We start from the raw sequence: 65,611 nt of genomic DNA on the forward strand, positions 1-65,611 counted from the left end.
TTTCATCTACTTATTAATTTTTTATATATCCTTTTAATATAAATTTTAACGTGATAAGCCATACATCCACATGCTGTGTAATTGCACAAATTTCAACCAGGTGAATTTTTGTGTTCGGGTTAATTACCTGGTGACATAGCTATGTCGTTGCACAGTTTCCTTTCACGGTTTTAAATATGTCGGCTCTGGTCGATCGGCAGATGAAACTTTACGTGGTGTCGAACAGACGATCGGCTTAACACGCCTGACGAATGCAATCTAGCTGATCAGCTTGGTTATGTAACGTTTCTTTTTGTCTACAGTCCAGCTACGATTTCCACTACTCCTTGCGTATCTAACGAGACGTGTCTTATATATGGCCACCCATGAAGCGGCGATGCTTGCAAAGTGCGAACTCCTGCAGATTGCTCTTCCGACGTGGTCTGACTAATAAGATATGTGCATTGTGTTCTAAGTAAACCATGCTATCGCGGCACGACCTTGAAAAGTCTGAGAGAGTGTATATAAGTTCCAGTCCGGTGAACTGAGCATAAATTAACTGGTTAGCGTCATTTGTGACCGCACGGGTGTTTTCATATTTTTTTAATTAAATCAAAGAGGAATAGTACTTGTACATATGATACATTTATGGTAAAAAAGCTAGTGTGTCCGCGCTATATGAGTTTAAGTTTTTAATCTGGTTTAGACATGTGTTGGGACGACGCACCCATGTAGGTGAGTGTTGCGTGTGTATGTGTCAACAATTGGTAAAATGGATTATACTAATACTTATTTTAAATAGAGATACATGGTTGTTAGTTATGTGTATCGAAGATGACAATGTGTCAGTATGGTGTGCGTAGTGAAAATAATCATATTAGATTATGATTGTAATTTTATTGATTAATGATAATATAGTTATTAGGATTAACATGTTTGTCAAAAATATATGTTAGTTGATCTCATGTATGCAATATATGAAGAAGTTACAATAGTTGGGACAAAATTGGACTAAATTAGAGAAGTCACAGCAAAATTTGTCTAACCAGATGGTCCGGTGCTCTGGATGTTGAATTTATCAGAGCATATTTGACAAAGAGGGAGAGAGGACTGAAGACCTCACCGGAAGGTCCGATGATTAGCAAGTATGCTCACCGCAACATTTCTACCAGAGAAGGTTGCAGCCATTGAGGAAGTTAAGAATTAATGCACCGGATAGTCCGGTGATCACAAAAAATTGCACCGAGGCATTTTCAGGGAAAAGAAGAGAAGACTAAACATAACTCACTGGATGATCCGGTGATGAAGAGATCCGGTGATGAAAAGAAGTGCACCGGAGTAAGCATCAGACTAATTTACACAGAGAGTGTGCCAAGTGTTGAAGAACGGAGTTCAAGACACCGGATAGTCTGGTAATAAAATGATGAGCACCGGATATTTTCACTAGAGCAATTTACACAGAGAAGAAAGAAAAATTCAGATGGCTCAGGATAACTCACCGGATAGTCCGATGATGGAGATAAAGTATACACCGGAGTGTCCAGTGTTCACAGAGGCTTGAGTGGAGGTTCCAACGGCTAGTTTGTGAGAGAGTATCATTTATTATTTGCCATTTACTTTGGTTGTGTTGTCATCAATCACTAAAAATAGAGAGATTGTAGCGAAGATGGCACTATTAGGTTATGATTGTGATTTTGGTAATTAATGATAATATAGACAATGAGACTAACATGTTTGTCAAGAATATATGTTAGTAGGTCTCATGGATGCAATACATGAAGAAGCCACCGTAGATGGGATAAAGTTAGATTGAATTGGAGAAATCCCAGTAAGATTTCCTTATTGGATGGTCCAATGCTTTGGGTGTTGAACTGACCGAAGCATGTTTGACAAAAAGAGAGGTATGAAGACCTCACCGGAAGGTCCGATGATTAGCAAGTGTGCTCACCAGAGTATTTCTACGAGAGAAGGTTGCGACCATTGAGAAAGTTGAGAATCAATGCACCGGATAGTCTGGTGATCACAAAGAATTGCACCGGAGCATTTCTAGGAAAAAGAAGAGAAGGCTGAAGATAACTCACTGGATGGTCTGGTGATGAAGAGAAGTACACCGGAGTAAGCACTAGACTAATTTACACAGAGAGAGTGCTAAGTGTTGAAGAACGAAGTTCAAGGTACTGGATAGTCCGACGATGAAGTGATGTGCACCAGATGCTTTTATAGGAGCAATTTACACAGAGAAGAAAGAAAGGCTCGGATAGCTCAGGATAACTCACCGGATAGTTCAGTGATGGAGATGAGTATACACCAGAGTATCCGGTGTTCACAGAGGCTTTAGTGGGGGTTCCAATGGCTAGTTTATGAGAGTGTACTCACCGGATGATCCGATATTAGTACTATTGTTCTCACCGGATCATCCGGTGTTAATAACTTTTCTGAGCCATTAGGTTAATGGTTAGTGCGTGAGTTTGAAGCTATAAATATTCCTCCACTCAATCATTTGAGGTTGCTGGAGTCCTGAGAAGTTTATGTACACCTGAGAAGATATCTAAGTCACTAAAATATTTAAAGTGATCATTTAAGATAATTAAGCACACTATTAGAAAGTGATTAGTGCTTATAGGCCTAGAGAGTTTGTTACTAGGTGATTACTGCATAGAGAGTGGATCAAGGAGTGATCCAAGCTTGTACCTCTTGGTACGTCGGCAACTTGAGTCTTAGTGACTCACCGGCAAGCTTCTTGACTTTCCAACTTGGTGTGGAGCAGTGATAAGGCGATTGTGCGGGGACGTGGAGACTCTTGCCTTTGTGACTCAAGCTTCAAAGTGATCACGGTGGCAAGAGACCGGAAGAGAGGCTTGTGGTGAGACCTTGCCTTGGTGGCTTGGCGGCTCATCCGGGTTGAGGCATTGTCTTTATGATTTGGTGGCTCAATAGCCGTGACCGGGTGCCGACCGAGAGAAAATTTTTGGTGGAGCTCCAACGTAGACTAAGGATGACATTGGAAAAAAATCTTTGTGCCGAGTTTACTCTCTCTCTCTATCTTATTTACGTTTCTATATTTACTTACTTCCAATTTATCTTCTTAGATAGGTTGCGAGCATTTTGATCGATAGAGTAGACACACTAGATAAACTTAGAGTATATTTGGATAAAAATATAGATTTATCTTGTATTATTTTTTTAGCCGAATAGATTCTAAGTATCCTAATTCATCCTCTGAGTACGTTACCGATCCCTCGTAACGTGAGAACATAAGATTTTATACCTCACGCACTATTTAACCAAATACCATGGTATATATAAAAAAAGCTGTATATTTTTGCGTCAGACTTGATTGGGACCTCAATATGCATCTTGAAGGCAACCCTAGCATTACTAGGGATGAGAATAGATAGATTCATTGATCACTCTAGTTTAATTTAATCAATTAACTAGATATTTTTTTCTTATCTAATTAGTTAGTTAAGTTAAATAAGAATAGATCAAACGAACGGTTACTATGATCAAACCAATGCCCATCCCGGAATCAAAAAAAAAAAAAAAAAAACCAATGCCCATCCCTAGGCACAACCGACCACCTTATCCACTTCCCTGGATATGATACATACGATGAAGCTCTGCTGCTGCCCCCGCATTGTTGTTACCTAAACTCAGGAGGCTTCTGATTGCCGATGTGCCTTCATCCTGGGATGTCTCTTGGCCCCGCCTCCTCATCGATGCGGCGCCGTGCCTCGAGAGCCTTCACATCCATATCGCCCCTTGGGAGGAGGAGCCTTGTAATGACATTTTGTGGCAGGCCCCTGAGTCCCACCACAGTCAGCTAAAAGAGTTGGTGACAGATGGTTTTGAGGGAACTCAGAGACAGATTTACTTTATCAACTTCATTTTGAAAGTATCAACAAGACAACAACGTTGCAGCTCGTTCCTTATTTGTTCAAACATGGGCATGTTCAGGACAGGGGGACATTGGGACCGGAACATGGTGGCGCAGCAATTCCAGTGGCGCAATGAGGAGAAAGCCAAAATACCGAACCAGATTGCTGATAATGTTTCTTGCTCACCAACTCGCATTCAAGTAGTTCTGCCGTAATATCCAACGTTTGTGAGTTGAATAAAATGCACGAGTTAGGGTCCGTTTAGCAAGGTTCTGAATTCTTTTAAAAATGTTTCGGTTTCACTTTCTCCTGAACATGTTTTTCTAGCGAATCATAATTACTTCGTGCAATCGTATGTCTAGTTGGATGTATTTTAATTCTCGAAAAAGGATGATAGTTGTAAATAAGAAGGAAATAATTCAGAAACAGGAGAAACCATATTCTACATATTTTTCTCTCGTAATATGAAAAAGAGAAACATTTATCTTGTTTTAGATTCGAACCGTTTGCCAAAAACCGTTTAGCAGAGATTCCACTGATTTTAGCTAGAATCCGAAAGATTTCTCGCATCCAAATTGGACCTTATGTACCTGCACTCCCAATTTAATTAAGGTAATTTATAAGCTTGTTACTATCTCCGTTTTCTTTTACTTGTCGTTTAGGATATCGACAGGGTCCCCAACAAACATATTTAACTATTACTTTTGACAACTACCTCTTGCTAAAAGTTAATAAAAATGAGATAATATCAAAGTATTTATTATAATAAATACACTACTATTATTTTCATATGACAAATTATAATAGTTTTGTATATATTAGTAGTTAAAGTTTCTAAAATTTAACTATACATATTCTAGAACAACATCTATTTGATAACTGAGTTAGATCCACTTCATTTTTGCGCTATGGAGCGCATGTCAATGGCATGCGTATGCTCGCCTGTTTATTCTCTTCTCTTTTGTTATGCAATTTTGCTTTATGCACCATACAGTCGATTTAGACAAACTCTGCACAGTTCCAGTCAGTGCGATGCGAAGATGACTATTTGAATTTCCTCATTTTCAGCAAAACTTGTATTATATTGAAGGATGCATCTGACACTGTCCTTTTCTTGCACTGTCTTAGAGCTGTTACTGAAACAGAATAGAGATCGAGAAAGATATGAGGTTTAAGCTAATCACCACACGACAACAAAAACCTGGGTGTGCTCTATATATACGGCTGGCCAGGGTGCCATGAGGTACAAGGGAAATCAACCAGATATGGTTGATATTGATGAAATATTAAGCAATTTTCAAATTAAACTAATCCAGAAAAACATTAGATACAACATGAATATTTTTCTAGCAAGTTTGATCAAACAGATATTCCTACAAAGACTAGACAAGCTAGTATACTTAAATATCAGAATATCTCTAAACAGACTGTGAATTGTCATCAAAATATCCTCCAACAGTCTAGACGTGCTAGTTTCCAAGACAAAGTCAAAACAAAACACGAATAGAAGGATTCCCAAGACATACGTGATGTTTGCAGGAAATATCGCAATGGTACTGTTGTTGACTTCAGCCAGGACGTAGTTGTTCACTTGATGTAGAAGATGTAGACGTACACTGCATGGTCGGTGTAGACGAAGTAGACGTACAAAGCCGTGCGTGAACAAGCGGAGACGAACGTGAGCAGTCGCGCAAAGAAGCGCTCCCCAAAAACCTTATTCGCCTTCTCCCGGTGCAGGAACTCAAAGGCGGGGTTCCGAAGGCTTGCTCTCCCTAACTCCGGTGCACACCGAAGCAAGGATGGGGCAGCGTGTGTAGCAACAGCAAAACAGTGGGATGAGAGAGAGGATGGAAGCTATATTTTCCACTGTGCACAACTCCTGTCTTTATATAGCCAGCGGGAGCTAATCCAACTCCTCGTAACAGAGGTTCAAATGCATGGCGTTTCTCCTTCAATTGCATGCAGAGGCAATTGCATGACGTTTCTCTTTCAATTGCATGCAGAGGCAATTGCATGGCGTTTCTCCTTCAATTGCATGCAGAAGCAATTGCATGGCGTTTCCAACGGCATTTGTGCATGCAGAGGTTTCGTTTCCAAGAATCAATTGCATACAGAGGTAATTGCATGGCGTTGGAAACTCCCTCCAGCCAATTCATTTGCATGGCATTGGAAACTCCCTTCATTTGCAATTGCATGTGCGTTGGGATTTTCCAGGGATTAATTGGCCCAGCCAATTAATGACAACAGATATTACAACAGCTGAGATGCTATTTTATCTATACCCAGAGAATACCAAAACAGAAAGGAAATTCTATACAGGAGAGATTTTATCTCTAATACCCGCCTGCAATACTTGAGTGGGTTTAGGAGGAGACCAAACGCATAGGCTGGACCGAAAATCAATGAACAGTTGTGTAGGCAAGTCCTTTTATCATGATGTTGGCAAACTGATGAGAAGAAGGCACATGAAGCACTTAAACTTCACTGAGAGACACCTTTTCTCGAACGAAGTGAATATCGATCTCAATACACAAGTATTGCCGTAGTAAGACAGTGGTGGAGATCCTGCAAGAGTTGACACAACCAACAACATTCCGCAACGGCATGAGCAACAACATGGTATTCAGCCTCAGTGCTAGACCGTGACACAATCGTTTGACGCTTAGAGGATCAAGAAACCAAGTTATCACTAAGATAAACGCAGTATCCTGAAGTAGAGCGCCTAGAATCTAGGCATCCTGCAATGTCTGCATCAAAATATGTCGTGAGCGTCGAGGCAGAGGAAGAGTCGATGGAAAGACCCAGGTCAAGAGATCCGTTGACATATCGAAGTATTCTCTTGATCAAGGCAAGGTGGGACTCTCGCGGATCATACATGAACAAGCACACTTGTTGAACCGCATAAGTAAAGTCCGGGCGTGTGAGCATAAGGTACTGAAGCCTCAGCAAGGCTCCTATGCTCAGTAGGATCAGCAACTGGATAACCATCTATGGCGGACAGCTTGACACGAGTGTCAACATGTGTCTTTGTAGAGTGACACTCGGCCATGCCGGCACGCTGAAGAAGATCAAAAGCGTACTAACGCTGAGACAGGAACATCCCGTGTGATGTCCGAGAGACCAAAATACTGAGGAAGTGGTGCAACTCGCTGAGACCTGTCCTGGAGAATTCTAAGTGAAGGCGCACAATGATGCGTCGTAGGAGCTATGGAGACGATGTCGTGAGGATGATGTTGTCGACGTAGAGAAGAAGATATGCAAGATCATCTCCATCCTTTAATATGAACAAAGAAGTGTCGCAGACTGAAGCAATGAATCCCATGGTGCGTATGTGAGTAGAAAACCTTCGGTACCATGCACTAGGTGCTTGCTTTAAGCCATATAAGGACCTATGTAGATGATAGACATGCTCCGGATGTGAGGAGTCGATGAAGCCAGATGGTTGCTGACAATATATTATCTCATCAAGAGTGCCATGCAACAAAACATTCTTGACATCTAGTTGATGAATTGGCCAGCATCTTGAGGCAGCAAGGCTGAGGACGACATAGATCGTGGAGTGTTTGATGACGGGGCTGAACGTCTCATCAAAATCCACGCCGGGTTGCTGAGGAAATCCGCGAACAACCCATCATTCTTTGTGGCGAGCAAACGAGGCATTGGAGTGAACCTTGTGCTTGTAAATCCACTTGCCTGAAACAACATTAGCACCGGTTGGTCTCGGCATGAGTGACCAAGTTCCATTATCGATGAGCGCACAATACTCCTCCAACATGGCATTACGCCAGTTGGGGTCCGCAAGTGCACTTCGGTAGTTGGAGGGTAGCGAAGACATGGTCAGTGTCACGGTGGTGGACAAGTTGAGGTGGTGTAACAGCTTCACAATACTCGATAGCTGCTCGGGTGACCATCGGATGAGGTCCTAGCATAGGGCGTGCAGTAGGTGGGGCTTGAGAAAGTGACTACACAGGTTCGTGCATCGGCACAGGTGATGTCATGGGTGACAAGGAGGTCGAGACGCCAGACGATGATGCGGGAGGCGAGGAGGCCAAGACGTCGGCACCAGAGGTTGGCTGGTTACACAACAGCCGAGGACGTTAGGTGTAGATGACCCAGTAGGCCTGCGCGGGTGCTGCTGCCTTTGTCGCACCAGTCGAAGGAGCAGCGAGTGCTGTGCCAAGCGCACCGCTTGATGTGGTGTCCACGGGTGTGGGCACAGATGTTCCAGGGGAAGCTGCGGCACCATGTACGTCGAGCACGTCACCCATATCAACCGAAGCTGTGATGCCTCACAACACGGGATGTGAGGTTGATGTCGACGACAAAAGGAGACCTACATTGTCGCCAGACACTAAAAAATCCGGTGAGTTAGAAACGGGTGTCGGATTGGAGGAAGTAAGTCCGGCAAATAGGAACATTGTTTCATCAAAGATCACGTGGCGAGAGATGTAAATGCATCCCATGACGGGATCGAGACAGCGACAACCTTTATGCGATGAAGGGTACCTGAGAAATACTCAAGCCACGGATCGAGAAGATTGTTCGTGTTTTGCGGTGCCTGAAATGTTAGGATAGCAAAGACATCCAAACACGCGAAGATGATCAAGGTTGGGGAGTTTATAATGGAGTTTGTGGTAGGGGGTAAAACTTTAGATGGAAGAGGATGGTCGTCGATTTAAAAGATAAGTGGCAGTGGCAAGAGCTTCAGCCTAGTAGGGCGCGAGCATGGAAGCATGGAACAGAAGCGTGCACACCGTGTTGTTGATGGTGTGAATCGTGCGTTCGGTTTTGCCATTTTGCTGCGACATATAGGGGCAAGAGAACCAGATATGAATTCCGTGATTGGCACAAAAAGTCATAGTGTTGAAACTGATGAACTATGTGCCATTATCTACCTGACTAGAGTGAAGAGAGGAGTGAAATTAGGTAGCGATGTAGGCGTGGAATCGAACTATATGGGCATGTACTTTTGATAAAATTTTTTAGTTGAAAGGTCCAATAGAAGTGTGAGAAATCATTAACAATAACCAAATAGTATTCGAAACCAGAGTTGCTCGATAATGGAGATGTTCATACATCGCAAAGTACTAATTGAAAAGGTTCTTTTGTGGTAGAATGAGAGGAACCAAAGGGCGGACATACGTGCTTGCCAAGTTGACATGCATGGCAAGTGGTACGATCTGTTTTATTACACGAGATAATAGACAATTTTTGGAGGAGAGCGATGACGTCGTGACCAGGATGATCGAGGCATTGGTGCCAGAGATGAGCGGTGGTAGCAAGGGTGACTAGAGTGGTTGAAGTTGATGGTGTATCCGGTAGGAACGTGTATAAGTCCCCATGGCTATTGGAGTGTAGAATCATGCTTTGGGTCTTGAGGTCCTTGATGGAAAAACCAAAAGGATCAAATTCGATAGAACAAGCATTATCTCGTGTAAATTTATGAACTGATATGAGGTTCTTAATCAAAGAAGGCACAAAAAGAACATTATTGAGATAAAAAATGGGCGTAGGAGTGCAAAGCGAAGAGTCACAGCAGACAAGAGCGTGAGTAGTTGCGTCGTTGCTAATGGTGACGAGGGAAGGAGATGGTGAGATGGTGAGAGGGTGGAGTTTACCATCATCAGAGGTCATGTGCGTAGAGGCACCTGAGTCCAGGATCCAACCATCATGTCCTTGAGTGGACAGATTGTTCATCACTGCTACGAGCGCAGCTTGATCCCATGTAGGCCCGACGGTCGAGGTAGATGACATGGTCGGTGGAGTAGTCACGGTGAATGCATGAGCCAGAGGAGGGGTAGGAGGTCGTGGGCTACAAATGCCAGCCTGCGGTGTGCCCAGCGAGAAGCAGACCCATGGCTCAGTCGGGGTTGGTGTAGATGATGAGGGGGTCTACTGTCAAGGAAGGCTGCCACCGTAGTTAGGCTTGCCTTTCTTGTTCTTCTTCTTTCCTGAGCCTTGGCCACCTGCATGTGGCATCGCAGAGGGTGTCTGAGTGGAGACCCGGGAGGTCAAAGAGCAGCGTTGATTGCGCTGGAAGTTGGTGAGGAGAGTAGTGACAGAGGTGATGCGAGATTCGTTCTCCATATGCATCTCTTGCATAAGAACTTTTGACCACATGTTGGCGAAGGATGGAAGTTGTGATGCCATGGAGATGTTCATGGCCGCGTTGGAGAAACGTGGGTTAAGGTCGCACGGGGTGTTGATGACGAGAGTGGAATCGCTGACTGGATGGCCGACGTCTCGGAGGGCATCGGTCGGGCTCTTCATCTTCTAGAAGTAGTCTGCGATGGACATGGTGCCTTGCATCAAGGAGTGGAACTCATTGTTGAGGTAGATAGTGCGAGCCACCTTGTTGTTACGGAATTGGGACTCCAGTTGCGTCCACAGGTTGTAAGCGGACTGATTTGACTCCATGACGAAGGCAAGGAGGTCAGTGGAAATGGAGCCATACAGACAAAACTTGACTGTGTAGTCATCTTGCACCCAGTTCGGGTCACCCAGTGTCGGTGCAACATGTTGAACATGCGGAAGCAGGTTGAACTTGCCGCAGAGCGCGAGGAAGAAGGTGCTCCACATGGTGTAGTTCGATTCTTATAAGTTGAGGATGACAGGGAGGCAGACGGCAATAGTGTGCGCCGAAGGGGGTATCGTAGGGGTGACACTGGCGGTCAGAGCACCATCAGCTGTGGTACCCATCAGCCAATCGGTATGGCAACTGAAGGTAGATTGGATCGATTAGAATCCTGATACCATGAAATAGAATAGAGATCGAGAGAGATATGAGGTTTAGGCTAATAACCACACGGCAACAAAGCCCTGGGTGTGCTATATATATATATATACATATACATATATATACATATACATATATACATATACATATATATACATATACATATATACATATACATATATATACATATACATATATATACATATACACATATATATACATACACACATATATATACATACACACATATATATACATACACACATATATATACATACACACACACACACACACACACACACACACACACACACACACACACACACACACACACACACACACACACACACACACACACACACACACACACACACACACACACACACACACACACACACACACACACACACACACACACACACACACACACACACACACACACACACACACACACACACACACACATATATATATATATATATATATATATATATGGCTCGCAAAGGTGCCGTGACGTAGAAGGGAAATTAACCAAATATAGTTGAAATTACAACAACCGGGATGCTATTCCATCTATACCCGGAGAATACCAAAACTGAGAGGAAATTCTATACAGGAGAGAATTTATCTCTAATAGTTACATGCAGCTAGCAACATTTTAATAGAATCGGTGAATATTCTCAATAGCTGGATACTTCACCACATCGTAATAATATCGTACATGCTTGAATAATGAGTTGATATGATCACAATAAACCATAGAATTGATAAGATCACCATCTATGTTGTTAAGTTTCTGACTTTGCATTCAATCTCCAAAGTTTGCAATGTTGAGAAACCAAGTTGAGATGCGTCTTGGTTTAATTGTGATGAGTCATCAACAATGTTAGATTTGAGTTGAACTAGGTTGGCATGAACTTGTTTGTACGTGATGTTGTTTATGACTAACCCAAGTTGGAGTCCAGGAAAAATGAACTTATCAAAATATTCGATGTCTGGGAAGATGGCCTCACCGGATGGTCTGTTGTAGTGCTGAAGCTGACGCTAGAGCAATTATGTGCTTAAGAAAAAAAAGATGAAGGCACCAGATTGTCCAGCAATGGGTTTAGAGAGCACCAGACTATTTCCTGCAGAGAAGAAATTTTCGGTGAAAAGTAGAAGATCTCACCGGATGATCTGATGATGTAATGCTGCTAGCGCCGGAGTATTTACCAATATGCAGCAAAATTTGAAATTCGAAGTTTGGCGCCCAATCTGAAGAAGCCACCGAATAGTCCGGTGTGGGAGTTTGTGAACACCGGATAATACATTGGACTAATTTTTGCAGAGAGGTTATATAATGAGAGCCTGGTGGAGATAAAGGCACTGGATGGTCCGGTGACAGGAAAGTGAGCACCGGAACTTCACACTGGACCAATTCTTGCAGAGATCATATTTCAGCGCACTGAATGGAAACACACTTATCAGATGTTTCGATGCTCAGTGAGTGAACACATCGGAACATATAGTGCTCTCATTTTCTGCAGAATGAGTTCTGAACTAAGGATTTGTGTTATGAGCTAACTACAAAATATCCTTAAAATTTGGAGATATGTATTTGCTTGTTTCATGGTGTGCAAGTGATGGATGCAACTTGATGGTCGACGGCGGGATGATCAGGGTCAAGCGGGTGCTTAATGTCAGACGATCAAGAAGACCGAACGGAGTCAAGGGTGATCCTAGTGGTACCTGTGCAGTTCAAGCAAAGCATGGAGAGGATGAAGGATGGAGACGGCGTGTGACAAAGTCAAGTGAAGGAGATACCGGTGCAAGTGACAAGGTGGGTCTGATGGATCAAGAGCGGGAGAAACTTGCCAGTGGTCAAGATCACAAGATGGAGGACATACGTCAACATCGGAGCACTTGTTTGAAGCAAAGCAAGTGGCGGCTAGTCACGTTTTGAGAAGCGTGCTAGCATTTCGTGGTTTGACCATAAAACCATGGGAGGACTAGAGGGTCACGTGGCACCATCGTGAAGCTTGCGTCAAGATGAAGCTAAGTTATGAAGAAGTGGTGGCCGTTCGATGGAAGGAGCGAAATTTGGACCAAAATACCTCGATGGTAGTTAGAAGTGTACTACCCATGAAGGGTATTTTAGGAACAATGAAATTTAAGGATCAAGAAAACTTTCAAGGGCTATAAAATAGAGGGGTAGAACTATGGGAGAGCCTTGAGTCAGCTATTTGAGAGCCTAGTGATAGATTTTGGAGGAAAATAGAGGATAGACTTAGTGTTTGTAATAGGCTAGAGCTTTTGTGAGATAAATAACTTTGTAATTTGTCAAAATTATGACTAATTTATGTGCTTAATAAAGATTATTTTCTTGCATGTGTTTGTGTTCATCTTCTTCTAGTCTCTTTCTTTTGATTTCCTTGCCTTTGTCGAAAGTTTTTCGATTTTCTTGTTAATTTTCATTTTTGCTTTTGAGCTACAATTTTTCAACATTGGGAAGTTATTTTTCAACATAGAGATATAAATATTCATATTTTCATGTATTTGAGAAGGTTTTGAATCTCCTTGCCTCTAGACTATCAACTTGGAGAGTTGCTTTTTCATATGACTGTCATTTGCTTTTTTTTTTCAAGTTTCAAGCTTTTGTGCACAAAGACACATAAAATAGTCTTGAATAGAGTCTATGGCTTATATTTCATCCGTGAAGCCATGTTGCATTGGAACTTTCTCTCTACCTTTATGTTTGTAAAGTTTATGTTTCTGTTGGTATGTTTTGTAGGAACGTTGAGTGAATAAGGAGTAAACCATCTATTTTACAAGAAATTTATAATGCATCTATTCACATCTATCTAGTTGCCTATTCCTATCCTATAGATGTGCTTGTACATTCGGGAGAAAAACAAATTGCAATTTATACATTCTAATAAGGATTTTCCTATTGTTCGAGAATAACATAATCTTGTTTTCAAAGCATGCAATCGTCAAGTTAGTAGCAATAGGGTTCAGAAATGTGTTGTCCATCTCATGCAACAGGGTGGGCTTAATCTGCAAAAACCACTAGGGGTAAAATGAGAAAAATAGTATTGCGATTAATAGTCTTGATCGTGGTAGATTCTAAATACGGGATTGAGATTAATAGTCAGGGCAAAGTGGAAAAAAAGTCAAATCGCAATCCAAACTGGCGTCCAGCCACTACCCGGCTAGTTAAGATGGAAAGGATTTTGATCAACTATACTCAATTATATGAACCAGCAAGATTAGTTAACGTTGTTCAGCTGGTGAAAGCTGCAATCACAAGTTTTTTTGAAACAGGGTGATTTTATTTGATTAGAAATAAGTAAAGTATAATTAGAAATCTGAAAAGAACACAGTAATACAAACACAAGTCATGATCAACACCACTTTAAAAGCTTCTCCGAACGCCGTTGTCAAGCTAGATCGAAGGAACCAACGCCGATACCTCCTTCACCGATGAGGTAGAACCATTGAAGGCCATTAGCTTTTTTTAGCCACAATGAGCAGCACAAAGCGCTATTAGACCGCTGAACGAACCGGACAACCACATTAGACAGGGTAAGATACAAAACGAGCATATTGGAAAACAAAATATCCTCTAAGATTCTTCCTCGGCAGAAAAGCCATAAAAAGACAAAACACTAGTGAATTTAATCCCAAACCCACTGGAAAACCTGATCACCTAACCTAGTAAAAACAACGCAAACTATAAGCTAATCTAACAAACTAAACTACTAGAATAGTACTGACCATGGAGCCTGGCTACCCTCCTTCTCCGATACTGAGAGAACGTTGGAGGCGAGGGGACCGGCTAGATCGCCGTCGAGTGGCTCCGCTCCTGAGTCTATCGCCTCTTTGCAACGCTCTCTCGATCCTGTGCTAGAACGTCAGTCACAGAGGTGGCCAAATAGGCGGCCCGACCCAGCACGGTATGGGTCCATTGAGGCACGACCCGTTTAAGCATGGCCCGTTTAGACCCGTTAGCTAAACAACCCGCGTCGTGCCAGCCCACATGCCGCGACTCCAACCCAGGCACGACCCATTTAAGACCGAGCCGTGTCGTGCCGGTCTGCGGCACGGTATGCCCGATGACCTTTTTTGGCTCGTCAGCCCGCAAAAAATTGAAAAAAATCACAAAAACTTGCTTTTACTCGGAATCAAACACCCGACATTCTACTTGGAAGACAAACATACCACCATTGCACCATATATCATATATTGTATTAGATCCAAATAAATTATATAAAATATTAAAAAATATGAAAGGTTAAACGAGTCGTGCCGTGTCGACCCGTCGTGCTGTGACTCCGACTCAAACACGATCCAAATCGTCGTGCCGTACCAACCTGATCCGTTAACCGTCGTGTCTAAATCAAACCAAAATAACCGTACCTCGTACCAACCTATTTAGTCTGACCCACGTAGCCACCTTTAGTCAGTCAGTTACCGGCGGCTAGCTAGGAGAGCTATCACAAGTAAGGGGTTGGCCTGGACACTGACCGGCCCAAGGCCCAGCCAGCAAGATCACTCATCGAACGATGCAACAGGCAACAGCCGGACATTTCACAGAAGAGTGACGAGCTGGGACAATCAAGGCGGTCTATCGAGAGATCAGCGGCTAGGGGTGGCCCGGCCCAGCCCTGATAGGATCTGGTTCTGGTGTGCCCGAGAGGGGTCAGGACTCAGGAGCGGGGGAGAAGGCATATAAAATGCGAAGGCTTCGTCTTCTTCCTCCTCCTTACCTGGCTGCCAGAGGGGAAGAGGAGAGAGGAACACGGGGCAAGGGGCGTCCGAAATTTCCTCCGATTCCATTTGCTGCGAAATCTCTGCCTCGAAGAATCCATTCTTCTACTTGATCTGTATTTCTTCAGGAGGAGGCGAGAAGCGGACTTTTAATCTGGAAGGTGAACTGGAGGGCACAGAAACGCGAGGTATTTTCAGGTACTGCTCTTTCCAGTTTGCTCAACTGCGGTATCTCTGCTCTTTTGTGCTCGATCGTTGCTATTTCCAACGGTAATTTTGGTGTGGATTGGAGTAGGGAGATTTGCACATGAAAAGTTTTTTTTCCTTCCGAATCTTTTAAACCAAAATTTCTCTTTTCAATTGCGAGTTCTTACTTGTGATTGTTTGAGTTCTTGATTTATAAAGTTCTTCAGGTGGTTATTTGATCTAAAGGATCCAGTTCCCTTTTTCTTGCTGGGATTGGATTCCGCTAGCGCTCCTCTTCCTGTGCTAGGATTCTTCTGGTTCTGTGCTTGCGCGATCCCACATGAGGTGAGGGATTATGTGGAGTGGGTTTTTTTAATCCAATTCTCCCGGAGCTGCATGCCTGCATTTCGGCATGAGCTGCATCAGATTGCGCTAGGATCGAGCGCAATCGGAGCTGCTTGACTTGCGATTCCGGCGATTGGGACTTGGGAGTTAACCGACTGGGATCGAGCGATTTACCGAACAATCGTTTGCTGCTCGTCTGCAAGCTGCGATTTTTACCAATTTCATTTGGTGCTCCTCGGTTGGTCGATTGGAGAGAGGGAGCCGGAATCAGGAGTTGTTTTGGTAGGGTGCTAGTTGTTGTTTGGATCTCCTCCATTTTCCCCTGTTTTCTGTTGGCGTTTTTCTATCATAGTATCGTCAAGTCTGCACATTTCAGTCTTTTCCCCCTTTTGCAAGTTGGTCTCTTCCTTGCTAATTTTGTCATTTTCTTGTTCTTATCTCGATTTGCTGCCCCTCTCAGCTGTCCCGTTCCATGTAATTGTTGGATTTGCAAGAACTGAAAACTGGGTGCAATAAACTACAAGTGTCCAGATTTTGCATTTGGTTGATTGTTTGTTTTCTTCATTTCTCCAATTAAAAGAGTTAAAAGTATCCGTTCTCCTAATTTTACTTGGATTCAATCTGAAACTCTTGTTGATTTGATCGGCCAGCTAAAGTTGAGTTGGACTTTAGTGGTCGTCCCATTTTATCTCTCTGATTTGATCAGCAAGTGGAATCACTGTCCGTTTCCCAAAAAAAAAAAATCCTTTGATTAGGAATTCCTTTTTTGTGAAATGAATGGAAACTAAACTGAATTTTATCTTGTCTTGATGACTCAGCCATTCCAAGTAGTCTCCTACTTTTCAGCTTCTCCTCGTTTGTGTGGTTTTGCATCAATCCACGGAGAGAATTAAGGCGGAAGACGTCTCCTCTGACCTTGAGATTTTTTGGATGAGTTGATCTGAGCTTAAATTACTTTTGCGCGCATTTTATTTTATTGTTGAACTCACATTTTCGCGGCTCCAATTTTACTGCGATTTCATCCCCTCATCTACCCTGGAATTTCAGCTCGTTGGAAAGATGGAGAAGGAGGCGAGGAACCATTACCACACGCGGGGCTCCACGCGCGGCGGCGGCGGCACGGCGGCGGAGCGCGACCTGCTTCTGCAGTGGGGCAACCGGAAGCGCCTGCGCTGCGTCAAGGTGCCGCGCCGCGACGTCGAGGCCGCAGCCACCGCGGCTGCCGAGAAGGCGGCCGTCGGCCAGCGCCGCGCCGCAGCGGCAGCAGCAGCTGCAGCCGCGCAGCACCACCCAACCGGCCACGCCCACCACCGCGTCCTCAGGTCGGTTGCCTTTGTGCTCTTCTCCGAGCTTTTTTATTGTTCGTGATGTCGCTGTGCGCGCTGCGTGTGCTATCCGATGAACACGAAAATTCCACTAGCTCTTGCCGATCATCTGTGTTAAGATTTATATTAGAATGGTAGATGAAAAAAATTATAAGATAAATAAAAAATATTAACGCAGGTGAAAGAAATAAACGACTGAGATAGATCATAAATGTGTAAGAGATGCGGAGCTAGTGCCCATTTTTGGGCTCTTGGGTAAAGCAACAACTGGCTGTCACGTGATGTCGCCTCGCCTTGGGCACGTGCCATCGATCAGATGAGCAGAGGCTTGATGGAGTGAAATTTAATTTGAATGAATGGTGGACATCAAATTAGAAGATATGGTCTGTTTTTTTTCCCTGAAGAACTGAACATAGCAAAATTGAAAGTTTTCTGACGGAGGCACGCATGTTAGGCAAAACAGTGATGGTTTTGGTTTTCTTGGGGATGCATGATTGATATTGGTTGGCCGTGGTGATTGGTCCAACCTTCTCTTGAAAAATGGGCTATTCCATGTCCCATATTACTGAATTTGGCATGTGGAGGCCATGGTGAAAGGCTGAAAGAAGCTAGTACTTACTAACGAGAGCCTGGTTTTACTACACTGAAATTTGAGGGTTATTTGACTTATTTCATATTCCTTATCATTCAAGATGATATTGTTCTCTGGAGTACTAGTTAGCTCCGTCTTTGGTCAAGCAAGCTGAATTTACTGTATTTGAATTCCTTCCCTGAATTGTCAAGACTTCTCAGCAAAAATGGAACTAATAGTTTTGTGAATACTAATGTTCCAATCTGATTTCTGCATCACATGACTTACCCGGCCTTTTGCTGGTACAGTTTTCATAAGGACTGATATGTAATTTTGCTTTACTGAAACTTAGGGGTGCAATTTTGTGAACCTAAAAGTACCCACCAATCCTCTTTAGTTCATCCAATAACACTACTTTTCTCAAATTGAGCATTTTTTTAAAAACTAGTGTTATTGGTTGAACTAAAGAGGATCGGTGAGTACCTTTAGGTTAATTAATTTACACCCCTACTGAAACTAATTGCAAAAAGAACTCTGAGATGAGACCCGTGCTTATCAGCATTACAATTGATGTTCTTTGATAGCAGAATGTTCAGTGCCTTCATCTGTTGCTATCTTTGGATTCTGGAGTCTTATCATATCAACTATTTTTTGTTGACTAATTTTGGATTGAGAAGAAAACACCAAATTTATCTCAAATCAGTCACCACCACCCGTAAAGTGGATGGTGAGAGCTTGTTCATTCATTGTTCTCCCCTTTCCTTTTCTCCTTGTATTCGTTGTATCCTGCCTGGAGAGAAGGAAGCATGATAGAGGTAATTGGCGAAAGTTTTTGCTTTTTATTTTGTCCCTTCCCCCTAAATTGGAGGTGAATCATGAATGTTTGTAGTCTCCCTAGTAAGAATGTTTTGAGTTTAAAAGCTGAGAGTTAAAAATCTAGCATTCAATTCTCACTGTGAAATGTTACCATTGAGCTTTCCTCTTTCTTGACAGCAGATTGGAAACTGTGGTGCTTTAACCATATTACCTATTGCCTGATTAATGCTCTCTTTGTTGACTGATAATACATACACAGTATTGCTTATACTGTGCTCAATTAATCATATTTCAATAATTATATCTCGTGGTTTGGTGCATGAACCTTTCCATCATGATAACATGGACAATTCTGTTCAACGTGTGTTCCTTCTCTTTATTATGTTTTTTTTTTGCTAGGCCTTACTTCTGACTTGTGAGCAACAAGATGTTTTTTCTTGGATATATTCAACTAATCAGGCATTATTCTCCGCATCATTTCTAATATATGTTGTTACTGAATTTTCAGGAACTCGGAAGAGTTTGCAGATATGAAGTCACCAGCACAACAACAACAGAACAACGAGATCAGCACGGTTGCCTCACCAGACAGGGAGCGCCCTGGCAGAGGTAACAACAACAACGGAGTTCCACCGGCCTTTCCAGATGACAAGAAAGGCTCTTCATCAGGGAGTGATGGGTCAATTTGGCCGAAGTTCGCAATCACCCTGACAAACAGAGAAAAAGAAGAGGATTTCTTGGTGTTCAAAGGATCCAAGTTGCCTCAAAGACCCAAAAAAAGAGCCAAAGTCATCCAGAGAACTGTCAATGTATGACCATTTCATCTTAGCTTTCAATCTGAAGAATTTATTTTCAATTAAATTGAATGCACTCAGAATCAATGCGCAAAGGATTCTATGTTTCAGTCCATGGTAACAGGTAATAAATAAAATAAATATACCTTGCTTCATGCAGAGAGATTCCAAACTCAAAATTTCAAAAAACTACTAGATAGCAGTTATCTAGTCCAAACTTTAGGGGTAGCCCTGCAATACAAGGATTTACCAGTGCGGTAAATAGATTTGAATATGCATTTTATATAGATATAGCCGTACAGGGCATCAGATCACATGGACCATAGGGCCACCTCTGTGCACGCTGCCTGCCTTGTCCCTTGACAAAAGGAGACGTGCAAATAAAATAGCACGATTTGGTGGATTCCTCCTACCTTTATACCTGAAGATCTAATTTGCTTGCCAAGACGCATCCATAATACCACAGCATGCTTCTGTCTTAAGCAAATACGTTTGTTTAAAAGCTGATGCTTTCCATTTGGTTGTTCCCTCAATGCTTGATGTGTTGCACTACTAGTCCCTACTATACTATCAGCGCTCTTATTTGAAACAGACAAGCTAATTTGATAATCTAGATGTCATGAGACAACGTTGCAATGGTTGTATCAATCAGCTCATATGCGATGGCTATTGGGCAAGAGCTGTTTTGCCATTTCAGTTGAATTCCATTTCCAAGGGGATGTCTACTATTATGTTCATGTGTTTCTTTTGAGGTTGCATATAAGAAAGTCACCATTCTGCAATTCTTGCCTAAAGTTTGTTCATCTTTCGCAGTTTGTATGCCCAGGAACGTGGCTATGTGACTTGACTCTTGAAAGATATGAAGTTCGAGAGAAGAAGGTTTCCAAAAAGGTGGGTGCGTCGATATCAATTTTCAGTCCTGTAGCACGCGCTACAAATCCTAGATCATGGGCTTGTAGGAATCCAATCACCTAAAATATTAACTGATTGTGCAGCGCCCCAGGGGATTGAAAGCTATACACGACATGGACAGTGACTCGGAATAAAAAGATCACTGAACATGAGAAGCTGAATATTAGAAAGAAGGCCAGCACAGATCCAATGATGAAGATCGACGGTGAAGTGTTTTGATGGAACGATTGAAAGCTATGCACGACATGGACAGTGACTTCTCACACTATCTTCTGAAGATTAATTTCTTCCAAAATAACTTCTGGAGATCAGGAATAACCGAAGTGTGGAAAGCTGCACAGAAGAGCACAGAGGGGATGCAGGAGCAGGAATTTTTTAAGCCTGCTTTTGTTATTGTGAACGTTAGTTGCTATTCACTTTTCCCTGTAAAGAAGCGACGCATTTCTGCAAGGCCCTCTATTAATACCACTCGAGTACATTTTGCATGGTCATTTGTCAAAGTAATCCCAAAGCCAGTCCAGCTGGATGTGTGGTTTGCCCAGTGTCGGTCAATAACACTTCACATGAATCTGAAAGGGCCTCCAATAATTTGTTCTCTTGGTGCTGTAAAGGTTCAGTGTAAATCCAGTTAGGAGGAGCATCAGACAATGTCAATGTCAGCTGATAAGGCGACACAAATTATTGGACCTCTTCTTTGATTACAACTCCGTTATTTGGGTGTATCAGATGGAACCCATGGGTCTCTATACGCAGACATACACGCCCACGACTTAAATATACTGTGGAACTTGCAAAGCATTGGTGCGAATTTTTTTCCCTTTTATGGGTTTGTTTTTTCATATTTTGAGTTCTTTTTTAGGTGATGTTGTTTTTGGTTGTGAACCTTTTTTGTATGGTGTGGTCCTGCTGCCTGCAAGGGTGCGCAGGCCTTTGCCGGTTGCTGCAAGGGTGCAACCAACCGGCTCATTCGTCCCGAAACAATTTTTATTTTAATCATTTTTATTTTAATATTAACTTCGGCTAGACTATATTTTCAGCAATTAACTCCTTGGTCGCTCCTGTCGTTATGATATGATAACTATCACACCACTCATTTCGCGCTATCCTAAGTTTTTCTGAGGCGTGACAAATGTGCCACATTGTATTTTTTCCTTTGACGTGACAACGTTGACTCATCGCGTCACTATGGTGACGCGACCAAATAGTTAGTTTATAGAATTATAGTCAAGCAAGGGTTAGTATTCTCGCTTCACAGCGCTTAACTATTCTTATTCACAAAATATTAGAATAAAAGAATGGGATTGCTATACTATACCTGGGCAATTTGGAGTCTCTCCTCACCTGAATTCTTCTCTTCCTCCTCTTCACCCTCTCCTCCATCTTCTCTGTCTTCGGCGAACCTGACTTCTCCATCTCCACCAAGATCTGCCCTCGACTTCTCCATCTTCAGCGAGATATGCTCTAGTCTACTCCCTCTCCGACGAGCTCTGGTGAGGTTGAGAGGTTAGGATTTTGGGTTTCGGGGTTTTTGGGTTGGGGTTCGAGGTCCCCGGGCTTAGAAACAGTTGCTGGGGAGGGAGGCCAGCTCGACGGAGGAGATGGTTGGTGGGCGGTGCGGTGAGACGGTTTGGGCGTCGCCGGTCGGGGTGGTCGAGGACACCCCGTGGGGAGGGTCGGCAGTATGGGCGTCAAAACAAGAGGGGTTAGCGAGGGAGCAGGTGGCGAAGGTGGATACGGCGGTGGGGACACGACAGGAGGGCGGGGCGGGGGCTTGCTCACTGATGGCTGGTGAGATTGAGTGAAGTCGGCGGCTAGTGAGACCGAGCGGAGGAGGAAGAATAAAAGGATGAGGGATCGAGCGACTAGTGAGATAAAAGGAGGATCAAAATAGTCCAAAATTCGGGTGAGATTTGGGCTGGAATCACCCGGCAAGAGGTAGATAGGGCCTAAAAGAATCAAAATAAAAAATATCTCCCCAGAAACACAAGGGATAACTGACGCGCCCGTCTCATGTGCGGCGGCGTATTCTGCACGCTCGTCGTGTTTCTTCCTTCGGTCGGCGACCGGGAGGGCGTGAGGGTTTGGCACTTGCCTTCGCTCGCTAGCTCGTCGAGGAGCAGTCACAGCCGGCCCAGCCGGCTCTTTCGTTGTGCGTTGTGGTCGTAGGTAGCTTTGGACATGCCGCACAGGTAAGCGAACAGGACAGTGACGTACAGCGAATGGCACATCGTGGTTGGAAGTGACGGACGAGGCTGGCATAAACAAACACGTGTGAAGATGGTGGAGACGTAAGGATACGACTCTATTTATCTAAGTTTAAATTTTAATATCCATGATTTACATACATATAAATATTTTCAGTAGTATTACCTATAAGCGTGTCATAGTAGCGCGCTCGCAGGTGTGAGTGTAGTGTGTAAGCGTCACCTTTTAATGAAAAAAAACTAACAAACATGTGTCAGGGTTGCTTTTCTCTGAAGATTTTTTTTTCCTTGAAGGATCAAATCACTCGTTGGTTGGTACTCCTTTGATTCTAAATATAAGAGTGCGTGAATTCAATTGATGATTGTTCGCAAAAGAAAGAAAATAATTCGATCAATGATCAGCTGCAAACAGCCGGCTTCATCAGCGACCAGCTGAGGAACACGAAAGGAATTCGATGATCAGATGAACAGAACAAAAGAAAGGAAAGGGTAGATGGATTAGGTTGCATTATTTACGCGTGTAGCTGCTTTACAGCAGCGAGAGAGCTGCTTTGTTAACCCGCTTTCATGCTTTGTCCCTTTTTTTTGTCTCAAATAAATAGTCACTTCTCTCTGCGAATGAGATGCAAATACTTTCGTGGCTTTGGACTTTGTAAAGAAAAAGTCACAAACTAGCTTCGGGGGTGAAATTCACAGGGAAGCAACACTTCCAATCATCAGATGAAAATCAATTTCTCAATGCTCGAAATATCATCAGACTCTGGCAAACATCATGAATATCACATCGAACCAATGCTGCTACAGAAACGGTCTGAATCTCTGAATGAATAAAAATCCATGCGTTCGGTAGTGCAAAGCACAGGTCACATAACAAGCAAGCAGATAAAAAGACTTCATGCCACGAACGGCATGCAGCATGTTGGCAACAGCTTGCATGGCTCGGCTCAGTGGCACAGGTTGCTGAGGAGGAGCGCGACGGCCGGGCAGAGCACGGCGGCCACGAGCGACGAGGAGACGGCCGCCGCGCCGGATGTGGGGCTCGGCGCCGGGGCGTCGGCGGCGAAGGTGACGCCGGCGAGGGAGGACACGGCAACGGCCGCGAGGACGACGGCGAACAAGATCTTGGAGTCCATGGCGCTGTGCGAGATTTGCGTGTGCTAGCTTTGTGTTGTGAGTTTGTCTGTTTGTAGGGAGATGGAAGAATTTGTAAGAGGCCAACAGAGAAGGGAGTGCGTGTTTTATAGGTGAGAAGAGTGTGGTTTGGGCCCCACGTTCACAGTCTGGCTCTGGCCTATTTCCATCAGACAGCTCATAATTAGTGGCAGCCCATAATTAGCTTAAAGATAGCAAGCTGCTTATTGCCAATAACACACATCAGGCTATAATTAGCAGAAAATTAGCAGCTTTCTAATATGTGTAATTGGAAATTTGGAGCTTCCTTCTAATACCACCTGGAAGCCAATGCAAGAAAAGAGCATGATGGTCTGGACACAAGACAACAGTGCACCTCAGAGAATTTGATTAGTTCTTGGTAGTCTCCAGCAAAGCACAGGTCAGCAAAGATTTAGGTTGCAGCACAGTCTGGTGCAATGAGACCAGTGTATGAATATTCCAAGGGGATATGGCTGGCAGACTTTTTATTTGATTTTTGGCAAATTTATACTGAAATGTGAGATGAAAGCATTGCCTGCACTGTAAGCACTGCCTCAAGAATGTAAAGAGTCCAAGCAGGTAGACGGCAGGATGCCACAAAAGATGGGCAATTTGAGCTCAAGCATCTAACAGTGCTAATGAAAAGTGAGGATTAGATGCCTTATCACATCTGCATCCATCCGGATATTTACTTGAAGCCACGGGTACCATAATTACTGCAAATGTGGTGAAGCATGTACCTGAAGCTTCAGAAAAAAAAAATGACAGCTACCTCTTACCTGCTTCTTGGTTCTAGACATGAATATTTTGTTCTGATGAAGCTCTGTACTCGGACTGGTTGTGCTAATCCTCCAAAAGATCAGCTGTGTGTATTATTGGCTTCTTTTGGACTTTAAGCATGCTGTCAGCTAAGATTCTCATGTCTTGTTGGTTCAGTGGCACCCAACTAGTTCTCCAAAATGATTATTGGGCACATCACAAATCTATACATATAAGTTTGGGTGATTGAATTCAGATGAACATGGTTGCACTTTGCCAGAGTTTCTGGCAATAAATTGATTGGTCTGGCTATTATCAGGAAAGAAAAGCAAAAAAAAATCGGCAAAAAAAAGAAAAGCAAATTTTTTGAACTAGATCAAAATAAGGCAATTCAGTTAATTCTCCAATGATGCTATCTGCCAAATGGCATCGTATTCTCTACTTTCATGATTATCTGTCAGAGAACCCATACCTGCACCTTTCGTCTTTGTCCTCATTGACATGACATGGCATGGCCAAATGTTTTGAGTCACCATCTTATGTAAAAGTACAAAACCTTGCGAGCTTGGAGTGTAAATGTTGCACCTCCCTTTTTCTTGAAGTAAACTTCGTACACAGTTGCTATTTCATCCGGGGAGTTGCTAAAATTGAACTGTGTTGCACCTCCCTTTTTCTTGAAGACTTCATATACAGTTGCTATTTCATCCGGGGAGTTGCTAAAATTGAACTGTAAACTATCCATGGTTTCAAGATTCTTCTAAGAGACTTCTAGCTGAAGAACAAAATGGCCCTGTACAATATGCTAAGCTTTCTTGAAAGCAGTATTCTGATCCCTAGTTTCGTCAAAAAAGTATTCTGATCCCTACAGCATCTTGTTCTGATCCCTAGTTATCTCCTATCTTGCTGCAACTATAAAGGGCTATACTTTTGGTTTGTTCTGCCATTTTTTCATTAGTTGTGTTTTTGTATAAGCATAGTTGTTCTGGAAGAACCTTTACCTCGCCATCTTACCACTTGGTGTAGCCTTGCAATTCTCTGGAAGCAAGCATGGTACATACTACAGAATGACCTTACTAGTATTCTATTCATTTGCTTTTCATTCTTGCAAATAGATAGGAATCGCCTGAATTTTCACATCTTTCCTGCACCCTTCTTTGTGCCGATGTTTGTGCATAATCGTTAAAAAAAATCATATACACCATGGCTGAATACCAAGCTGCGCGAACTTTTCAGCAGCAACCTCAGAGGAAGATGGTTGTGTCGAAGAAGCTCATGAAGGTTGGCCCGTGGGGCGGCGCCGGAGGACACCCGTGGGACGACGGCGGCCACTCCGGGATCCGCAGCATCACCATGTCCTACGACAGGTGTATCGACTCAATCAGCGTGGAGTACGACAGGGACGGCCAGGCCGTCCCCGGCGAGCGACACGGTGGAGCCGGCGGCAATCACACGACTCAGGCACGTACACCACCTGTAACTGTCATTTGGTTGGTCGCATTCACGTGTGATTGTTCACTTGACAAGATCACGCTATGGCACTGCCGGGTTTCTTGACTGAATCGAGTGCGTCCTTTAGATCAAGCTGAGCTTCCCGGATGAGTACCTGACCACCGTGAGCGGGCACTACTCCCCGATCGCGCCCGGCGGCTCGCCGGTGATCCGTTCGCTGGAGTTCAGGACCAACCAGAGGGCGTACGGGCCGTTCGGCGTTGCGGAGGGCACACCGTTCACGTTCCCGGTGGACGGAGGGGTGATCGTCGGGCTCTGCGGGAGGAGCGGCTGGCAGCTCGACGCCGTCGGCCTCTACGTCGCGCCGCTGCGCCCCGAGACGATGTACGACAAGGTGCAGAAGCTCGGGCTTACCGCTTACCGGGCAGTCAAGTACCGGATCGGCCCTCAGCAGCAGCAGCATGAGGATGAGCAGGTGAGACAGCAGAAAGTCAATGCTCAGCTAACTCACAAGACATAGTGATCGTCACTAGTCAGAACTCAGAATGCCAGCCAACGCTCTTTCTGCATGTGTTCAGCGAGTGTATGAATCTAGTGTACCTGACGTACTAAGTAATAGTTAGTATAGCAATTCAGCAGAGTTTACTGCTACATTGTAAGATGATTTGGAACGAGTAATTGAGCGAGACCAACTAGCTATGGCGGTAACCTGCAGGCTACAGCCGCTGTTCTACGGCGGCGCACTGAAGCTGAGCCGGCGCACCAGCGAGACGATGGCTTTGGCCCACCGCCGGATCTCATCCTTGACCTTGTCAGGCTCAACGTTCTTGAGATGGCCGGAGTCCAGCTCAGACACGAGGCGGCTGATGCTTCGGTAGAACTCGGCGCCGGCCAGTGGTTCTACGGCCGAGACGCCGGTCGACGTTGGTTAGCCGAGTGGGTTATGATAGTACTTGATTAAGCCTTAATTAAGGAGATCATTAACTTTAATATCAAACATCATCTTAAGCGGAAGCGTATGGACATGTACCTGCGTTCGGTGATGCAATTAGTGTTTGACGGTGAGGTCGAAGAGCGTCGGTGTAGATGTGGATGCTGTCGATGGTGACGACGACGGTGGTCTTCACCTTGTTCACTGCGCGCTCGATCGGATAGATCAGGGCATGTGGGGGGAGATTTAGCCTAATGTGAGAATTGTGATTGCGCGCCGCACGGGACTCCCCCCTTTGGTTTATATATTGTAGCACAAGATGGGACCGCAACCATTTGTTGGTTGGGGCTCCCGATCAGAGCGCTGGAGGGAAACAGACTCCCCCTCTTTCTCGGTCATATTAGGGATAAGGCCGAGATCAATTCTAACATTCTCCCCCTTGATCGTAAGGCTAACATCATAAGCCCATTCTTAATGAAATAGCACACCAAGAAAAAGCGTTATAGCGGCAAATAAAATGCCACTGAAACCCAAAAACCTACAGTGTATCACTACATCTCGAAATTAAAATTCATTATTACTAATGGGAGTTGGTTTGCATTATGATCCTCTTATCCAGAATCATAGGCTTAACAGTAACCCCATGCCGGTAATATGATCACGAAAAATATGAGGTGGTAAGCCTTTAGTGAGCGGATCCGTAAGCATTGACTTAGTACTTATATGCTTGACACTTATTGTTTGATCCTGGATTCTATCTTTCACAACATGATACTTAATATCGATGTGTTTGGCAGCACCACTCGACTTGTTGTTACTCGTATAGAGAACTGCAGATTGATTATCATAGTATAATGTAAGTGGTTTTGTAATGCTGTCGACCACTCTTAATCCTGGGATAAAGTTCTTTAGATATACAACCTGCCCGGTAGCCTCATAACATACCACAAACTCAGCTTGCAGCGTTGACAATGCCGTAAGTGTTTGTTTGGAGCTTTTCCACGAGATAGCACCTCCAGCGAGGGTGAAGATATAACCTGACGTGGATTTCTTAGTATCCACACACCCCGCAAAGTCTGTATCCGAATAACCAACTTCAAGGTTATCAGATTTTCTAAATATGAGCATATAGTTTTTAGTGCCTTGCAAATAGCGAAGGACTTCCTTAACAGCTTTCCAGTGGTCCGGTCCTGGATTCGACTGATATCTGCCAAGCATCCCAGTCACGAAAGCTAAGTGAGGGCATATACATACTTGAGCATACATAATGCTTCCGACAGTTGAAGTATAAGGAACCAACTTAATTTGATCAATTTTATATTGGTTCCTCGGACATTAAAATGTACCAAACTTATCGCCCTTAACAATAGAAGCAGGCGTGACAGAGCATTTATGCATATTGTATTTCTTCAGTACTCTGTCAATGTATGTCTTTTAAGACAAACCTAATAATCCTTTGTACCGATCTCGATGAATTTCAACGCCAAAAACGTAAGAGGCTTCACCGAGATCTTTCATATCAAAATTAGAAGAAAGAAATCTCTTGGTCTCAAACAGCATATCCTTATTGCTGCTAACCAATAAGATATCATCCACATAAAGAACTAAGATGGTGAATTTTTCCCTTTTGAACTTTACATAAATACAGTTATCAACTTTATTTTCTTTAAAACCAAAATTTCTAATGACTTTATCAAACTTGAGATACCACTGCCTAGACGCTTGCTGTAGACCATAAATTAATTTCTTAAGGCGACATCACAAATGTTCCTTGCCTTCTATGATAAAACCTTTCGGTTGAGCCATGTAAATATTTTCTTCTAAGTCACCATTAAAGAACGCTGTCTTTACATCCATCTGATATAGCTCTAAACCATAATGCGCCACAAGCACTATAATAATTTTAAAGGAATATTTACTTGATACAGGAGAGAAAGTTTCATTATAATCGATCCCTTCTCTTTGCGAAAAGCCTTTAGCTACGAGCCTCGCTTTGAACCTTTCGATGTTCCCCTTAGAGTTATGCTTTGTTTTATAGACCCATTTACAGCCTACTGTTTTGGCTCCGTCGGGGATTTCTACTAGGTCTCATACATCAATATCGATCATAGACTTTAATTCGTCCTTCATAGCATTAAGCCACTCAGATGAATGATCACTCATCATCGTCTCTTTATATGAGTTGGGATCTTCTGTCCTCCCTATGTCATTAACATCCTCATTTATGTAGATAACGTAATCATTCGAGATGGCAAGTCTCCTGTCATGCTATGATCTTCTGATCGATTCATTATGCACTACAGTACTGGGACTGGGTACTGCAGGGGACTACTGAGGCTCATCATTAGGTGCATCATTAGGAATATCAGAGACCTCAACAGGGGTTGCACTGACATTAGTTTCTACTGAAGGTGCAACCACCTAGGGTATAGGGATATAGGGCTCGTGGATCAGTAGTGTAGGAATATAAACACGCTTTTCCTCGAGATCAACTTCTCTAGGCTTCAGATTTTCGTTCTCAAGAAATACAGTGTCTTGTTTCAATAAACTTAGTGATCCTATCAGGACAGTAAAATCGATACCCCTTTGATTTCTCAGGATACCCAATAAAGTGACAACTAACTGTCCTAGAATCTAATTTTCCAATATGTGAATTAAAAACTTTAGCTTCAGCTGCACAGCCCCACACATCCAGATACTTCAAAGAGGGCTTTCTCCCAGTTCATAATTTGTCAGGTGTTTTTTAACTGATTTACTAGGAATCCGATTAAGAATGTGTGCGGCTATCTTAAGTGCCTCCATCTATAATCCAACTGGTAAACTAGAATAGCTGAGCATACTTCGTACCTTGTCCATAAGCGAGCGATTGCACCGTTCGGCTACCCCGTTTTGCTGAGGTTCACTAAGGAATAGAATATTGGGCTACTATGCTATTTTCCTGAAGGAATCTGGCAAAAGTACCAGGGATTTGCCCATATGGGGCATGTCTCCCATAATACTCTCCCTCGCGATCCAATATCACTACTTTAATCTTCGGGTTGTGCTGATTTTCTACTTCAGCCTTAAATATCTTAAATTTTTCAAGAGACTCAGATCGATCTTTAATTGGATAGATATAATCGTAACGGGGGAATTTTTTCAAGAGACTCAGATCAATCGATGTCACGAGAAAAGGACCGCATATGTCCGTATGAATTAATTCTAATAATCTTGTGCTTCGAGTGGCCCCCTTCTTTATTTGCTTAACATATTTTTCTTTAATGCAATCTATGCAGTGGTCGGAGTCAGAGAAGTCTAAGGGTTAGAGAATTTCTTTCTTAATGAGACGCTCCATTCTCCCCCTTGAAATGTGGGCTAAACAACAATACCACAGTTTCTAAGAAGTCTCATTAATTGTACTTTCTTTCTCTTATAGCTCACATTACAAACATTCATAGACACAGAGGATTCATTAAGAGAAAGTATATAAAGTTTATCTTGTTAGATGGCAAGACCAATAACATCTGAATTAAACTTAAGAATGCACTTATTGTCTCCAAAATTACAATGAAAACCATCATCATCTAACATCGAAACTGAAATGAGATTCCTCCTCATGTTAGGAACATAAACTAAATTATTCAGTCTAAGAGTGAAGCCACTATCAAGAACTAATGGAATGTATCCGACAGCTTCAACTTCAGCTTCCTTCCCATTGCCACTTTAAGACTTTGCTCCCCCTTTCCTAATGTTCTCGCAGTAAGGAATCCCTGTAAGGAGTTGGTAACGTGCGCAGTGGTACCTAAGTCAATCCACCATGAATTAAGGGGAAAATCGGCATAAAGAGATTCATCAATAAATGTTACTAAATCATTACCCTTCTTTGTGAGCCACTTCAGGAAATCAACACGGTCCTTTTGGTAGTGATCCTTCTTGTGACAGAAGTGGCATCCATCATCATTAGATTCTTGAGAGGCAGGAGCAGAAGAAGCAGGTGTCTTGGGCGCCCTCTGTGCTGCCTTGTCATGCTTAGCGACAAAATGTAACTTCTTCTTAGATTTGAAATCCCCTTGGAATTTTCTTTTATTGTTGGGATTGCTAACTTGATTCATAAAGTCTTTCTTCTTAGCCCTCACCCTCTCTTCCTCTTGGACGCACATCGCGATCAAGTCGCTCATACTCCACTTCTCCTTCTGAGTGTTGTAATTTATCTTAAAAGGGGTAAACTCAGGAGGGAGATAGGTCATAATGAAGTGGACAAGAAAACCCTCAGAGATTTCCATGTCTATGCCCTTGAGTTTGGCAGCCATATCTATCATCATCATGATATGTTCTCTTATGTTGTTGGATCCATAATTATACTTAGTGTTAAGGATCTTCTAAATCAGTGTACTGGCATTAACCTTGAGGGTGCCTTTGAATTGCTCCTCCACATATGCCAAGTATGTCTTAGCCTTTTCTGAGTTTCGAATTGCTCCCCTTATAGCATCTGATATCGAGTTTCTCATTATCATAAGTGATATGCGGTTGGACCGCTCCCACTTCTTAAAAAATGTATCATAAGTTTTTTTTTAATTCATCTCCATGCAAATGGCGGGAGCAGTTGAAGCGTCAACCCTGAGTGCATAGTCAAGATCCAAAACACCAAGGACAACAATCACCTTAGCTTTCCAAGCAGGAAAGTTATTGTCTGTAAGTTTATTATGCCATCAATTGTGGTGGTAACAGATGAAGCGTTAAGAGCTGGAGAGTAAAAATTAAGCCAGATTAGAAATTTATCGTAAAGAAATAATTTGCATGAAAATAACCATACGTTGGTCTGATTAAAATCATGCAAAAATAAAACTCCAATCCGAATCACCGTTGGGTAGAAAACGGAAAAGAATTTGAATGATCACATAAAATGGCGCATAATCACAGTCAACTTTGGTTAGAAAGTACTTATGAACCCTCATAAAATTGAGCGTAAAATTCTCCGAAAAAATCTTCCCGTTGGTTCCAATTTTGTCGAGAGAATTAATCATAATTTTGTGCACTAATCATTATTAATTTTGGGCCATAATCCAGTGCATAAATGAATAAAAGCATTAGATAACCACTGGAAATTCTAGGAAATGGAAAAGCCCAAAGACTTAAAAGAAATTGGTCCAACCAGCCTATTCAGCCGTTCGGCCCACACACGCGCATCTGGCACATAGCGTGGCGTAGGCCCAGCCCAAAGGAAACACCAGCCCATATTCCCCTGGAGCCCAGTCACCCGAGCCCAACGTATCTTGGCCGCCCGATTAGATCCGACGGACCTCCGTCCTTCTCGCCAGAACAAAACCGCTGAAGCGGCGCCGGATAACCCTAACCCTTGTTTATTTTTCCTCTCCCTCCTCGATTTCTCAGCGTGAAAGAAGAGCAGCGGCAAGAGCTCCGACGATGGGAAGCCACCGTCGAAGAAGGGGAAGAGAGAGAGAGAGGAGGAGGAGAGAATGAGCAACACCACCGAGGGAGGGGCGGCGCAGCCGCAAGCCTACCCGCCGGAGCACGCATGCGACGACGGTCGCGCGCGGCTCCATCGGTTAGAGCTGCGGTGGTGCTCGCAAAGATTGCGCGCGCAGTGACAGAGAAGCACATCGGTGAGCCGACGCACACGGGAGAGAGCTACGACGGCGTGATGGAGAGCGATTGACAGGAGGATTCGCGCGCATGGTACACTGAGAGTCATCCACGGTGACATAAACACGTGAGTACCCCTTCTCCATGACTCTAGGGTTCTCAATGTTGGGGATTTTTGGGATTTAGGGTTTCGAGTAAATGGGAAAATTCAGGTTTGCGTTAGGTCTCGTAAAAAATGGTCGAATCCCCTCCTTCTCTATGCTACCTGAGGCCAAAAACATGTCGATTTGCCCCCATACGGACCCCAAACCACACAAGCATACTCATACATGCACATGAACATGATCAAACTGAAAGAATTCGACTTTAAAAACATGAATGAGTGTCTAATCCGAGCCTAATTTGAACTTAAACACATAATTGATCATCAATATGCTTAATCCGATCAAAATTGAGTCTAATTGACCACTAATGGGTGTCAACCAGACATAATGAAGCCTTAATTAAGTATATAATTGGATCTAATAGAGCTAAAAGTGGCTCTGGTACTATTGATAGTACTAGATTAAGTCTTAATTAAAGAGATCATTAACCCTAATATCAAACACTATGTTAAACGGAAGCATATAGACATGTACCTATTCAGTGACGCCATTAGTGCTTAACGGTAAGGTCGAAGAGCGTCGATGTAGATTGAGACGATCACCTACATTCGGTGACGCCATTAGCGCCTGACAATGAGGTTGAAGAGTCGGTGTAGATGGTGACCATCTTCACCTTTTCACTGCACACTCTTAGGATCGGATAGAGGTATGTAAGAGGAGATTTAACCTAACATGAGAATTATGATTGCACCACACGAGACTCCTCCTTTGGTTTATATATCAAAGCACAAGGTGAGATCATAACCATTTGTTGATTGAACCTCCCGGTCACAGCAATAGAGGGAATCAAACTCCCCCTCTTTCTCAATCACGTTAGGGATAAAATCGAGATAGATTCCAACAAATTAGCCACAGTCAGAACTCACAGAACAGCTTTACAACTAAAATCAAAAGAAACTCTACTAAATAGTAACTTAAGCTCACTGAGTGAAATTCATGAGCATAATTCTCTTAAATAAAAAAGCTAGAAAACTAAAAATAAAAAAAATCACTTTCAACCGTAAATTCATTTTCCTTAATATGTATAGCCACGACATAAAAAATGCTGTCCACACATCCACAGAGCTTTACCAGCAATAGCAAAGAAGATACGAATGGCAAGCTGTAGACTCTAAGCGGCACGCCGCTCAGAGAAGCACATGGACAGCGGTGTCAAAATGAAGCTGCAAGTCTGCATCTGTCAGACTACCGGTTCATTCGTTGGGAGAAAAAAGAACTCTATAGAAATCTAAAAGCAGAGAAATCATGGGCATCAGGTTTGCAACAAAAGCAGCAATCAAGTGCAAGCAGTTTGTAATTATGAAGTGACACGCAGCAGCTTAACATGGTTAAATCTAATTAAATCTCGAAACTGTTGGAACAACGGAAATTCGCTGGGAATATGAGCACCAGCAGGTCCCTCAACAAAACACAAGCTTTACAGCTTAGTTGGCTGCCTGTTCTTCTTTTTGACACCAGACTTGGCAACCTGGAGGCTGCGGTACACTGAGCTCAGCCGAGCAAGAGCCGGTTTGGTCAGATCAGGCCTGTAGTAATTGTCACTAACCTGCAGGGCATACAAAAATCTCATTAGAACATTTAGCAATCATTCGGGAGCAATAAGATAACTTAAAGAACTGGCAATCCAAAAACTGAGTAAAGAAACTGAAGCATTAAGTATCACTATTTTTTTGAAGGTACACGATAGAATTCAATCGTACAACAAGTAATCTGTAGGTTCAGCTCAGAAGCCAAGCGTATCAGCTATATTTCATCGAAGAACCAATTGATCGGTTGGTCTTCTTACATGTTATGGCTCATCACAGCAAAACCTTGGATCAGCAATGAAACCCAAACAGATAAAAGTACAACAAATCATCTAACAAGAACTCTCACATAATATCATACAATTAACAGAGCAATTAACTATCCTTCAAAGCAAAGGCATATCCATTGATGTAACTAACGGCGGTAGAGCTATGAAAACTCTGCACAAGACCCAGAAGGTTTGAAGCCTATCTATAGCAGCAACTAGGCATTTTCACATAGTGCAGGAAAACAAAATAGAAGCTCAGAAGCCAAGCGTATCAGCTATATTTCATAGAAGAACCAATTGATCGGTTGGTCTTCTTACTTGTTATGGCTCATCACAGCAACAAGTTAACAGGAATAATGTAATAAAACAATATCCAATGCATAAAGTAAAGAACTATGCATTATCGTGCCTAGCATAACAAAGCAGTATCGAATCATAGCAGCGACAAGAAACTAAGCATTTATGTATATTTCTTGTGCTAATACCTGGTTCTTCACAGCCTTGGCCATCTTGCGGAAATCCTTGCGCATCACAGACTTGTGGTTGAGCATCGCAGGGGCGTTCTGCTTCTTGGTCTTGGTCGTCGAGAGGACCACAGCCGTGTCCTTTCCACCTGACGGCTGGATTGTCACGGTCTTCTTGTTTGCCAAGCCTGACAAACCACAACAGCAACAGCCAGTCAGCACCTATTTTGCAGGCAGCACAACTCAGAAACAGTGCAGGGAGCAGACACCATACCGGAGTGCTTGTAGGAGTGGACGTTGTAGAGGTTGTTGGGCTCCTTGGTGAACTGCACCTTGGCATTGCCGTTGCCAAACTGCTTCACCAGGAAGGAGTTGTTCTTCCTCACAATCTGCCAGATCAGATCCCCTGGAACCGTCGCCATTTCCTTTCGCCTACACACCAGTCAAACGACCTTATGTGAGATTTTTGTAGCTAAAGAGTAGCTACAGGAAGGACACGAGAGCAAATCTAATCAATTGGCCATCCGCGATGAGCTGATGGTCGATTGCAAATGGACGTTACGGCTACAACTTCTCGCACGAGCGGAAAAATTCCATCAGTACTTTTTAACAATGACTAGTCCTACGCCGCTACGCTGCTACCAGATCTAACTGAGAGAAACGTCTGATTGCAATCAACCTTAACATAGAACAAGTGTAAACTAAGATGCAAAGAGTCCAGGGCTACCTAAACCAACGAACTAATCGTGCAGAGGAAGCACCAAAAATCCTCAGCGGGATCGTACAAACACTTCGAACAGCGGTACACTTATAACGGCGCGAACCACTGCAGCGGTGGCAAATCGAACTGACCGAAATAGAGCGGTGGCAGGCTCTGCCGAATCTAACAAATCATCCCTACTCACCGGAGATGCAGGTGCCGCGGCGTCGCCTCGCTCTGCTCGGGTGGCGGCTGCGCAAGGCCGGGGCAGCTTGCAGACTCGCTTGATTTATACTGGGGCGTGCTCGTAAAACCCTAGATTTGGCGAGCGCGTCCTGGGCTCTGTTGGGCCAAGCTCGCTCTACGGGCCCGAAATCTAACTTTTGGCCTGCCTGGTCAGCTTGGCCCGAAATCTATGTTTTTTTTTATGGGATGATAAGTTATTTGTTTGGTTGGATGAGCTAATTTCTTGTTTGATTAGTGGGATAAGTGTTTGATGAGATAAACTATTTTTCTCATCTTTTAATTTCAAATAATAATAGTTAATCATATACTAATCAATCATCTACCACTTATCGACCCTAATCTTGACGTAGTAAGTGATAATTAATAATAAAATATGCTAATTATCACTAATTATGTTACCAATTAGTGATAATTAGCATGCTTTTTGTTGCACTAATTAACATTCTAGCAATTATCAACTGTAATCTCACAATAATAAATATTAATTAGTAATACAACATATTGATTATCACTAATTATCTATACTTCTATACTCTATAAAATGTACGAGTTATTGCAGAATCGAATGATCTACATCATCCAGCTAAATTGATCAAACGGTTACCGAGCAAAGATTCCCACCGTTACGCATTCCCAAAATACATTTTATCTCACATTAATTGACTTCCATATCTAGATGTTAAATATTTACATTTTATACATTCAAAGAATAAATTTAATATCTTATTATTTATCTTTCATATTTAGATATTCAATATTTATCTTCCATATATTGTTATATGCTAGATTGATTTCACGTGTGTGAAATACGTATATAATTGCTAGTTTCACTAATGATCAAAATTAGATAAGATAGATGATCTCAACCGACTCACTCATAGATGGAACTCAAAAAGATAGATACGACCATTCTGATCCCTCTCACCAAACACATCAGACCACGGCTCGGCATGTCACAACGACAGTCGAACTGCCAAAGTCGGAGGCCAGTAGGCCACAAGTGGTGGCCGAGGAGGCAGACGTAGCTGGCGTGGGGGCAGTCCGTTAAGGAGGGCAGCTGCACGATGTGAATGCGTTGGGGTGTAGTACTGATGCGACCGAAATGCAGAGACAGTCAGATCGCCGCGAGCCGGCGGCGTTTCTAAAAGTATGGTAAGCGCATGTCCTTTTCCATCCAGTTCTTGAGTAGAGTAGCTAAATGCTAAAACTGTCGCATTGCAGTATGTTGAAAACTGAGTTCAGGTACAATGGTTATTTCGCAGATCTCACCAGGATACAGTACTGTTTCCACACTGTGCTTGAAAGATTAATGCAAGACCCTAATCATCTAGAGTTCTAGACAGTGAGAGCCTTTCAACCTGGATGCCAGAATAAGGGAAGAAAATTGGGGGACAACATTGACAAGTGGAAAGATGCAAAATCACTCCCCTTTCTTGCCGGTGACACCTGCAACAACCTGCACAAGTACCAAATGACAAGGAGTTAAACGTTTGTCTAAATTTTCAATAGCCCATATAAGTAGTAACACGCTAAAAGCATGTAAGCGGCGGAGGGTAGATGGTATCATTGTTCACGCGTATGAAATCTGGAAATGGCAGGTGAACTATGGCATGTCCTGAAAATTGACAACACAAGGATGCAATTATGCAAGGCAAAGTTTAAACAGATGCTAATGCTCTGTGCAATTCAATCGGAGCTACCAGTAAAGTATTTAGAGCTCATGTTTTGGCATTCTTTTAGCCAAGTTGGCTTGGAGGAACCAAATAGGAAGTTCATTCAGTAAGGCTTCGATGGCGTAAATAAACATTCTGATTGGGATAATGGTAAGAATTTAATGGAAACAATGCTAATTGTTTATGAAATTGAACCAGCACACACAAGACAACCCAAAAATGGAGGAAATCACATACATCATTTAGAGGAGGTGGAAGAACTTTTTCTGCAGTCTCCCAAGAATCCAAGATTGGCCTGACAACTGCTGGAAGAAAGAGACCTGAAATTGCAAATTGTAAGGTCAGCTGAAATCAGTTGGTAGAAGGATGGCCAGAGTGCTAGCTCTTCTGCATATAAGTAATTCTATTGGCTCAAGCAGCCAAGTCAGAAATCTAAGGAATCAAGTTTGCTCTAATGTGTTTTCACAGAGGAAAAAATTGTTCTAGTTTCTTTCTGAAATGTCAAACTACATAAGAACAGTTTGGTTCATGGCCACGGGCTAGCACTCAAATTGTTATGTTCTACAGATGATAGAATGTTAAAATGGGGCTTGCCACAGAAGGCGCTTTCTATTTGACCACTTTCCGGGCACCAAATTTCTGGGCAGAAAATACAAGGGAGAAAAATGAACACCTAGTGCTTGCGATGCTCCACAATAAATCTTGACTACAGTGGTTGTAAACAAAATCCATCCAGTTGCCACACAAAAATGTAAACCTGAGATGCATTAGCTTTTTAGTTGCCATTGTTGCGCATGCAACACAGTATGACCAACCATGGCTGTTTTGAGGCCATGAACAATAAGGGTGCATCGTGCTTCAAAACATGCTTGTAAATTAGCAATAACTATGCACAACTAAATAACGTCAATGAAAGAACAGTATAAGCAAGTCGTAACAGCAATAAAGTCTTGTAGTCTGCTAAAGAGCAGAGGGATAATACTACTATTTAATCAAACTTGATGGCAAGGAATTGTGAAGGATCAATTCAGGAAATCAATTGCTAGTACAATGGTAGAAAAAAAGGTTAAGTTCAACCAATGCAATCCAAATGAGTCTCTGAATCATCGACATTCCAGGTTTCTTTGAAATAAACACGAGTCTCCATTCCACAAACAAGTAAACTTGACAAAAGCTATTCATATGCCATGTGACCGGAAAACTTCGCATGAAACAGCCAATTTCTACAGGCCACTTTGGTATATATATATTGTCTATTTCATAGAGAGACGCCTCATTGGTAGTGAATTCGGAACCTTTTTAACACCCTTCAAGTTTGTAACAGACAACCTAATGCTAACTACATCCACAAACAATGCAAGGGTATTATTTTTAGTACAATTTCAGAGGAAATGGAAATCCGGAATAATTATTTTGGCATGAGATTAGAGACCCCTTATCACGAACCACCTATATCAACGAAATGCAGAAGATGGAATACTTTCAGTGGGATCAGCAACGGATATCTCCAATAGGCCCAAATAGATTTGCTTAACTAAAAAGTGAAAAAAAGTGAGGAAATGTCTAGTGTGCAAGCACACGTTGAACCAAAGTCGCTGTCGCAGTGTTATATGTTGTGTCCGTAATTACAGTGAACTACTCAACGGTGACTTTTTTTCTCTTCGCAGTTAACACTACAATCAAGTGTGTGGCTTATGAGTTATGAAACCAGCTGAATCATGCGATATGGGCAGCGGTACCAAACAGGGCCAGTGATTCGCAGTTAAGCATTATGCACCCGAAATGCTACAGATTTGGAATCCTGGATCTAAAGAATTGTAATTTGTGTGTAGCAGGTGAAGAAAGCCATGGAGACGTCGCCAGACCCAGTAGAAATCAATCCCACGTCTGCCCAAACCAAGCCTAACGCAGTCACCCAGGACCAACCCAAGGTGCACAGAGAGCAAGGGAGCCCGCGCCCGCGTGAATCAACCAGGGTTTGGGCAGCAGCGGGGGAGAAGCAGGGGGGGGGGGGTACCGAATCCGGCGATGAGGCAGGAGGCGGCGACGACAGGCTCCTTCACCACGAAGATCTTGAGCTTCTCCATCACGCCCATGGCTGCTGCCGCTTCTGCTCCTCCTCGCTTCCGCGTCCCTTGCTTGCCGTCGTCGCTGGGAAACGAGGCAAGTGGTGAAGCTGTTGCTCTGCGGTCTGTGGACGTGGGCCCGTGTTGTTTAGCGAGAATTCCAGGCCCAGCCCATTCACGGAAAGGCCCACAACGGACAGTTGAGCGCCGATATTTTTATTTTTTAAATGAAAAATTGTAAATATATGTGTTCGTGAAAAATTACTAATATGGAGGTTTAAAAATAAAAATATATTACATTTCAATGCTTTTAAAATTCAAAATACTATCAAAATATTCATGAAAAATTCTAAAAAATTATGTGATGTAGATGCTATCTAAAAAATTTCAGACAAAAATATGATCAGTATAATAAAAAAAGATAAATTTCAGGATTCCTGAATTTCTTTTGTTTCTCATTGCATAAATAATTGTTTAAGTTAAGAAATTTTGGAGAGCTAGATGATAGCATTATCTACGCCATAGATGTTTTTCAAAAAAAATCATGACTATTTGGATAGTGTTTTGAATTTTGAGAATTTTGAAATACAATATTTTTTATTTTTAAATCTGTTGTCTGATGATAGGAGTCTAGATCTGTAATTTTTTAAAATAACTGAGTCTATTTGCATTTTTTATTTAAAAAATAAAAAAAATCGTTGAACGCCTTCGTGCGAAAGAAAGCGCACACGGCATATTCAGCGTTTCTCGTGGGAATATCCTCTCGCGCGCGGGAATATTTTGCCGGGAAGAGCGAATCTACCGTCTCTGCTCCGCTTTCTCGCTCGTCTTGCACCGCACGGCCACCCTTCCTGTCCTCGTCTCTTCTTCACCTTTCCACTCGCTCGATGCACATAGGCACACCTCTCTCTCCCCGGCTTCCTCTCTGTATCGTATGTCTCGTTCGAAGCCGTGGGTCGTCACCGACGAGTCCGTCGCCGGCGGAGCAACCGTGAACCGCCCGTCATGATTACCAGGTTAGCCCCCGTGCTGTCCCTCGCCTGAAGCATCGATTATGTTTTACTGTTTGTCTGCGATGGTTTTCTGTAAAGAGTGGTCACTGGTCAGCTTTGTTTCGTGCTTGTGTCCTCTGCAATCTTATCTTCGTGTAGATAGGTCCCGGCCGTAGCACACCCAGATACAACAGCAGCTACGTACGCGTGACGATAGCTCGGAACTGGCATGTCATTCTTTGTCCGCTTGTTCATGTCGCCTGACGCCTAACACGTCATCAGCCAGTTAGCGGTTGCGGCCATTCAGAAATCAGATACAGTACAGAGTCACCTTGAAAAAAATGGAAGCAGAGCAGCAGATCGACCTGTATGAGCGCACGACCACCATGAGCGCAGGCGAGGCGAGCGCCTGCCGTGCACCGTGGAAGGCTGGAAGTGGATCTCGCCCAACCACGCGGGGCCACCGGCCAAGCAGTAAGGTCGTGCGCCAGGAGCCCAGGACGATGCATACTAGTACGCGTCTTTCCGAATGTTCGCCTCTCGTGAGAATTGAGGACCCACTTGCGCTCCATCGCGACCTTCGCCGCCGAAGGTGGCATCCATAAGACGCAAAAGGAGGTCTTATGATTGGTGGCTACCGAAGTACTCGTCTAACCTTAAAATATTTAACCGTTTTTTATGGGTCACTTTCTCTATCACCGTTTATATTCTCTCGAATCATTTCAGTTATCGGCATTCAAACTTATTTGTAGTCGCCAGATCTCATGGGCCGAATGGTGTTGTTGTGGTTTTTTTTCTCTTTGTTAGCTCTGGTAGTCAATTTTTTTTGCTATTGTTGCTGTTACGGTGCTTTAGACATAGCTCTTTACCTAGGTTTTTAATCCGCTCTGTTGCGTATTTTTTGTTCAATTTTCTTTAATTAATCCAGCAGTTCAACCCATTAAAATTTCTTTTTATTAATATAAGAAGTAACTCACCTACTATTTCAGTTTAAAAAAGTTAACCAGGTGAGTCACCGCGTCTCCGTGGAGACATCGATGAGACGAGAGGGAGATGCAGCGCGGTTTCCGATGAGACACGTCCAAGAAGAAACGATCGACGAGGACGCGGAGGATGCCCGGAACGCCGGGACCGAGAGCGGGGAGGAGGCGTGGCCGCGGGGAGCGGCGGAGACGTACGGTGGCCGGCCGTAACATCGTAACAGAGCCGTTCTTCCTAATTCCCATCGCCCTGCCCGAGCTGCGGGCCCTACGTGTCATAGAAGCCCAATATAGCCATGGAACTAGTCCGCAACCTGCACCCTCGCGTGGACCGTCAGATCGAACGTGCGCGGTCTGGATGGAGACGAGTGAGACCGTGGCGCTGCATTTGCATATTGGTCCGGCGATCTGGACCTCGCCACAGTCTTCGAGCCAGGCTTCAAGAAGCTCGCGGCCGCTGGATGGAGAGAGATCCACTGACTAAATGTATGTGTGACGTCATCTTCTAATATACTAGTCATTGGATTTGTTCACGTACGGTGTCAGCCAGGAGCTATGAGAGGCGGCCGACGTGTATAGTGCGAAGCGCGCTAGGTAGGCGAGTGCGCGAGCTAGAAGCGAAATATGAGAGCAAAATATATACAAGCGAAGTAGTAGAGATTGAGTAACATGAGGTGAGTATTTGTACAAAATTTAGATGTAATATACAGGATATCAGACAGGACTGACGTATAGAAATAGACTAATTTTTAGTGGGCATGTGTGTCAGCGGCGGAATTGGCTCCGGGCAGGATACGGGTTCTTCCTGTAAGCCTTTTTTTTTGGTTTAAAGGTAAAGCCTTTAACATTGGATATAAGCTATATTATTTATATCACACCCTATACACCTATATATGCCCTAAACTTATAGCATATATGCATATTTATTAAAAAGATCCATGGTGCTTCAGGCTCCGCAAATGATAAGTACGTCGCGTTTCCATAGTGCCTACTAGACGCTCCGGATTGTCCAGAAGAAATCTATATAAGGAGATACGCCCCGGTCAGACACGAGGCTCGAACACTTGTAGGGAACTATCAACGGTTCCTACCTACCACTGGGCTATCAGCCCGTTCTCGGTTCTACTGGTAAGCCTGTTGCCGTGGGAGCCGTGCAGTGGGCGTTCCGCAGCCGGCAACCCCGTAAAAATCTAGGTGTTCGTGTTACCCGTGGTGATATCCTGTATGTCATGCAGGGAAGGAGATGCTCAGCGACTCCACATGGAAAAGAGGCATCGAAGAAACGATTTTATGATCTCAGTATGATACAGGAGAATGGTGACAGCACCAGCGCGGCATGTGGCCGTGAAATAGAAAAAAGTTACAGACTCTTACAGGTACATACAACAACCGTGCCCTGCGACACTTCTGTCCAGGCGTGCACTATGAATCGTCCATGTTCTCGTGTCGTATTATTCTGCTAAGAGCAAGCGTTTTCTCGGAAAAGTTTCACATTTTTTGGAGATGCTATTCTAAAATCATCTCCGAGGTATTGGGGAGAAGTTGAATTATCATCTCGACTCCCCCACTATTTCGAGAATAATTGACATGTTGTTTCTGCAAATTCAGACAAAAGTTCAGTGAGTGCGAAAGAATTTGTCTAGCAGATACCGCAAGGGAACAGGAAGGATCCTCCTTACCTTATGAGTTATGACTCAATTGCTGCAACCCTTACTGGCTTCATTACTCTTACAATGTTCATCATGTGCTCAAACCCCATCACTATCACCCCTATGAGATAAAGAAAGCTTAGTTGCAGCTTGCCAAGCAAGTTATATACTGCTACGGCGGCATTTGCACCTTCATCTGTTCGCATCGTGACGGTAATAGGTCTTGCAGAAATAAGTGCTCCGGTTTCTGATGAGGATGCAGTGTAAGAGATGTGCTCTAGAACAATAGCCTTAAAGAGAAACTGCAGATATTCAGCCATGGTAAGCTTACCTGATGCATTCTCTGGCTGGGACGACCACTCTTCAGGTTTCATCGCAGATTTGGTGGCCTTTATCAAATCCATAAGCGCATTGTTCACCTGGAATTCATAAAAGGTCACATGAGTTCTACTGTGCTATCGTGTAAACTGTCATAACAAGGGAGGAAAGCGAAAATCAGCAAACTTATGAGATGAAATAAGCCTGAGAACTGTGGAGAAGGTAATCATGTCAATGGCACAGTATGCTGGTTGGTTTGCTCTCCACTTATCTTTCTATGAAGATATCTGCTCTACAATTGTACGTTCTTAAAATGCTTGTAGCATGTACATTATTGCTCAAGCATCCTTCTGCTAACTAGCCATAAGTTGAGTATGTGAAGTTCTACATATTTTGTAGGAGCAATGTAGTTTGCAACTCCATATTGTTGCTTTTGATCCATTATCGAAAAACTCCTAGAAGCCTAAGATTAATGGATCGTTGTTGAATATTGTAGTTGATTGTTTCTTAGTACTAGTTATTTTGCTGAACACGTGATGAGACACATGCCCCAATGCTTGAGGTAGCATAGTTTCAAATCTGAATTTTGATAACCTATTGGATCCTGCGGTTCTGTTTTTCTCTACTAAAACTAGTAATGGAAAAAAATTCTCTTCAAAAGTGGCATATTCTGTTGCATGTTTTAGGTGATGAATGATGCTTTCAGATAACTGTAATGTCTGATGTGATCTTAGGTCGGTCAGCAACTTTGGAATTGCTTGCACGAGTTGCAACAGAAGATTCTCATTCGTAATCCTTCTTCCTAGTTTGATAAAAACAAAAGTAGCAGATTTGCTAGCTCATTTTTGCCAGTGAGAATGGTGCTCACACAGAACCACAGCGTTTGATGTTGTCTTACTTGGTCAGCTAGGGATTTTTCCACCAGGATGCAACAGAGTAAGCAACTAAGCAAAGTAATCAGTTATAACAATGTGCCTCTGAATATTACAGTGGCACAAGTTATGCTGTTTTCTCAAAGTTCACGCTTTACCTCGTTTGGTCTTTCATGGCTCACTAGATGTGCTCCATGAAGTTCTACCATTCTAGCAGCAGGGAGAAGCCTCTCTGCAAGACGTCTTGCATGGCACAATTGTGCAATAATGTCATACCTGCATTATACTTGATGTGAGTCACACGAAAACTGATTATTACTATTCTCTGAGGACGAGATTATCCACTGCTAACAAAACTAACCTCCCGTGAATGACTGAAATTAGAAAACCGGCAGAACGTATTGTATCTAGTTCTTTAGTAGTCATTTTGTGAGTCCAGCATGCACTAACTTGCCCTTCAAAACCGCAGTTAGATTGCATCCCTGTCGATGATATGCCCTTGACATATTCCTGAAAGCAACATACAAAACAGATGAACCTTCCATCATTCCATGAACAAGTTCCCAATGTATGTTATCTTCACTGTAGCCAACCGAAAGATTCAGGGATTTATTCCTTGTGAGTGTATACTTATTAATATCCTTGTATTCTATGCCAAATTCACAACAAAAGATGCTCAAGTCGAAAATGGCATAATCCCATGGTAGACAATCCACAGAATTATCATATGACCTCCTTAACAGAATAACGCCAGGCAAGCATTCAGTGTTTATAACCAACACACATCATTCTAGAGACTAAAAACAATGTTTCATGTGAATACATGACATTCTGATCTAGCATATGCACCATCATCAACATAGTTTGTTACAAAGCACGAACTAGCATATGCACCATCATCAACATAGTTTGTTACAGAGCACGAAGGCATCATCTGAAAAGTAATGATATCACTCACCTGATAGAGGATCATTCTCCTTGTGCACGATCCAACACTCTCTTCTAGGTATTCCTGCGTAGGCACATGGAAAATCAATATATGTGAACATTGAAGTGATAAATGGTTGAAAAAACTAATTAACTCAAACAGAGAATGATAATGATGCATTGTCAATTCTTCACCTTCGTATAGTGGGTTTCCAAGTCCACAAGAGCTCTTTGCTCTGGAGTTCTTGCCCTTAAGAAACGGAATGCAAGAGATAGCATCTGCCCATCTACCTACAAAAGCAGAAAAAAAACTCAGCTTAGTTGCACATACAGAAGAAAATCAGAAACGATGTCTCTTGCAGCATGCCCTTTGTATCTCACAACATTAACCTCTTGTCAGCTTCCCAAATATATAGGAGAATATCAGCATTCCAGTACCTTTGGGAAGCACTGAAAGCCACCTCCGGTGACATTAAGCAATGCCAGTGAGCACAACCGGTGAGGCGCCATCGCCGCTAGCTTGCAAGAAATCATCGCGCCTGCTTGCAGAGAGCAGCAGGGTCAATGTCTAACAGTTACAATTGGCAAGGCAAGGGATCGAATTTGAAAGGCACAGCACATGAAGGAGGACTAACCCATGGAGTGGCCAAACACGTGGGCTTTCTTCCACCCCAAATGATCCATCAAGGCCAAGGCGTCCCTGGCCATGATCGCAGTCCTGCCAGAGAAGAGCGAACGCGTTTCAAATGGTCAGTACCGCCGCCGCCCATTTGACTTTTTCCACACATGAGCGTGTGATGGAAGATATTCCCCCTCTTTCTTCCCCGTCACACATTTTCTCGTGAAGGTTGTTGTAGCAGGAAACAAGTGAGATGCGGAGTTATTCTCATCGAAAGCTACATGCAGCTGCTATCGTCCACCAGATCCCCATGCCATCGTTCTGAATCCCAAGGGAAGCACGCAATCCTATCCACCGAACCGAAACGCCCCCAACCGATCGTTGGAACCATTGCAACCGACGGGGATTTGGATCTGCGTGAGGAGGCGATGGGGAGCGGAAACTCACGAGTAATAGGATTTGTGCGGGGGCACGGAGCTGCGGCCGACGCCGCGGTTGTCGAAGCAGCAGACCTCGATGCCGTCGCCGTCGCCGGTCTGCTCCCCCTCCGCCGCGCCGGCCTCCTCGTCCGCCCGCGGGGCCTCGTCGTCGGCGGGCTCCAGTGACCCGGTCAGCCCCTTTATCTGCGGGCCCCACGAGTCGTGCGTCCCCGCCAATCCTTTGATTCACAACCAAACCAAACACCAAACCATTTCTCAGCGAAAAATGAGAGAGAGAGAGAGAGAGAATACTATTTTTCACACGAGAAGAGAAAAGTCTTCTTCTTCTCAGGTTGAGAGAGGGATTCGCGTACCGATGATGAGGAGCACCTTGGTGGCGCCGCGGCCGTAGCGGCGGTAGAAGAGCCGGACGCCCTCCGACTTATCGCCGTTCTGGTACCGGTCCACCTCGCAGTAAGGCATTGCTGCTCGCTCGCCGGCGACTCTTCCTCCTCCTCCTCCGGATTTAGCTAGCTTCTTGCTATCGCCGCGCGCGATTGGCTTGGCTTGGCTTGGCCGTTTGGGGAATGGGTGTGTGTTGGATTCGTCAGAGGCGAAATGACCAGAGAAAAAAAAGAAAGAGGGGGTTGGGAGCGGAGCTTCGGTGGAAGGGGCCGGTTATTTATAGGGAGCCGTCGTCGGAACGGGCGCGGCGCGAGGAAGGTGGAGGGGGATCAGGAACACGTGGACAGATGGGCGGATGGATATGAGCGGGGCGGAGACACGTCAGCGCATCGCCGTCTGCTGAGTCAATCTAGCTGTGCTCGACGATAAATTGTGAGGTTGAGGTCCACAATTTTTGGGGCATTTGCTGCCTGCGGAGACTGGACTGGATAATGAAGCAGCAGCAATTGGAAAGCTATTTTGTGCAGTCATAAGCCCATGACCTTCTTTCTTTCACCCTTTTTAGATTCAAGCGCCAAAAATATCGTGGGCGGCGAAGGATCACATATGGGAGGTGTCTCGGCGGGGCCGTCATGGTGATAGTCCCAGTAGAGACAAATTAGCGTGATAGGGGCGATGAGCGTGGATCCAATAGCAGGGATAGAAGGATATGATCGGGGTGGAGGAGCACATCGTAGAGAGAGCAATAGTACGGGAAAGAGGAATAGAGCTGCGCTGGCTAAAAAAAGAAGAGACAATGATGGATGTTGAATGTTGATCATACGGTGAAAATCGGTTGATTGGGATTAACGTCGTTTTTTTAGAGAGCATCATCTTTTTCTTTTTGCGAGGCCAGGATCATATTTCCGGCAGGGATGCAAATTTTTGCTATCCTGAGACAGAGGGAATCGGTTACATTGGACGGCAAACTCGTGTTATAGCTATTAGTTACAGCATAGTTATACATCATGAGTCTGTATCAAAGCAATTCATTTAGAATAGGTGTTACTAAGAAGTGGACAAAAGAAACTTCTGTAAGAATATAGGATGGAAGTTGAGTTTTTGATTGCCCAATACCGACAGTTCAAATGGACTTCTTCCTATTTGTATTCCTTTTTACAAGTAAAGAGAAAATAATACCGACAGCAAGCCGAGCTTAGCTCGGTTGGTACCGTCTCCTGGTGAGGAGTAGACCCGTCCGAGCTCGAAACCGGATGTGCGCATGTTGGGACGTCGCCCACTTACAATCACATCATAGCCTCTTAGCAGCCATCGATTGTCTTTCGAGACACTTTTAGTCCTCTGTGTTAAGTATGTGGGTCTCGATTAAAAAAAAGAGAGAAAATAACGTTGTAAATTTCTGCACGACATTGGAAGCCAGTCGGTCACACACAAAAGATTGTTCCTAGGCTTAGCTTGTAACATCAGTCACTCCGGCTCGGACGTCGGACCCGGTCCAGCTTCGCGACGCACGCGGCAATAATATTCATGTGAAGCGCGTGCGTGGCCCGGGAGAGCGGGAGGCGCGTCGGACCGGACGGCATGGGCACAGTGCGCGCTGACGAGGCGACCAGATTGGTTGGGCGTCCGCCGCCGCCTGCACCGTCCCTGTCGTCCGCTGCAGCATCACCTGGGACCGGGCGGCCGCTCGGTGCCGACCCGGCACAGGGTGCGGATCGATCAGCTCAGCTCAGCTAAAGCGAACCACCGGCCGGATCCTTTTCGTTCCGTCTCGGCCCCTTTTCGCAAATTGTTTATATGCCTCGTCGTGCTTTGCGCAGAAATAGTTTATCAGCATGTTCATTTGTGTTATGTTTTATATTAAAAATATAGGTGAAAAAATCATATTATATATATAAAGAGAATTAATGGATAGATAAATATTAGATAAAGATAAATACATAGTTAAGATAAACCATATGCCCACATCATTAGTATTTTATATCTCATCTCCGACTTCGTACACTTATGCAGAAAAGGCTATTATTATCGATCCATAACTAACATTATTATCAATTTTTAAATCATGAGTAATATAATTATCATTATCGATTCATAATATGAACTAACAGTGATAACCTCGTTATCACTATCAGTTAACCTCTTAAGTGGGATGCATGGCCGCACATCGGGATCCTCTTCAGTCCATGGGGCCTGTGACAGGAAAGAAGGTGTTATGCGTTGGAAATACTGTTCACAAACATGGACAGTATGTATGGTACTGTAGCACCTCGTGTACCATGGCATCAAGTTAGATATAAGATTAATTGATAAGATCAGATTGGGATCAGATCTATTAGTTACTTTTAAGATAAGATTTATTTATTTAAATTGTTATGGTTGGCTCTTTATATAAAATAGCCATAGTGTAACCTAACCCATTGTGTAGATAACACTATTTATACTATAAAGCGTGAGTTTTTTTTATAATTATTTCTCACTTAACAATTTTCTACCTAAATCAATTTGATGACATTAGATTCGTTGCATAATTTTCATATAAGGAAAAATGCAAAACCCCTCTAAAAATCACTTGAATTTTGACTTTTTCTAAAAAAATTGTTTTGTTGAAAAAAAAACCCCAAAGATTCGGTTTTATTGCAAAAACACCTCAAAAATTCAAAACATTTTAAAAAAATCACAAATTTTTTTTAAAAAAAACTAGAGACAATTTTAAGAGTTCTGTGAATTTGTTTTTCAAAAATAATATCCTTTGCATCATATTTCATGAAGAGTAAAATTGAAAAAAAAACGTGCAGCTCATTTATTAATTCGAGTTAAATGCATAATTAATTATTTACTAATCCAAAAATCATGAAACCAATTTTTTTAGTCTTCTTACATGATCCTCTATCTTCTAAAAATACATGAAATTTTGAAATAGTTATTGTAATGTGCAGGATTGAGTAAATATATTGCAGATAGATTAATTCATAACTAATCCATAACACCTCTAAAATTAGTGAAACCACTTTTATTAGTTTATTTAAACAATAATTTGTGTAGAAAAAATAATAATAGATATGACAAAATTAAAATAACATAAGTTAATAAATGAGCTGCACGTTTTTCTTTTTTTTTCAAATTTTCTCTCTATGAAATATGACAGCGGTGGGGTGGATTAGAGCCCCAGCCGGCTGCCCCTCTCTTGCCGCATCTAGAGAAGAGATGGAGGGCCTACCACTCTCCCATACCTCGTCGTCTCCCACCGCAACTCCTTTGCCACAGATCTGCCATCGGTCTCCACGATCGGCCTCCTAAACGGCGATCAACGCCACACTACTACCGTTGATCAAGAATTCGTCGCAATTTGCTACGCCAAAAGGCGACTGATGGGATGCGGCAAAGTCGGCCCTCCTTCCTCCCGCCGAGGTCATCTCATGTCGAGAGGCAACGCCTCCCTCCCCTTCCCCGCCCACCCTTCACTAGTACTGGACTGGATTAATTTGCTTCATAGTACCCTGCTAATCTAATCTAATTTTGATCAATGGTTCGATTAAGTTCATCTTCTCCAGCACGCAGGAGCAATATACGCGAGGCGCGGGCGGGTGCAACGTTCACTCTCCCCTCTCAGCAACAATTTCGGGGTTCAACTGAACCCCCATGCCCTATGTCAGGTACGCCCCTGCCCAGGCCTTGCAACCGCAGCTAGTGGGTGGATGGTGAGTGGGGCCTGCCGCCATTGGGCAGGAAACTCTAGCGTTTAAGCCGCAATGGCTGATGCAGCCACTGGGCACGGTCAAGGCCGCTGGCGCAGCGAGCCTCTAGGCTGCAGCCTCCTCCTGCGCAAGTGAACTCCACTGGCCTTGTCAGATTTGTCTGTTATAGTTCAATATGCTACTAGTCACGGCTCTGTGGTGTACATATGTCCTCTTCTAAAAAAAAGAGATGAGGTATTTTGATTTGCTTATTTCATATCGTTGCCTCACACTTCATGTTCATTGTTATATGCGTGTATGGTTTGCTCGGTAAAATGCACAGCAGCTCTGACCACTGACTATGCTCTGGTTCCTGTTGATTTCATAGGTCATGACCAATGGTCACGAATGGATGGCAATGGCTTGGGTGAGAACTGTGTGAGCAGATGCAAGCAGGCCACCTCTCCCATATTTGATTTTTTTTTCTTCTGATTTCAGAGGATCGTATGTGTCGCGAACTTACAATTGCATGTGCCATCAAATCGTAGGTGTTGAGTCATATTTTGATCATGTGAAAAGGTAAACTACAGTGACGGCCCTGACCTCTTTTTTTTCTCTTGATTTTAGATGATAGTATGTGTTGCAAACTTATAATTGCACGTGCCGACGTATCATAGGTGTCGATTCATGCTTGAACCATGTGAAAAAGGTAAAATACATCCAGTATTTCAGTTAGCACGAATGTAGGTTTAGTTACTCTATTTTTAGTTTCTTTGTTTGGATAATGCTAACATCACAATCAATCAATAACTTAATTGTGGTTTTCCAGTACAGCTAGCTCACCCATTCTACTTTGAAAGTGTCTTCATCTCCATAGGTAATTTACCATAATCCAAAGCTACATGGGATCAATGATTTACTTCTGAACTAAGAATGCAACCGAAACTGATGTTTAGGCATTTGTCATCCAATAATTAGAAATTAAAATGGACTTTGTTCCTTAAATAGTGTAATACTCGCATTTGTTCTGAGAATTAACTCACAAAACCTGCATTTCTAACTCAACAAATCCATGTTATACTACTATGAAATGAACCCATTTTCCAGTTATGAATAATATTTGTATGTTTGGTTCCTAATAACACTTGCGTGGTGGTCAAAAGCATTCTAGCAAGACAGGTGCAACTTTTTGAAACAGAATACTTTGTTGGGCCAGTGTAGATAAGCCTTAAGTTTTTGACCCTCGATTCTATTGGTCTGATTTGTGAACAGAGAAGTTACTTAGGTGCAAATGCATACCTTTTGTTTCAATTTTTCTTTTCTTTTTTTGCATAGGTTATATAATGTGGTAGATTTTGTTTCAAAATAATTAGCAATGTATGTCAGAATCCATGCAAGTACATAGATGCAGTTGTTTTGCGACAAATAATTGTCCATGCCAAACGTCAATTGATAGATTTGCTGGAACAATGTTAATTTTGCATCTATTGGTTTTCTTGCACTGATTGTGTCTGATTGCATCATTGTTGGCAAGCTTATGAGGTTTGTTGGCAAGCTGCATGGTGTTTCTCTTTTAGTTGGAATTTGCTGCAGCTCAAATAGGGATAGGTGCCTACTGCCAAACTTCATAAAGCAAAAATCACTTTGTTGTTCGTGTTCATGTTATAATTCGGTACAAAACAATTTAATATTTTATTTGTAATCATTTTTATGGTGAAAATTTTGAGAATATCGATATAATATGTTATCTTTAGAGTGATATACTATCGTAATAGTAGAACATGCATTCGAAACATTTTGATACCGTTGCAACACACGGGAATTGTACTGTTTACTTCAAGTTCAGTATTCTGGCTCCTAAATTGAAATATTAGGTGACATTTTACTTCAGTTTACAGTTTGCACTGGATTTGTAAGGAGAGATACCCAACCACCGAATTAGCACTTCTTCCTGCATTTCTATGGCTTTCCATTTTAATATGTCGATATTCCTACAATGTTTTCTAAAGTTAATTTTAGGTCACAAAACTGCAGTTAGAGACAACAAAACTAAGATTAAATGCCTCTCGCTCTTAATTTGAATCCCCCTCTTGTTTCAGCTCATTAGAGAGTAGGCTCTGAGACATAACATGGTTAGTAAATTTTCTCTTCTTCTGTTGAATCATAAGAAATACTCCTCTTATCACTTCGGAGTAGGTGTAAGTCTCTGATATGTCTACAATCTTGAAATCTTAAACATACAAGATAGTGGAAGCACCTTAGCTAATGTTCACCGTGAAGCTGACCTGAAGCAAAGTAGGGGTGTTGGAACTACTAGGATGGCACCAAAGTATCAGTCAGATGCAGCGTACGTCGTTTCTCACTCATTATTGTTGATTGAAATTATTTTCTTGATGTTACCTTTAAAGGTTGTGTTAATGGTTCAGCCAGGTATCGCTTAAAAGCCCAAATTAGAGATGGTTGCAACAACAAAATTTACTCCATGTGAAGATGTGAACAAGTGAAATAAAGATAATAAGAACGTCTCTCAACGTGGGGACTTGAATAGTAGTCGCTCATCATAAGATAGTATTATGTTTAAACCTTCAGTTATGGATATAGTTTGATCGTTCCTCTACTTTTATATAACATTGTTTGTATCAGCACTAACTTTGTCTTTTAAGAAAGCTCTAGATTAGATACATGGTTCGGTAGTTCGTATAAATTTTTATCTCTCGTTGCAACATACGGGTATTATGCTAGTTAGCATGACAAAATGATGAGCTAATTCGCCGGATAAGCAATTGGAGTTGTTAGAGGAGATCCATCCTTTTAATTTAAAAGATTGGCAACTGCAACGCAATCTCAGCAAATCTTGTATTAAACGAAATCCGTTCTTTTTTAATAAAGAGTGAACGGGATTTCTTTCGCAAAGAAAAAGGATTAAACGAGATCGTTCCTTTTAATAAAAAAAAAGAAGTGTCTCGTACATCTGCACAAAGAAATCGGGAAACTGTGATCCACGAGTTCCTGCATCACGGGGTTGTCAAAAACAATAGAGTACTCTTGCAAGATGACAAAGGAGGAGGCTGAAGTGACGGGCTCATGACAAGACCTGAAGTGGCGGGCAATCTCTTCCTAAACTACACGCATTTAGCCGAGCTAACCAGTCTAGCGACGGCCAATGATCTACTTAATACGGCCTTAATCATGGTGGAACGGTGCGGTTTAGGAGGCTGGCTAGGAGCTTAGTCACGGTCTAGATGAGCACAGCTCACCGTGGTGGACAACTACCAGTACTCCAAGGAAGATCGAAGCCGTCTCGTTTGACCATGACCTGCTATTAGGACCGGATGTTGAGTCAGCTCAGCTCGGCTCGGTAACAAAACGAGCAAAAAAAACTTGGCTTGGACGGGAGTAGGAGCGCGCCGTGGGTGAGGAGACCTGCAGTGGGAGCCGTTGAGGCGTGGCTGTGTTAGCATGCGCATTCGTCAGTTGGGGAGCAGCCGCATGAGAGTGCGTTTGCGCCTTGGAGATGGTTGGTAGGGAAGTGGCCATGCATGAGCGTGTCTGCGCGTTGGCAATGTGGTCACGTCCACGCGTGGGCTTCGACCGGCAAGGGAGTGGTCGAGCTAGCGTGGCGGGGGAGCGACCGAGCAGGCATGGTGGTGTCTTGAATAGGTGAGAGTAGCGAATAGAGATGTGATGCTCAGATCCCTAACAATGGGATCGAATCGGCTCGGTTGCGCTTCAGGTAGAGCTATATGTCACTCAATGCCGCATTTCAAGACTTGGACATCTAGAAGTACAACCTCTAGGGCCACGATCACGTGACAGACATGGCTGGCTACATGGTCCTCGCTTGGCTCCCTAGGCAATTAGCGAGCTAGCTCGAGCTATCTCATTAACGAAATGAGCTAAATCTTTAGTTTCACCAAAAATAGGATCGAGCAGAGCTGAGCTAAGCTAAAAAAGATCCGAGCTGCTCGCGAGTTAAAAGCTTTTCGTCCAGCTCTAGCTACGTGATACCTATATCTTGCCGAATAAAAGTCCCCAATTTGGGGCATTGTTTGGCTGGAAGATCAGAGTTAAGTTCACAGAAATTATAAAGAAGTTAAATAATGGTTGCTGCTGGTTGGTTGGAGCTTCTGACCGGGCAGCGCTCCTAGAAAGTTTCAGAGAAAGAGGAGCAAAATGGTAGTAGCACAGCAAGGCAACCGCACAGTTCTGATCCCCTAGCAGCCGGAAAGAAGTCACAAGTCGAACAGTTTTCAGCCTCGAGATTTCAGTTTTTTTTTTCTTTCAGAATATCTACAGAACAGAGCCAAAGATAACCCTAGAGCTTCAGAGGCAAAAACAGTCGTTGCGTGCCTGTAAACGCATATAAACGGGAATGGACAAACTTGCACGGCGATTGCCTTGTGCTGGCACAACGCCCGTTCGGAATTAGAAGGTGGTTAGTGATACGAGACGAGCTACATTTAGCTCGTCTCCTGAAAGATGTGGATCAGACGAATTTCAGAGCTGGTTCTAAGATGTCCTAAAATTGGGGTTTTCTTTCTGAATCTATGGAGTCAGATCTATCTCAGGCTAATGACGTGTGGGCGTAATAATTTCAAGTTGATTTCACGAAAGAGAACTCCAAGAGGACAAAGCCACAGTTGATTTCACTAAATTTCAAGTCTCGATTTTCCAAGCCTGCGTGAGACTGTAGAAGTAGAACCCATTTCATCCAAGATTTCAGAAGGGAACAACAGTTACATATTAGTTAACTTATCTAAATAACTAACTCAACTGAATGGCCTTGGTGGATGCATGTAAGCACCATCTAAAACGGCTTTGCAACTGCAGATTTCACATGGTAAAGACGGTGCATACATAGGATCAAACCATTTTGCATCTAGTGGATTACAGTAAGAAACCGGTCTAGTGGTTGCAGCGTCCTGGGTCACCTGACTTGCCCATGGATAATTTAGGATGGAGGTGATGTGATTAGTGTCCACCCCCTGGCTTCCTGCGTGGATCATGTTTAGAGTTGGATCCACCATAGTCATAATCCTGAAGCTCTGTCAGATACCTCCTGCTGATGTGTCCCTACATAATGTAATTCTTTGTAAAGATTTCTTTCCAGAAAAAAAGGTTAACAGCACTCGTACTAAAACAGCATGACCGCACATGAGCTTTTCTTTGCTCAAGTTCTCCTTATAAAATCAGAGGATCACATCTCACAAAATTACGAAACGGGAATTAGAAAAACTTTCAGGTAACTTTGTTCATACGACTTTCTGTCTGTCAGGGCCAAACACAGCAGTCAACTTTAGTTAAAGCGATTAAAGATACATGCCAAACCCATTAGATCTGATATGATGATTCTTAAAAACAATGTCAACTATATCATTTTACTGAGAGAAAAAAAAAGGAAAAGAAAACCAGCTGCTTTATTTCTGACTGACGATTTCACCCAAGATTAGCATATACAGACCTCTACCCCTTTCGAAGTACTAACTTCATAATTGTCTCCTGTTGTTGCAGTTTGTCCTGCATTAAAAAACAACAGGAATCATGTTCCATTAATCTTTAACGCAAATATACAATCAACACGGTGAAAAATAATATGAAATATCATACCTGAATTTGCGCTATTGAGCAATAGAAGGATCACAAGGATGACGGTGTGGATGAGCTTGGGTTTAGGCATTATGGTTTCACGCGGTGATATGAAACAGTTATATCCTTCTCCTTATGCGGCACCGGACTCTTGGTGTGGAGCTGAAATGTACCGTTGCTGCCCTTATATACAGACGGGGGATCGCACGCACCGCTGGAAATGGACACGCAAATAGTCCGAAACTTTGGCTATGGTGTAGCACCAATTATTTGCTCTACGGGCTAGCGATGAAAGTGAGAGCCAACATGGGCTATCCCGGTAGAAGGTCAACTATTACTACGGTGAGTTCCTGCCTGCAGAATTAAAGCAGGTTCTTCAGAAACCACTGCCTGAGGCAACAAATTATAGATTTTTTCTTGGGAGATATGGAAAGAACAGAATCGTCGCATCTTTGACCATCAGGATCAGCCCCGGGCCAAATTGTTCAAACAATCAAGGACAAAACCGATCTCTGCGCTTTTGCGGGGCACGCCACCTTGGACGCCTCATAGCGCGATAATAGGCCACATCGTGGAGTTGGGGAATTGTTTCTGGATTCACTGACCTTTGTTTTTTATTGTTTCTGACTCTTGTACCTCCATATTTGTAGCGGACTTTCTTCTATTTAATATAATAGACAGTTCTACTCTCAGTTTCATTAAAAATATATATATCTTTTCCTATTTTTCCCGCTAACCTAGGACACAGTAATTCAACATAATCTTGTGATTCTTTCAGAGCACTCGTATATCTATCTGTTCATGGTTGCGTTGTGGAAGCTGTACTAGTTGGCCATACAGTTTTAAAAAGGAACCACTGAAGGTATGTATCTCTGCACCCTGCAGTTGCACGAAGCGCATCGCCACTCGCAGACCACCCTGCTGCAGGGTACATGCATGCTTCGGTGCGGCCTGCTGCAGGGTACATGCATGCTTCGGTGCGGCCGCTGTAGTGCCATTTCCACTTGCAGCACTAGCACCAGCACGTAGCCAGCCGTCGGCCCGTCGCCTGCCGGCTGTACATGTGTGTAGGATATGCAAGGATCATGCATGTACGGCGAGTGCACACATAGTGCTAAAAATCTAAAAATAGATAATAAATATCAATTTATTTATTAAAATAGATAATATATCAATGTATTTGCAAATTAGCATTTATATTCGGTACTTCAAACACTGAAAAATCGATTCCGCAACCCGAGTACTGAAAACACCTGTAGATACCGAATACGACACTGTTTACCATATTCGGTATCTCAGGTGCAAAAAACTCCCTATATTCTGAATACAAGCCGACTGCTCACGTCGCATCGGGTCGGTACTTTTGGTGCGTCCAGTCACGTTGTGTCGCATCGTTTCGCTTTTGTCGCTTTTTTTAACCTACACACTGTTATGTTTCGCTATAAAATACGAGCGGGCAAATTTTATAGCACAATTTAGTTTTATCAGGGCACGAGAGAATAAATAATGAAAAGAACTGGATGATTGAGTGAGTGTAAATTTATTTCAACGTAATTTATCGACGTTTCATTATTCATTTAATGTATTTGTGTAGGTAACTTTTTAGGGAAGTAACATTAGGAGGATACAAAATCTAATTTGTCAAACAATAATAGTTGTGAAGTACCCGGTATAGACGTTACATATGCTGATAAACTTATATGTGATATGGGGTTTTTCGTCGCTGTGCGAATAGACCATAACCATAAAGAGATGACGATAACAAACGTTGGCATGTACGATACGTCTAAAGACTAACTTGTCTTAGAAAATAAAAATAGACCATGTTACAATAGATGCTCTTTACTGAGTGCACCTAAGATATTTGTCCTTTCGTAGGGCATGGAGGCCTCCACTTTAGTGCGACAGGCCCTCTTCCGCTTTCTTTCCCTCTCTGTTTTACATGCCTCAGCCGCGACGCGCTCCTTGGCTGCCTTCCTCATACGCCTCTCCTCCTTACGCTTGAGATATAGTTTCTCCTAATGTTGCTCGTACTCCCAGCATTCGTATGTTTCCCTCCTTCATCGCATGCTCATGTCAACCCACCGCTTCTAGTGCGCATTTTGCTCTATGTCCAGCCATTCCATGAAGTCACAAATAGGTGAAGGAGACTAGACAAATAAAATAAAAGGGTAGATTAGTAAGACAGTGTATGAAATTATATGAAAAATATCACATTAGTGATATACGTCGCTATACCAGTGGGTACTCGTACGGTCCATATAAAAGCTTGTTGTACTGGTAGTTAGCACATATGAAGAAATGTAGACCATAGGTGTAGGAGATATTATGGGACTCGTGAAGCCTATAAGGGTGGCTACAGAAGCACGTCGGCGGTTTGACCTTCTAGGGGATGAAAATCTCCTAATATTTCTTGGGTGTGCTTGGTGGAGATGAGGAAAAGATATTGCAGTTGAGATAGCTGAGGAATGGGTGATTTATCCATGGATGAGGGTGGGGTTATTTATGGTGGCTGGGGGTTTGGTGTATGGACTCAGTGCATGGGCTTAGCTAGGGACTGGAGCATAGGGTTCCTGTGAAAGCTAGAAAAGTTATGACATTGATGCTTGGCAGAGATTTTCTGTAAAAACGGTTGCTTGGTGTGGTCATTTCATTCTGTAAAAGTTCGGCAATGAGTTATTGTTGCCTCTGTATGGAGGTATAGAATCATATGAAAACATTTCCTGTGAAAGCTATTGATTTTGAGTGGATGCAGAAGTAACATTTGTCCCTTTGATCTTAATCCAAAGTCGAATCCTGCTTTAAGCATTCATCTTAAAGCAAGCACAACCCAAGGTTGAACGGTTCATACAATCACACTGTTGATTTTAGAGTTGCAATTAATGTTAGTCCTCGAGGTGCTGGTGATATATTAGCGTGTCTAAAGCTTGAGTTCACATATACATTTTATATATTGGAAAGAATTGTGCTTGGATAGTACGTTAATATAATAAACTTACCATCAATTTATTAGACAAATAGTTCACAAATAGTTTGTAAACAAAATAAATAATCATACCTACTATTTGCATAGTTTATAGTGCATATATGTTGAATACCTAGATCATATCAAGATGATAGAGGAAAGTGACTACGCAAATTAGCAGAAAAATATTAGTTGTACCAGTCAATGCTATCAAGGTAAGATGGTTGTTGTCTCTGATGTGGTAATGAAAAGTTATAAGGATAGCTACCATCAAATCCACCATTATTTTCAGGGTCATCAATTTCCTTCAGAGATGGAGCCCTCGAAGGGAGGGGTTGTTGTGGTATGAAATCGTCGTCATCTTGAGCTATCATGGTAGTAGCACGTCCTATTTTCTTGTCAGTTGTACGTCATCGCAATGTGGTGTATGAACATCCTCTTGTAGTGATCATTGAACCTTCTCTTGTATTGTTACTAGAACGTCGAGGCATTTGGGGCATGAAATCATCATTCTTATCATTCTCGTCATTTTCTGGATAAGTAGTAGAGAGCGCCTCTATACCCTTAGGTTCACTGACCGTCGTCATCTTTTACGTGAACTAGGTATGACACCCCCGCCAAAGAGCATATACATCACCAAGAAGTTTGTGATGTCTTTGTTGATCAACTATGTGTCTTCCAAGAACGCCTAACGTAAAAGAGGAGCATTCAAATCAATAGAAAAAAGATAAGTATGATGAACACATAGGAAATTACAAACCTGAATTTTAGATGCATACTAGTCGAGCAACATCACTATCATTCTTTGCCTCCTAGATAAACCTAGAACAGAAGGATGGTCGGCCAGATCGCACACCCTGAGATACGTTTGACGCTGCTCGTGCAAAAGAGCCCTAAGGTCCTCGGTGGTTATATGTTGGAGCAAAGCGGTTAATGCAGAACAGAGTCCCTGGATTCGTCATGATAATCTTCTGCAGTAGCCTCAGAGCATAATTGTAAGACTTCTTGAAGCTTCCAAACAACATCTTTAACGTATTCTGCTTGGCTCGTCACACGGTGTGATAATTGATCAGTATATCGTCTTAGTCTGCACCTCCTCTATAATAAATTTTAGCGATAAACAAATGATCGTGCCAACAAGAGTGATGAGGAGTTGGGCTATGAACCTCGCATCAATGGCATGGCTCATATTTCTAATAGCCTCTTTATTGTATATATGTGAGGTGTGTCTATTGATCACAAAATGGTTTTCCTATTTTGGCATATGTGCTCGTAAGAAGTAAGGACAATTTGGATACTTGATATATCTGACCTCATACTTCGTAGGGTTAGACCGGATGTACTTATGGCCCCTTCTTATTACAACATAGTTGCTAATAAAGTGGATGACCTCCCTCTGTTACGAAACTGTTGTCCCATCTGATGTCGCTATTCTGATATCCCTAGTTAGATAAGACGTTATACTAAACGACGGCACAATCGAGGAGCCCAGCATCATAAAAGTACAAGATCACAGACACCAGGTCATCGTTGTCAGCAGCTTCTTCATCCCTGCTACTATCGCTTCATCATCTATGCATCCTGCATCTACCTCAGAAGGGTCCGCTCTAGTTCCCTCTCTACCGAAATTGCCCTCCCCGACATACCCTCCATCCTCTTCATACATTACCTGCTGGCTTGATCCTTCCACAATAGTTACTGAATCACTTTTCACCAGTCGTGACACTATGTTTACGTACACCCTCATATCAAAGTTCCCCTCCAATACCTTGCGTGAGTACAAAGTCCATACATTGTTCCTTCTCATCTCGAACAACGTATAGACAACGACCGAGCTGTTTGGAATAAGCCGTGGCCGCATATCCTCTAGTACAATAGTATAAAATTGATGGTTCACATGCAAAAGTCTCATAACACGTGATTCAGGTTATTCAGGTCATTAGGTACATCAATCAAACTCTCTATGTGCTAGCAGTTCTGAATTGTTACGAGCCTCTCGTGCAAAATTACGAGACGTTCTCCGTAATAAATATGGAAAGTTATATTGTATCTGCTAAACAAATGTATATCTAATACAATAACTACTTAGATATATGCACGATACATAACTAATTACAACCCTCAATAAATATAAATAAATTAACAATACAAATCAAATAGTCCTATACTTAACAATGCTAAATATTTAAGTAATTAACCATGCTAATTAAATCATCAATATTGAATTCAAATAAAATATTTAATATTAAATTAAAATATTAATTAAATTAACATGAAAGTTATATTTATCAAATACTCAATCTCATTATAAATTAACTTCAAAACTATTTTGGAAGCTAGTTTTGCTAAGTTTCCTTATACCACATTTACTCTTTCAAAAATCAAAAGCATCATCACGCCGTTCTCAACTCGGGTGATCATCTTCTTTTTACAGTGAATACTACTATGTCTATAGTTCCTAACAAAATTTCAGTGCTCATATTTGATAATGCACTATTAACCTATTCGTATATTTCTTTATGCTGAGTGAGCTAAATAAAGAAATGAACTAGTCTACGGTGAGTAGAAGACACTGAAAATATTGTTCTATTTGATTTCATAGATGTTTCTTTTTCTTTAACTAAATGCAAGAGTTCTTGTGCGTGCCACTATTTTAATAGTTTGAATTAAAATATTAAATTAACAAGCACGTACCACTATTAATTAAAAATTTTAATTTAACAATTTTTTTGGTGCATTGTGTTTTTTATCAAATCTTTGTATCCAATCCAAATTTTTTAATCTTTCTATAATTTATTTTTTATCTTTTACCCTTTCTTTTTTCTTTTTTTATCGCTTTTCTTTCATTGCACTGACACCCTACTTATACATATAGAGAACATGCATACACTAGGCCACCACTCTACGCCACCACTAGCACAAAGTATCACCACTAGACCATCATGTTATTAAACTAATTAAATTATTTAATTACACTGCCTAATCAAATTCACGATAATTACTATTATAAAATATGCTTACTCTGACTAAGCAAATATTTACCATTATACAAATTCACGCTAATTACTATTATACAGATTCACATTAATTACTATTACACTGACTAAGCGAATAATCAAATTCGTATAATCAAACTATGCAAATAATTATGCAAATATAATTAAATGGATTAAACAATCTACTTACTCTAATTACTATTATTGCTACAAGTATTAATTAAATACATAATTTAAGTACTTATGGTAACTCGCGCTACTGCTGCTCTTCGTCTCGGGCTGATTCTAGTCTCCTCACGCTGCTGCTACTCCTCATATCACGATGCTTCTTCTCTCCACACACTGCGCTGCTGCTTCTCCTCTCCTCTCCTCCCTTCTCACGCAGCTCGTCTGCTCTCTAGTCGCGTTGCGGCTCCATATAGCAAAGTACGGTAACACATTCGTATTTAATAGCGAAACATGGTAGCGCGTGGGTGCAAAAAAGTGATAAAAGCGAAACGACATGACCGAGTGCACCGAAAGCACCAACCTGACGCGACGTGAGCAGTCGGCCTGTATTCAGCATCTGAGATGCCGAATATAACACTGTTCACTATATTCGACACTTCAGGTACCGAATACACCGAATACAGTAGTTTTTGTTATATCATATACCAGAATTTATTTTTTTATATTTAAGGTATCAAATACATATATTGAATTTACAATTACGTCAATATATTAGAGCAGTGTCCACCACTTAGGCTCACCGTCGTCAGTGGTCACCCATCAGTTTGTCGCGTACGCACTGTCGCGTCGAAATCAAATGGTCGGCTTTGTGCGAGGCGAGTGGAGCATGCAGATCGCATCGCACATGGGTGATCGAGCTGCGTTCGCGCAAGGTGGATCGATCATCTGCAGCCGCAAGTGCAAACGTGCAGTAGCACCGATGGGGAATTTGTGCTGTGGGGATCCTGCAGCACGAGGGGTCGATCGATCGAGGGATTCCTAACCTGATCCAGTCTAGCAGTGTAGCACATACAGTTTCTACTTTCTAGGTTAGTGCTGCGCTGCCAGCCTGCAACACATTCATACAACCTCTTCTTTTTTAGGGGACACGTGCATTCAACCATTTCCATACTTCCATGTGTGCGAGCGTGCAAGCAGCGATGGCCGCTCAATTTACCGTTAGAAGAGAAAATTTCACATGTGTATGGGCACACATGGTTTATCAGGATTATTTATTTATGCTAAGATTCGTATTGAAAAAATAGATGAAAATTATATAATAAATAAAAAAATCAAATAATGAATGAGTATTAGATGAGAGTAATATACGGCTACGATAAATCATGTGTGCAAAGTCCATTCAGTTTTGCATTTCCCTCTGTCAATTCTAAGGTAGCAGCAGCTGCTCAGCTAGGCCTGCTGGGAGATCGGATATGAGGCCCGGCCCAATCTAGCCTTTTTCTTGGATATCCCGATCCAATCTAGCCTGACCAGGCCTAGAATGTGCGGCTAGAGAAATTCACTCTCAATATTAATTTATTATATAGTAATTAATTATCCACCTAAATAAAAAATGATGTGAAAAATAATTTAAAGATGAAAGAGAATAATATTATTTCTTAAAGAAGAAACTTGTTCTTTAAACAATTATATGTGATTGTGAGATAATAAATTATTTTAAAAATTTAAAGAAACTAGTAAGATACATGTATTCATTAAAAAATGTTTTTAACTTAATTTTTTATTCTCTCTTCTATTAGACATCATAAAATAAAACATTAGAAGTGGTCTAACATCTTGCATTTGCATTGCGCATACCAATCGTCTAACTTCTGGTCTACCCAAACCAACGCGCAGTTCATCGAAGAGCGCACATGGCCACGCATATGTACGTGCTCAACCGCTTGCACCACGTAAGTCTACGATGACTTCGTAAATATTCAAGTTCTGTATTTCTAACTTTTAATAGATGTTATATAAGTATGTGTATTGATGTGAGTATAGCTACAGAGATAGAAAGCAAGCTACGAGTGTGCATAAACATAAAAATATAACAACCATGTGTAATTAAACTAATACTGTACTATATAAATTTATATATAATATTAAACTAATATTAAACTACTCATGGGTGACGTCTACAATTTTCAGAGGTGTCCCCGCATACCAGGAACACCCATAGCTTCGTCAGAGTGTATCTCTAAGTTCTTGTATCTCTGATATTTATTAGACATTATCGAGGGTTTTTTTTTTCTGATAATATATCTGTAAGAGTAACAAGGTTATCTTCGTGATTCAAGAATGGAACAGGAGATAAGTCACACGTAATGTATACAGGTTTGGACCCCTAACTAGAGTAATACTCTACATCTTGTGTGATCGATGATATATATGTATTCACTCGAGTACAAATAAGGTGTCTAGATATATTATAAAAAGTAGAAATGATCTAAACTAGACTAATGACGAAGTGGTCGAGTATCTCCTGTGGCTATAGTACTTGCATCGAGTTGCAGATGAGTTGTTCTCCTCCGAGAAAAAAGAGTCTTCCTCAGGGGTCTGGGTCCCTGCCTTATATATAAGGGTCTTGTATCACCTCCTATCTCACCGTAGTCGATAAGAAATCCTTCATCTTGTCCACCAAGAAAGATCAGATAAATCCGAACAGGATACTAGTTGTTCTTGAGTCGGATAACCAATCGAGATCATCCTAATATACTCCTACTAGATCTCCGGGAGTATCAGGTACCGTAGATCTGATTCTGTAATATCCAAAGTTGTTAAGCATGCATACGGCATACCTTATCCGTATATGGTATACTCTCGATGCGTATATACTCCATAGTAATATATTCGACAGTAGCCCCCTAACTCTGCTCGGGAGGAAGGGTTTATGCAATTTTCCACTTGAGTACCGTCAAGTCTAAGTGTGATCGAGTAAGGTAGTTCAAGCTTGCAATCGAGAGAATTGAGTAAGAATGGATCATATTACAAGTATCGAGTGGAAACACAATTGGGTCGAGCGTCCTGCTTCTGACTTCACTCAAAGCTCAAGAAAGGACAAAAAGCTCGATTAGTCGACACCCGATTCTGAGTAGAGTTAAAAAAACCTTTCAAAATTTAAACCGATGGGTATAGACGCATTTAATTCCTTGCATAAGTTGGATGGGCGTGTAGAAATTCGCACGATATCGCCACTCCGTCTTTCACGCCAATCGAGGCATCACAAAGACAGGAGTGGTTGCCGAAAGACAATAAGTTTTGGGGTCATTCCTTGCCCTCATTGCCAGCCTTTTCGCACAAGTCTTTATCTTTCTCTGCCCATACATTCACCATCGTCGGGAAATCATGGATTCCGGTTCTCCTTCGAAGACCCCCTCAGCACCAAAATAATGTTTGGTCTCCTTAAGAGCTATGATCCCAATCTCGACACCTCGATGGTGACGACAGGTTTTGAATGCCCTGTAAAAGAGGCAACAAAAATTATGGAAAGCATCGAACCTCTAATCCCTGCTTTCATCAAGTCTTTGGGGCTTAACCTCTCTAACGGTGAAAGCGAAGGTAGTCCTTCTAGTTGATGGTCCAGGTGCGGGATTCAAAACATTTAGATTTGATTCATACTCTGGGGATGTCTATAAACATTACTATTATTTTGCTTGTCTAATATGCTATCGCCTGCTATCTCCTTATCGATGAAATAGAGTTAGCATAAGTAAATGGAAAACTGATTAGCAAGTGTTA

General features: G+C 42.5%; 5 protein-coding genes, 1 long non-coding RNA gene and 2 other non-coding genes across 13 annotated transcripts; 3 read left to right on the forward strand and 5 right to left on the reverse strand.

The window, feature by feature from the left end:
* The first annotated feature begins 15,290 nt into the window (after positions 1-15,290).
* LOC133929323 (uncharacterized) lies at positions 15,291-21,086 on the forward strand. 2 transcript variants are annotated; one of them, XM_062376034.1, is made up of 5 exons: positions 15,291-15,530; positions 16,921-17,195; positions 19,094-19,394; positions 20,193-20,270; positions 20,375-21,086. In XM_062376034.1, exons 2-5 carry the CDS (start codon positions 16,933-16,935, stop codon positions 20,423-20,425), a joined length of 693 nt encoding a protein of 230 aa, XP_062232018.1. In that variant the 5' UTR covers positions 15,291-15,530; positions 16,921-16,932; the 3' UTR covers positions 20,426-21,086. The 2 variants fall into 2 exon arrangements, with proteins under 2 accessions (XP_062232018.1, XP_062232017.1); XM_062376033.1 differs by having other exon boundaries at positions 15,294-15,540.
* A 3,945-nt stretch (positions 21,087-25,031) lies between these two features.
* On the forward strand, positions 25,032-26,869 carry LOC133929891 (jacalin-related lectin 19-like). 2 transcript variants are annotated; one of them, XM_062376647.1, is made up of 3 exons: positions 25,032-25,456; positions 25,643-25,864; positions 25,983-26,869. In XM_062376647.1, the coding sequence occupies exons 1-3, from the start codon at positions 25,454-25,456 to the stop codon at positions 26,373-26,375; spliced, it is 618 nt and encodes a 205-aa protein (XP_062232631.1). In that variant the 5' UTR covers positions 25,032-25,453; the 3' UTR covers positions 26,376-26,869. The 2 variants fall into 2 exon arrangements, with proteins under 2 accessions (XP_062232631.1, XP_062232630.1); XM_062376646.1 differs by having other exon boundaries at positions 25,035-25,456; positions 25,640-25,864; positions 25,983-26,867.
* Positions 26,870-33,809: 6,940 nt separating this feature from the next.
* On the reverse strand, positions 33,810-39,592 carry LOC133929324 (large ribosomal subunit protein eL28z-like). Of its 2 annotated transcripts, XM_062376036.1 has the most exons (5): positions 39,416-39,576; positions 35,698-35,745; positions 35,067-35,224; positions 34,814-34,980; positions 33,810-34,079 (listed from the first exon to the last, which is right to left on the reverse strand). In XM_062376036.1, the coding sequence occupies exons 1-5, from the start codon at positions 39,505-39,507 to the stop codon at positions 33,951-33,953; spliced, it is 594 nt and encodes a 197-aa protein (XP_062232020.1). In that variant the 5' UTR covers positions 39,508-39,576; the 3' UTR covers positions 33,810-33,950. The 2 variants fall into 2 exon arrangements, with proteins under 2 accessions (XP_062232020.1, XP_062232019.1); XM_062376035.1 differs by lacking the exons at positions 33,810-34,079; positions 34,814-34,980; positions 35,067-35,224; positions 35,698-35,745 and adding exons at positions 36,934-37,194; positions 37,649-37,731 and having other exon boundaries at positions 39,429-39,592.
* LOC133929959 (small nucleolar RNA R24) lies at positions 34,252-34,342 on the reverse strand. The gene has a single exon (XR_009911680.1). It is a non-coding gene; the product is annotated as a small nucleolar RNA R24 (small nucleolar RNA).
* Positions 34,579-34,669, reverse strand: LOC133929960 (small nucleolar RNA R24). The gene has a single exon (XR_009911681.1). It is a non-coding gene; the product is annotated as a small nucleolar RNA R24 (small nucleolar RNA).
* Positions 39,593-40,120: 528 nt separating the features above from the next.
* On the forward strand, positions 40,121-43,916 carry LOC133929326 (uncharacterized). The gene is made up of 2 exons (XR_009911591.1): positions 40,121-40,493; positions 42,685-43,916. It is a non-coding gene; the product is annotated as an uncharacterized LOC133929326 (long non-coding RNA).
* Positions 42,713-46,962, reverse strand: LOC133929325 (uncharacterized). Of its 3 annotated transcripts, XM_062376039.1 has the most exons (12): positions 46,628-46,959; positions 46,282-46,492; positions 45,851-45,933; positions 45,654-45,754; positions 45,411-45,506; positions 45,247-45,300; positions 44,650-44,798; positions 44,447-44,564; positions 43,430-43,517; positions 43,289-43,345; positions 43,129-43,219; positions 42,713-43,045 (listed from the first exon to the last, which is right to left on the reverse strand). In XM_062376039.1, exons 1-11 carry the CDS (start codon positions 46,734-46,736, stop codon positions 43,137-43,139), a joined length of 1,149 nt encoding a protein of 382 aa, XP_062232023.1. In that variant the 5' UTR covers positions 46,737-46,959; the 3' UTR covers positions 42,713-43,045; positions 43,129-43,136. The 3 variants fall into 3 exon arrangements, with proteins under 3 accessions (XP_062232023.1, XP_062232024.1, XP_062232022.1); XM_062376040.1 differs by lacking the exon at positions 43,289-43,345 and having other exon boundaries at positions 46,628-46,962; XM_062376038.1 differs by having other exon boundaries at positions 43,129-43,345; positions 46,628-46,955.
* Positions 46,963-54,976: 8,014 nt separating this feature from the next.
* Positions 54,977-56,100, reverse strand: LOC133929892 (uncharacterized). The gene is made up of 3 exons (XM_062376648.1): positions 55,943-56,100; positions 55,797-55,852; positions 54,977-55,408 (listed from the first exon to the last, which is right to left on the reverse strand). The coding sequence occupies exons 1-3, from the start codon at positions 56,010-56,012 to the stop codon at positions 55,307-55,309; spliced, it is 228 nt and encodes a 75-aa protein (XP_062232632.1). The 5' UTR covers positions 56,013-56,100; the 3' UTR covers positions 54,977-55,306.
* Between the last annotated feature and the right edge of the window lie 9,511 nt (positions 56,101-65,611).

The sequence above is a fragment of the Phragmites australis genome, chromosome 9, assembly GCF_958298935.1.
Source record: "Phragmites australis chromosome 9, lpPhrAust1.1, whole genome shotgun sequence".
NCBI classification, from domain to species: domain Eukaryota; kingdom Viridiplantae; phylum Streptophyta; class Magnoliopsida; order Poales; family Poaceae; genus Phragmites; species Phragmites australis.

Bases quoted from the DNA above. Each gene is read 5' to 3' on its own strand.
- LOC133929323 (XM_062376034.1), top strand. From the start codon at position 16,933: ATGGAGAAGGAGGCGAGGAACCATTACCACACGCGGGGCTCCACGCGC. The intron at 17,196-19,093 runs GTCGGTTGCCTT...CTGAATTTTCAG, and splicing joins GCCCACCACCGCGTCCTCAG to GAACTCGGAAGAGTTTGCAG. The intron at 19,395-20,192 runs GTATGACCATTT...CATCTTTCGCAG, and splicing joins TCATCCAGAGAACTGTCAAT to TTTGTATGCCCAGGAACGTG.
- LOC133929891 (XM_062376646.1), top strand. The intron at 25,865-25,982 runs GCACGTACACCA...TGCGTCCTTTAG, and splicing joins GCGGCAATCACACGACTCAG to ATCAAGCTGAGCTTCCCGGA.
- LOC133929324 (XM_062376036.1), bottom strand. From the start codon at position 39,507: ATGGGCGTGATGGAGAAGCTCAAGATCTTCGTGGTGAAGGAGCCTGTC. The intron at 34,981-35,066 runs GTATGGTGTCTG...GTGGTTTGTCAG, and splicing joins CCACTCCTACAAGCACTCCG to GCTTGGCAAACAAGAAGACC. The intron at 34,080-34,813 runs GTATTAGCACAA...TATGCCCTGCAG, and splicing joins CCAAGGCTGTGAAGAACCAG to GTTAGTGACAATTACTACAG.
- LOC133929325 (XM_062376038.1), bottom strand. From the start codon at position 46,736: ATGCCTTACTGCGAGGTGGACCGGTACCAGAACGGCGATAAGTCGGAG. The intron at 44,799-45,246 runs GTGAGTGATATC...TGTTGCTTTCAG, and splicing joins GGAGAATGATCCTCTATCAG to GAATATGTCAAGGGCATATC. The intron at 44,565-44,649 runs GTTAGTTTTGTT...AGTATAATGCAG, and splicing joins ATTTCAGTCATTCACGGGAG to GTATGACATTATTGCACAAT.
- LOC133929892 (XM_062376648.1), bottom strand. From the start codon at position 56,012: ATGCCTAAACCCAAGCTCATCCACACCGTCATCCTTGTGATCCTTCTA. The intron at 55,853-55,942 runs GTATGATATTTC...TTTTTAATGCAG, and splicing joins GCTCAATAGCGCAAATTCAG to GACAAACTGCAACAACAGGA. The intron at 55,409-55,796 runs GTCTGTATATGC...TACATTATGTAG, and splicing joins GTACTTCGAAAGGGGTAGAG to GGACACATCAGCAGGAGGTA.